The sequence below is a fragment of the Chinchilla lanigera genome, unplaced genomic scaffold (genome assembly GCF_000276665.1).
Source record: "Chinchilla lanigera isolate Chin_1 unplaced genomic scaffold, ChiLan1.0 scaffold00155, whole genome shotgun sequence".
Classification (NCBI taxonomy): Eukaryota; Metazoa; Chordata; class Mammalia; order Rodentia; family Chinchillidae; genus Chinchilla; species Chinchilla lanigera.
The window spans coordinates 1,402,484-1,473,509 of record NW_004955556.1 but is presented as its reverse complement, the minus strand read 5'-3'; the positions used below and the strand labels follow the sequence as shown (position 1 = coordinate 1,473,509).

The 71,026-nt window shown below is 49.2% G+C and overlaps 2 protein-coding genes and 1 long non-coding RNA gene across 11 annotated transcripts in view; 1 reads left to right on the top strand and 2 right to left on the bottom strand.

Moving 5' to 3' along the window:
• The window catches only part of Arhgap22 (Rho GTPase activating protein 22), a gene marked incomplete in the record, with an annotated part of 126,224 nt that extends 115,080 nt beyond the window's left edge, over positions 1-11,144 (bottom strand). The window contains 1 exon segment of the mRNA XM_005412590.2: positions 10,788-11,144. Coding sequence (XP_005412647.2) covers positions 10,788-10,866 — 79 coding nt within the window.
• A 9,414-nt stretch (positions 11,145-20,558) lies between these two features.
• LOC102007599 lies at positions 20,559-32,895 on the bottom strand. Its single transcript, XR_264977.2, has 3 exons — positions 32,829-32,895; positions 30,468-30,630; positions 20,559-21,528 (listed from the first exon to the last, which is right to left on the bottom strand). It is a non-coding gene; the product is annotated as an uncharacterized LOC102007599 (long non-coding RNA).
• Positions 32,896-52,370: 19,475 nt separating this feature from the next.
• Wdfy4 (WDFY family member 4) overlaps positions 52,371-71,026 on the top strand; it is a 242,170-nt gene continuing 223,514 nt past the window's right edge. For 4 of the 9 annotated variants that reach the window (XM_013508791.1, XM_013508792.1, XM_013508790.1 and 1 more), the window contains exons 1-2: positions 52,372-52,482; positions 68,857-69,091. In XM_013508791.1, coding sequence (XP_013364245.1) covers positions 68,873-69,091 — 219 coding nt within the window. In that variant the 5' untranslated portion in view covers positions 52,372-52,482; positions 68,857-68,872. Of the gene's footprint in view, positions 52,483-68,856; positions 69,092-71,026 lie in introns of all 9 variants that reach the window. The other 5 variants (XM_013508795.1, XM_013508793.1, XM_013508794.1 and 2 more) reach the window with 2 other exon arrangements.

Genomic DNA, 71,026 nt, shown 5'->3' with positions numbered 1-71,026 from the left:
AGTGCGCTGGTAAATGCGGAGAATGTGGCGGCTACTGGCCTCCTGTCCTTTCCAGCTGACCTCACCCTGAAGCCTCTCCCTCATCTGGACCTGTCTGCCAGCGGCTGGCCCGGGACCCCTCAGCGCGTGCTGCTGCTTCCACTCCTGCTCTGAGCTGCAGGCCATTCACCAAAAGTCTGGAATTGGTGAGTCAATGCAATTCAATATCAATTAGAAATATTGCTTTCTGCCCTCCTACAAGCCATTAGCTTGGATCAATACAGCCTCCGCCCCTGGTTGAGTAACAGCTGAGGATGCTGTAGACCTAGCAGTCAGCACGGGGTCCTGGGCTGCCTCGGGCAGGGGGTCACATGGCCTCTGGCTCAGAGCTGACCCAGATCAGGTCTGTTCTGCAATTGTCTGCTCCTGTCCCCACAGGATACGGTCAAGGCCAATGCACCAGCTGCCTGGGTCCAGGCCAGGCTGGAGCTCCCCTAGCCCAGCATGTGGCAGTGCCTACGCCCCAATATCCAGGACATTCTGGACACTGACATCCTCCAAGAGGAGTGGGCTCAGCTTCCCATTAGCAGTTGGTAAGCAGGACGAAGGACCTGCTTGAGCCTGCAGTGACTCCCTTACCCCCTCTGTGGACAGCACAGGGGGTCACCCTTGCTCCCAGGAACACTTGCTGAGGGACACTCCTTACAGCTGTGTTACTGCCTACTCTCCAGGCAGCCTTCACACTCCCCGTTTAAACCCTGTGGGGATGTGGGACAGCCCATTCTGCACCACAGCACCTCGTGCACCTGCTGCTTTCTGCACCGTGGCCACCAGGCCTTGCAGCTCCCAGGTTTGTGCCTCTGGCCTTGTCACACTGGCCCTCTCTGCCTGGATTCCTGCCCAGTATGTAAAGGTGTCAGCCTCTGGGGGTCTGGACCCCAGCACTCCCACTTCCCTGCCAGCTACTGGGTTCCTTAAGCTCTCTGGGACTTGGTTTCATCTGAAAAGTGGGGTGGCAGTGATTTCTTTGCATAGCTGACGGGGGTGCTGGGGCTCCTATGGACTGAGTAGCATTCCAGCTATTTTTTAAAATTTGAGACAGGATCTAATTTGGTTGTCTGGATTACATTTGATCTTATGTTCCTCTTGCCCTAGCCTTGCAGGGTGCTGGGATTACAGGGGTGCACCGCTATGCTTGCCTATAGTAGGGGTCTCTTGTGGACTAAAGATTACACCTGTGTCTGTAGATGAGAAGTGTAACAGGACTTTAGAATGCAAGTTCTGACAGGGCATCAACACAGGAAACATGGAATCCAGAAGCAGGGGCCAGACCAGGAGGCATGGTTTCAAAGTAGGTCACAGACCAGCATGCAGCCCTGGGTCAGTGTAGAAATACTGCCTGCTCTTGTGTGCTGCACACTGAAGTGATTCTTAGACGTCCTACTAGAGGAGTGCCCGGAGTCGACACTGGGCCTGCTGGCCAGGACAGGGAAGACTTGGCCTGGGGGCAGTGGGCACATGGGATACAGCTCCTGCATGTGCCTGCTCTGCAGCAGGGGCAGTGAGTTCAACAGTGTGAGCATGGACCCTGCTGCCAGCGGGTGCTTGACAGGTGCATGAACACTGAAATACACGTCTGAAGTCTGAGCCAAACAGAGTTGTGGAGGGGTCTGAGGCTGTAGTGCTTGCTTAGCTACTGTTTCTCCTGGAAACATAGAGAGTTCCAATACAATTGCAGCCAAAGTTGAGAGTTCTCAACATCGCCAGGTGGAAGGAGCCAGGCCCACGCACCTTTGCTGGGATCCCTGAGATGCCGCCTCCCCAGGACATCTGCTTCTCCATGTCCAGTCTCATCTGACTCCCCTTCCCTTCCCACTGGCCTGCCCTTGGCTGGTGCCTTTCAGGCCCACACACCTGAGGCACCCAGAACTGACTGGGGTGCTGATCTTGCGTTTTTTTTGGTCCTGCACCTGGTGGTAGCATTGTGATACCTGCTGTGGACACAGGTGTATGGGGGCCACATACAACTGGATGGCCTGGTATCCTTGAGGCAGCTGCTCAGCACACTGTTAGCCTCCACTGGCTTTGGCCCAGGGCTATCCTTCAAGGCAGGCTTTCAGGCTCTCAGAGACCTGTGTTTCAGCGGTCACTGATCATATCAGTGCTGTGATTGTGAGCGTTTCACTTAAACTATTCCACCTCCATTTTCTTTTCTGTCTTGTAGGGTTGGCGCAAGATTAAAGGAGATGTTTGCATGTAAATGGAAAGTCTGCACACATGCAGTACACTCTAATACTCAGTGGAGATAATCTCACTTTCCTTCCTTCCTTGAGGAAGAAGAGGAAGGACCCAGTGTGGACACAATGTGTGAATATCGAGGTAGTCACACCTAAGGTTCCATTTCTGAGATTCAAGGATAAGCAAAATGACTCTGCTGATGGAAATCAGAAGAGCATTGTCTTCAGAAGACACAGGAAGGAACTTTTTCAGATAAGGGAAATGCTCAAGATATTGGTCTTGGTGGTGGTGAATTAGGATTACTGTGTCCAAGACTGAAAGTCTTCCAAGAATGCCCCCTCACAGCTGAAATTATCAGCTGCACTGAGCCCTGTAAAAACTGGTTTTTCTTATACCTATATATGTATGATAAAGTCAAGAGCTTTCACCTTTTTACCTAAAGGAACTATATCATAGCTTCTCTTTGGCAGATCTGAATCTATCAGCAGCATTGCCTTTGTATTTTAGGACCATTAATAAGAAAAATAAGAGTTGCTTTATCTAAATCCAGACCCTGGGATACCATGAGTGGCTTTTTTGCTAATCCAGGTGGCTGCTGAGTATATGACAGGTTGGTAGCAGATACAGCATGGACACCCTGGGCAAAGGGGTGGTTCATGTCCTGGGAGGGATAGACTGAGATGTCTTGAGACTGTATCATGCTACTCAGGAAGGCACACAATTTAAACCTTATGAGTTCTACACTTTTAGAATTTTCCATTTAGTATTTTTGAACCATGGTTGACCGTGGGTAACTGAAACCACAGAGAGAGGGAGACTATCTATGTGAATTGTGCCACAATAAAAACAAAGAAACAAATAACAATGAAAACTCTACAGTAAAAAGTATTTAAAAATCAATTTTCCAGGTGCTTTGAGGTCTCTGTCGTTGAAAGATCCCCAAATTTAATCAGGTTCCCAGACTGGTCCTAGACCATGTGCTGCTTGAAGGCCTCTGGAGCATTTCATTTCAGTTCTAAACAAACTTCTGGAAGGGATAGTCAGGTGACAGGGAAGTCATGGTCACAATGGAGGGTGTCCAGACTTGAGCACCTCTACCATCTGATTAGGTACCAGCCTCAAGCAGCAGGGCCTGGTGGGACTGTCTTGGACTAGGCTTCCGGTACCTGTCTGAGCTCTAGCCCCAAACCTCCTTGGTCAAGCTCTCTGACCCCTGGGCTGCCCTTGCTATGGTCTCTGAATCTTGGACCAAACAAAGTGCTGAGTCATTTAATTATTAGGTTAAGAGCCTTCGTGGCTTCACTCTCAGGACCCTGGAGGGGCTCTGTCTTAGGGAGAGGAACTGGGCAGAGGGCAACATGGTATCACCATAGGCAGTCCCCCAAAGCTGCACCATTTTCAGTTGGGTGATTGGAGGGGCTGTGAATCCCAAAGACTGTCCTTTACACCAGAAAGCTCTGAGCTATCCTGTCAACTTGATGAGGGAGGTGGCCTCTTAGATCTGCTTCTTTAATCTCGTATCTGGTGTCCTACAAGCTCCAGTGCCAAACAGGGCTGTCTCCAGCCCTTTGTTTCCAACCCCATCCAGAGGCAGCCACATCTTACAGCCATGTGGCACAAGACAATGTTTTGGCCAGTGAGGGACCCGTAGAGACAGTGGTCCCACAAGATTACCACAAAACTGGAGAATTCCATCACTAAGTGACGTCATAGCTGTCACGTGACTGTGGTACAGTGCTTTGCTCACCTGCTTTGGCTGATGCAAACAAACTGTTCTGCTGCCACTGCATTAAATGGTAGGATATCATACTTGATGATGAGAGCAAATGACTGTCACTGGATTATGGATTTAACAAAATGTATTTTTAATCATTATTTTACAGTGCTCTCTTTCTGTTTATTAAAAAGAGTCTTGACTGTAAGTTAGGCTCCTCCTGCAGGTCCCTCAAGAGAGATTCCTGAAGTAGGCACAGATGTCACTGGAAGTGACAGGTCTGTGGTGTCATTGTCCTGAGGACCTTTCAGTGGGGACACCGTGGAGGCTGAGGACGGTGATGGTGACAATCTGGATCTGCGTAAGTCCAGGCTCATGTGCATGTTTGTGTCTCACTTTGCAACAAAATCCTCAAAGAGTAAAAAAAAAGATAAAAAGAGAAAAATGTTATAGGATAAGGATATAAAGAAAAAAATACTTTTAGATACCGGTACATTGTATTTATATTTTAAACTAAGTGCTATAAGGGAGGAGTCAGAGAATTACCAACATTGAAATGTTTGCAAAGTATAAAAGTTACAGAAAGAAATGTTTCTCATAAACGTAGTATGCAGTGTTATGAAGTCTGTGTAGGCTGCAGTCACACGCAAGACTGCACGCCCACTCGCTGCTCATCCTCAGGCCACTCGGGGCAGGCTCCAGCCTGCAGTCTTCTTTCCCCTGTGTTCAGTTACCCTTCCGGTGTTTATTCACACAAACACTCACAAGTGTGCAGGAATGCCCCTGTATTCAGGTTGGTGGACAGGGAACAACACGCTACATACACCACATGGCCTGAGAGTGTGGTCCACTACTCCAGCTGGCCTTGTGACATTGGAACACAGACAAAATCACCTAACGACACAGTGAGAGCTAGGCTTTTTTTTTTTTTTTGTATCTACCTCCACATTTCTAAATAGTATTGACTCATTGCCACTTTAAAATTTTTCCCTTTTAGCTGTTATCTGGTGACTTCTTACTATGATAGAACATTTGGTTTTCACTCCCCTACTCCTACCACACATAAGGTCTCCCACCCTCCCAATATAGTTATATTGTATTTGTGGTTATATTGGTATAAAGAATTCCCATCATTAGCACAGTCCCACTTGAACAATGCATATACAGTAACTCTCTCTTTCATGTGTTAACCTTTGTTTTTCTTGGAGTTTGTCTTACTTTTATATTTGCTTAGTTTTCTAGTAGGTATCAATTATCCAACCTTAAACACTCCATCAGCTGTCTACATCAAATCTCCAAGTGTTAATAAACTATGGGCATCATCATATAAATATCATCACATTTCATCATTCCAAGGTCCATGGCTCATGTTAGTGTAGCCACAAGAACTACGTAAGTACAATGAAAATGCTTGCAGCACTCGTGGCACACAACAAGCTTTGGTTTTCTTTCTTGTGGGAAAACCACAAGAAGCCCTCTGAAAGCACTCCAGCCCTCTCAGGACTCCCCCACTCACAGCACTGACCCAGCCTTCATACTCCTCGGACCCCCATGACAATGACACTGTGGCCAGGTCTGCCACAAGCGGGCTCATCAGTCTGCCCATCTCCTCTGAGAGAAGGACCCTGTTCAACAGCCACAGGGATGTTTGTCTCATACATTCCAAACAAAGCAAAACCTTGAAACACAAATACTGATAGACTGATGACATAAAAATTAAAAACTTCTATACACCCAGAGAAAGAACATTCATAAAAATAAAAGGCAAGCAACAGATTAGGGATATATTTGCAGCATACAAGTTTATTAAAGGAGGAGCAGAATTTGCTAAGGATATGGACCAGTTAGAGCAGAGATAGTGCTCCAGCCTCTCCAGGCTAATGCTTTTTCCAATTTTTAACCATCCATCCATCTATTCATTCATCCACCTATTATCCACTCATCTATCATCCATCCATCCATCCATCCATTTTTCCATTTAAGAAATGTGTTAAATGTCCACTAAGTGCCTGGCATTGGGGATATAATGACGTTCAAAACTGGAAATTGTCCCAGCCCTCATGGGTTTCACAGTCCACTTGTATTAGCGACCTTACCTTTGGTAGGACAAAATATCTGACATACACAAGTTAAAAGAGAAAAGGCTTATTTTGGCTCACAGCTTCAGAGGTTCAGTCAGGGACTGGCTGGTTCCAAGGTAGAAAGAACATGGTAGAGGAAAGTTGCTCACCTCATGGCAGCCAGAAAACAGAGAAAGGGGGGAAAAGCTGAAGAAGAGATAAATCCTTCAGAAGCAACTCCCAGTAAGCTACTTCCTTGAACTAAGCCCCACCTCCCACCTCCTAACAGTTAGTGCCCTCAATACTGGAGTCTTTGGGCAACACTTAATGTTTAAACCATTGCATCAGTGCAGGTGACAGATATTTTAGAAATCAGCCTCAGAAGTGAACATCTACAATCTGAAAGAAATAGTACAGAGGAAAGGTCAGTATGGGGCTGGGAACCCAGTTTGGAGCAGGGTGCCTGGGAAGACTGGCCAGGCTGTGACCCTTGAGCTGAGGGCTGTAAGAAAGTAGGGGCTGTGTATGTGAGCTCAAGAAGAATCTCAGAGGGAAGCAAGGTATGCAAAAGGCCTGTGGGAGGAGGCTCATGAAACTCCAAGGAACAGGGAGAAGACCAGCGTGGCAGGGCTTGGAGAGTGGTAGGACAGGGAGGTTCTGGAGGAGCTGCGCTATGAATGAGGCCTATAGACCAGAGTAAGTCTTAGATTTTAACTCAGAAAGCAATGGGGAAGCCATGGAAGGATCCTAGCTGGGCTGGAGGTGGGCATATGACTAGGCTTAAAAGATGGCTGTAGCTTTGGGTGGAGAATGGCTGCCGGGGGCAAGGTGGTACCTCAGTCCAGGTTGCAGCTGATGAGGCCTGGGCAGGATGTGACATGTGGAGGTGTGGGGTGAGCAGACCCTTTGGCTGATACCTCTCACATCTGTGGGATGGGGCAAGGGCATAGCCTCACACCTGGGTACTGGCCCCAAGTAAGCCTCCAACAGGACTGAGGAAGTAATCAGATCTATAAGAAATAAGCCCTGTGACAGGGGACTCTAGAGAAGGAGGTAGCCCAGGGGGACAGAGTAGCACCAGGGTCAAGAATTAGGGGGTCTGTTTGTGGCCTGGGGACATGAGAATGACCCACACTCAGTTCTGCCCCTTAACAGTGCCTGGTCCTAGCACCATGAGGAACTAGGAGCCTCAGGGGCTAAAAGGGCAAGAGAGGTGAGGATGGCAGTTGGAGGTCAAGGTGGGAGACAGGAGCTTGGGGTCTGGGCCAGACCAGTCATTCCCAGGATTAGGTTGGTATTTCTGCATTGGAAAAGAAATAGCTATTCTCATGGTGTTGTGGAGTCCACAGACTTGCAACTTGCTCCAATGAAAGCATAATAATTTGATGGAGGTTTAATCAATGCATCCTATTTTTCCTCTGGGTATATGGGCAGGAACAGTGAGCTGCCTCTTCTGTTCCTACTCTGGGACTATGGCAGTGGTGAGCATGTGGGTCAGTTGAGGATTGTGGGGGCTGAGAGGGGCCGAGTCACAGGCCATGCCTAGCTGGCTCTCAGGCACTACAGGCTGAGCTAGTGTGAACTCTGAACCCACATGTGCTGGTGTGAACCAATTTCTTGAATGCAGCTGGAACTGCCCTGTGCTCAGGAAACTAAGTGACCACATGGGTGGGGTTACTGGCTTGTGTGGAGCTACTTAGAGCTGGGTAAGGCAGTTTCCTACTGCTCTGAGTTACTGTTGTCCTGTGCTGTGTGTGTCTGTGCATGTATGTGCATATGTGTGCATATGCACACATGTGTGTGTTGACATCGGCCTCACCTGGCTCCCTCTGAACTCAACCTGAGCAGGACAGCTGACCCAGCTGTGGTCTGGACAGGATCTGTCCCCAGCAAACTCGGGTTGAACCTCAATGCATCTGTGCTGAGGGGCAGTGGGGCCTTTAAGAGGCAATGAGGTCTGTGGCTCCCTCTTCATGCAGGGATGGACACAGTTCCCAGGAGAAAGTGGGTTGGTTATGGCAAGAGTGGGACAGGAAGTGAGCCCCTTCCTCTGCCTAGCCTCTTTCACACACACTCCTTCCACATGACACATCTCTCTTCCACTTTCACCAGAATCTGAAGATGTCAGGGCCATCTTCTTGGGGTCCCAGAACTGAGAGCTAAATGAACCTCTTTTCTTTATAAACCACATAGTCTCAGGTGTTCTGTTGTGGCAACAGAAGGCAAAGCCAGAGTGTTGTAGGCAGGTCACTGGTACTAAGCTTTTCCCTGGGAGGTTTTCTGAGTCCTGACATCTTTCCACTCTCAGAAGGGACAAGAATGACTCTCAGTGAGATGGTGACCTCTGCCCACTCACTCAGGGCTCCCTTGGATGGGGACCAGGCGGGAAGGTGTGGTTGATGTGCCTGGGGAGAGGTCCTTGGGAAAGCAATCTTAGAGCTGGACCCCAGAGGCTCCTGAGGCCATAGGCCAGGCCTGCTGTGGTTGTCTATCCTAGAATCTGCCCTGTCTTTCCCACGCGGCCCACAGAGTTGTGTGAAGATGAGTCCACACCAGATGTGGTATGCAACAGTCTGGACCAGACAGTGGCTGGGTACCGGAGGATGGATTTGCGTAGCTGTCACTTGCTTCTCATGTTGCTAATGTGCCCTGTCCAATTCTTGGAAGGTTTGGACAGGGATGAATTCTGTGATTTCTTCTTTCTACCAGAGCCAATTTCTCTTGGTCCCCATTTCTCCAGAAATGTGCCCAGGGAGACAGTTAGTCCCTCCTTAGGAAGCCACAATCCTATGCTAGTTCCTGGTTTGGTTCCAGCCTCCTGCTGTGCACATGGCCACTTCCTGCCTCCAGCTCTCCTGGATCCTATGAGGCCTCTGTCCCCTTGCACCTGCCTATGCTGCTCCCCCTCCTGCAGCATGCTTCCTCCTGCAGCCATCCCATCATTCCTCAGCCCAAAGCTCAGGAGTCACTCTGTTCCCCTGGATGCCTCCTGACACCCTGTGGTGGCAGCTGCACTTGTAACATGTGCTCCTAGGATGCCTCTACCCATGGCTTAGCATCATGCATTTTTGTGGGCAAGAAATTATTTTATTCATGTCTGAAAAGCAACCCTATAAATTTCATCTTGTTACATGTCCAACCACATAATGTTATCTGGTGGAGGTTTTCTTCACCTTGGAACTAGGTGCTGGGGATATTAGGACCAGGTAACTCTGCAGTGAGACTGTCCTGTGCATTTTGGCCAGTTCAGCAGTGGCCCTAGCTCCAACCTGCCAAGTGCCAATATCACCCTCAGGGGGAAAGCCAATAGTGTCGCCACACTTTGCCAAGAATCCCCAAGATTGGGCACAGGGGAAACCACTCCTGGTTTCAAGCCATGGACTTGAAATCAGTGTTTGTAAGACATTTATGATGTCACAGGCAGTTCCTCCTTCTGCTTATTTATTTATTTATTTATTTCCCGCTACCGGGAATCGAACTCATGACATTGCGCTTGCCAGGCATGTGCTGTGCCTCTGAGCTAAATCCCCAGCCCCAGTTCCCCTTTCTGAAGCACTGATTTCTTTCTAGACTAGCACTGTCTAATAAAAAAAAATACGAGGTATAATATGAGGCTCATAATACTTGTAAATGTTCTTAGTAGCTACATTAAAAGCCAGTAAAAGGAAAAAAGGGTGAAATTAAATTTCATAATATATTTTATTTGGTCCAATAAATCTAAAACCTGTCCTTTGAGCATGTAATCAATATAAAATAGTTATAAGGTGATCTTTTATACTTTACATTTTTTACTCCATCACCAAATCTGGTGTGAATTTTTATCAGTTTGGACTAGTCACATGTCAATTGCTCCGTGTGGCCAGGGGTTGTCACCTTAACCAGGGCATAGCCCAGGTAAAGTTATCCTCTGCCCACTGGCTGGCAGGTGGCAGTGTTGTCCCAATGCAACCCACAGGGATGCTGAGGGCCAGTGAGCAGACAAGAAGGCTGGTCCCACCCAAGAAAGTCATGCAAGTGCTGGCTGTGGCGTGCTGAGCAAAGTGGCTACTCCCTGTGCATGGTGCAAGGGTCCCAGCCACACACACACAGAGTAGGTCTCTTGTTTCCACACACCCGCCCACTCTGATGCCCCACCTGCCTCCATAGGCCCATCTCTGTGTGCACTACTCACAGGGAGGTCTTCTAAAACCCTGGCCACATTCTATTTTCTTAAAAAGACACGTTCTTTTCTGAACTTGCCCTAACCAGGAAGTCGCTGTCCAGGGAGATGTGGTGTCCAGCCTGTCCACGAGTGAGTCCCAAGCCACTCTGCTTGTCCAGTCCTGCACTCTCCAGATCCCATCTCTCCCTTGTCCCCAAATCTGTGCCCCACCCACCCCTACTCCAGGCTCGGCTGCAGTTTCCTGGTGTTATCCAGGAGATAGGAGGGCCAGCCCTTGCTGCTTCAGCTCCTGAGAAAACCCCTAGGTTGCTATGGGAGCCCCTCACTGGGGTCACGGTCTTGAGAAGCCAGGGCATCACCCTCCTTGGTAAGGGCCATTTATGTTTCTGCTGTGGGCGAATCCTGGGCATATCCGTTTCAGTAAAGAAGCAAAGTTTCCCCAAAGTCTTCCCCTGGTCACCTAGAACAACAGAGGGTCGCTGGACAACGCGGAATGCCGGGAACATCACCAACCCCTCGCTGGCCACCGCAGTCTGGGCTCCACGCAGCCCAGGAGTCACAATCCGTCACCAGCGTTCTCGCCAGCGGCGGCAACGGCCCCGGGACACCGAGCAGAACGGAAAGTTGGACTCACCCCTGCGGGCCTGCCTGATCTTCGGGCTCAACATGCTTCTGCAGCCGCGGGGCCGGGCGCGAGGGCCCGAGCCCGTCATCCACGTCCCTCTTCTCGCGCTGTCGCTGGGTCTCCCTTCACGCCCCTCTCGTCCCACCGGCTGGCCGCTGGCGTCGCCCTCGCGGCCCCTTGGCTCCCTCTCCTGGCTCCCGACAGACGGCCCGCTTTGAACTATGCAAACCTCGATGCATTATTTATCCATCCTAGAATTAATTCCCATCCAAGCGCACCATTAAAGCCAAGGGAATCTTTGGTGATCAATCACCGGGCCAGGGCGGGGCCGGCCTGGCGGTGGCTGAGCTGAACCGGGCGGGTCCACTGAGCCGTCCACTGGGGGCGGGGTGGTGAGGGGCGGAGCGCGGAGGGCAGAGGCGGGGCTTGGGAGGGTGGAGCCCTGAGAAACAAGGACAGCCGGAAGGGGAGAGATGCGGGGTGGGCGTGGCCACGACGGGCAAGGGCGGTGGGCAGGGCCATCCAGCGCACCGGGATCTTTCCCCACTAGTGGGCAGGCTCCAGGGGTCGCAATGATCTACGTGGGGAGACTCATCTTGTTGCGCACCAGCCTATAGGTAGCCCCCGAGGAGCCGCTGGAAGTGCACAGAGGACTGTGGCTGTCCACATTTGTCAGACAGAATTTTGGTGGGAAAGGCCGAGGCCATGGAAGCCCAGCCCTGTGGGGCCAGCCGTGTTGGAAGAGATACTTCTCAAAAGGAGCTGGTGATCTCGGGAGGTCCAGCTCTGGGAGGCTGAGGCAGAGGCCTGTTGGGAACTCCGGCCATGCACGCCTCCTGGGTAAGGGGACAGCTTGGCTCAGGATCTGAACACAGTGGTATTTCAGAGCATTCGCTGGGCTAAAGGGCCAATTTCTGCTAATCCGTGTCTCTGTTGAGTACTATCATAACTCTGGTGTGTATTGGAGCCTTTCCGAGGGGGTATGGGATCAATACCCTAAAACTTGCCCCACAAATGCAATCATAATGGCAGCCCCTGTCTCTGGAGTGCCCTGGCCCACATTCATCCAGCTACTCTAGCTAGCTCAGCTCTGGACACTTGCCTGTGAAACTCTCCTGATTCCAGAGCAGATGGAGCCAGGAAGGCTTCCCCTGGCCCTGTCTGTGTCCCCTGCTAGGCCCTCTTCCCCTCCCAGCCCTGAGCCCTGTAAGAAGCACTGGTTGGATGAGCAGACCAAGAAGCATGCATGCATGTGATCCCTTCCCTGAGGGCCAGGTCCCTGTGGGGTCAGGCTAGGACAGAGGCTGCTCAGGAGCAGGGGGGAGGCTGCAGAGCTGGAACACCTCATGTTGACACCAGGGTCACAGGGCGAGCCCCGTGGCCTGTGACAACGTCTTGAGCAATCAGGAAACGTGTGAGTAATGCAGCCTGCCTGCTGCTCCAAGTCCCAGGCAAGAAAATACCCCAGGACTGGAGTGTGGCCGCTCACTCTCGTCTTGGTTGAGAAACCATCTCCAGCTCTTTTCCTGTGCAGCTGTTTCCCCTGGTGACATTAAGTCACCACGCTCACCGCCTGCTCTTCTGGGGACCAGAGTTTGGAATGGACCAAACCACAGGCTCTGGGCTGGCTCGCACCCAGCAGTCAAGCCTGGAAAGGGCTGGAGCCTGGGGAAGGGGGACCTAGGGGCAGAGGCTACAGTGGTTCCTCCTTCCTCACCTACACCCTGTTCCTTCCCCTGAGGGATCTGGGGGTCCTTCTGGAAGGGATGTGTGAACTTCAGAAAGAGGGACAGGAGAAGGGCCAAGGGGAATCTGTTGGACCAGGTGACTTCCTGCAGAAACTTTTCCTGGAAGAAAGAGCTCTTTCCCCTGGCCTGTGAGTGGTTTGGGCAAAGGAAGGAGGGAGGTAGTGGTCTCTTCAAGGTCGGGGGTAGAGCTGGCCCTACCCTTTGTCCCCATGCAGGCTGCCCTCCCAGCTGTGGCCCTGGATCTTCCCTCCCTGCTCTCCTTCCCAGAATCCCTGGGCATTTCCCAGGGGCTGCTCTGGGACAGGCACTGAGGAGGTGTGTCGAGCACTGGAGGTCGGCACTCTCCAGAAGGTGCCTGTTGCATCACACACATGTTGCTGGACTGTCACTAGCCCAGTGTGGCTGGCCCACAGCCAGGTGCCCTCACAACAGTGGCTCTCTCCAAGTATGATGGTGCACACCTGTCACCCCAGATCTTTGGGAGGCTGAGGCAAAAGAATCACAAAACAAAACACAACAAATCAAAACATAACAACAGAGGCTGTCCACCCTGGCTGCACCCAGGGGAGCTCTGATAACCAGTCCCTGTGTCTCACCCTGCAGCTCTGATGGACCAGTCTGGTGTGTATGGTGGTTCTGGGGCTTTGAAAAGCTCCTCTGGAGACACTTCTTGCAGCCAAGCGCAAGAGCACTACTTCTGAAGACAGCCGCACATTCCTAGGCCCAGGGTCATTGGAGGGAAGCTTTGTTGCTGCCACCCCAAGGGAGGTTTCTCTCAAAGAGGCACATCTGCCAATTAGTTTCGACATAGAAAGAGAAGATGCACATGGGTCCCAAAGCCCAAACGTGGACAACTTCATTACTCACAGAACTATAGCACTGTCTAGATCATGCACTGCTCAAAAGTGTCCAGTAGAGGGGGTGAGGGGGCTGGTTTTGGGCTCTTCAAGCAAATCCAGGGGTTCTAGCCTTGGGTCCCGGGCAGGGTGCAGCCACGTAGGAAGCAGAGCCCAGCTTTCCTGTTCCAGAGGCTGCCGAAGGACCAGAGCTAGCTAGCCTTTGTGCTGCAGAGCTGGGAACAGTGGTCCCCTGACCCTTAAGTACCTGTCCACCACCAGTGTCCCCTGCCTGTCTCTGGTCCCTCACATGTTACCAAAGGTCTTTTGGCAGCTCCCAGCCTCTTTCTAGTTCTTCCTTTCCATCCGGGGAGTATACTGGACCACCCATCCGGCACCCATGAGCAAGAGGCCTGATCTTTGTTTCCAGGAATTTTGCAAGCTGTAGGTTTAAGGAAGACATCACTAGAAAATAAATTATATCAACTTGGAGTTAAATAAATTGTATTTCAAACACAGCCAACAAATTTTCAACTCACTACTATCTAATCATTGAACTTCACCTGGAGAACACTATGTATTGGGTAGATTCGCATCTTTTCGCAGTGCTTTCGGTGACACAATGCTGGAAGTTTGTAATTGGCCACGCTGGGAGTATACACACCAAGTAAATCAGCCAGAGCTACAAACCAGGCTGAGGACATGGGTTTTCTTCCCAAAGGCCACCTTGGAAGTTATATGTAGGGAGAGGTCAGAGTCACACAAAGTAGGTCCCTGAAGAACCAAAGCATGGCTAGTAGCTGTCATCTTTCCACCTCCTTCTAGACCATGCCCAAGGCCACAGGGACCTGCTACATGCACTGGGATACCAGGGAGCCGGCACCTGTCCCTTAAGCATCATGGGCAGGAGGAGGGGATGGGTGCCGCCAGCACAGCTTCCCAGGCACTGCTGGCTGGCCCTGACCTTACTTGGCTCCAACAAGGAAGTGAGTCTGCAATGACTTCCCCTCCCTGAAACACAGGGAAGGAGTCAAATTTTAGGAGATGATGAATCACCAATCTGGTCAGTTTTACATTGCTGAAAACCAGACCTTTTCCCTGGTGAAAACAGCTGCAGTCATGGAGAGGCTGGGATGGAACAGATGGAAAGAATGGGAATTTCCCAGGTGCCTTTGCACTCCCTGACATCTCTCCTGTGGTGGTTACATTCCTGGTCCCATCCCTCAGGTGAACACTGCTCACCCTGGGCACCTCTGCCCCCTCCCCCTCAACCTTCCTCCTTTTGCATCTGCTGCACTCCCTGCTTCCTTTCTCTAGGGCAATAGACTCAGTCTCCCTGCTTTCAAGACCTTGGAGGGAAGTGGAACTCGGTTTTGGCTGCACCATATCCATTTCTTTCCCGACTGGGAGCAATGCCCCATCTCCCTCTGTAAGGCCATAAGGAACTGATCTGCTCTGTCCCTGGCAGGCAGGCACATGTGGCCATGTGACCCAGGCTCTGCCAACTGCATGCCCCTGGCTGGGTTTTGAATCTCCTAGATAGAATGGATTTCACAGCTGAGACAGGGATGCTATCTTGTCGTGACATGGCGCCTTCCGGCGTTAGAGGTGTCCTGTCCACACGCTGTCTGCTGGAAGAGGACTGCTAGCTTTTAGGTCCCCTGCAGCCACTGTCATTCCTGTCCCTGAGCCTGGCTCTCCAGCCCCTGAAGGTGTCATAAACTTCCAGTCATTTCCTGTCCTGGCTTTAGCTGGTCCATGTTGCCTTTTTGTGACTTGCAACCCCAGAATTCGAACTGAGGTCCAGATTCTTATATTCTTTTTCTCTCTCACTTTTTATCATCCTGAAGCTGCCCCGAGGGTACTCTCTCCCACTTCCTCCTTCTCCCGCTGAAGTCACTTCCTTCCCTGTCTGCAAATTCTGCCATCACCTGATCACTGCACATCTTCCTTCCAGGCTCGGCTCTGGCCTCTTTGGCCTGGCATGTATTTGGTGTTGGGTAGGACTGATGGTGATCTCAGCTGCCTCTCACATCCGGGTGCTGCTGGATGAGCCCCTTTCTCTGACACTCCTTCCTTCTCTTTCTTTTACATTTCTTCTCCGCTGTTCCAAAGCCCACTCTTGCTTGGCTGTCCACCTGTGGCCTGCATAGACCACTTTACCTGTCCGGTCTCCAGGGGCTCTGCTCCTAGGGCCTCACCTGTCTCAGTGGGGCTTTTGGGGAAGCAGTTTATCCCAATCATTAGGCTATGGTTCCTGTGATGTCACCACCATCACGGGGCTGAAACTTTTCCTGCAGTCATCGATGAGCATCTCCCTGCCAAGTTCCATAACTCCCAAACTCCCCTGATACCACTCACAGAATGGGCGCTCTTGGGCTTTACCATTTCCTAGGCAACCGGTGACTTCATTAACCATAGCTCCAGCTCCTCTCATGCAGCAGCACCCCTCTGCAGGGACTGTCTCTGCTCACTGCCCCAGTCACTCTCCTTAGTTTCTGGGTCACTGACAGAGCCCAAGGGGAGGCCACTTAAGCCAAACCTAAGTGGTCACTCTTGCTAATCCTCTGATCGGAGCAGATCTCATGCTGGCCTGGTCTCCTGGTCTGATCCTGCCCTCCAAGGGACACCTAAGTGGGGATGGTGAGAAGAGAGCGGGATGTAAGTTTATGCTGTTCATAAACTTTGACGGACCGCTAAGAAGGATGTAAAAAAAGAAAAAGAAAAGCCAAGACAAAACTGAGAACCTTCAGCACTCAGGGCTTGCTGAGTGGAGAGAGGGCTTACTCAGGAGAGCTAACCTGGCCCGGCAGCGGGTAGAAAGACTCTGGAGGTAGCGTGCTGTGGAAGCCAGGACAGTGGTGTGGGGGGGGTCACTCTCCATAGGGCTTGTGAGAGGATCAGATGACAGAGCAGGGGACAGTAGTCAGTGGGCATGGCCAAGGAGAGATGTTCTGGAACTAACAGGACTAAATGGACACTGCCAGACTCTGTGGGTTGGGATTCTTGGTGAAGCCTAATTCCAGCAGTATCATGGACTACACATTCCCCACATCCCTCCGTAACAAAACAAAACAACTCCCCAAACTAAAAATGCTGAATAGGATTTTCAAGACCCATGTTTTAAAATAAATAGGTGAGGCATGAAATCAGTGAAATGGCAGAGTAAGGAATTTTAAATGTCTGTCCCTCCACTCTGTGCCAACAACAAAATATGCCCTAAACTGGCAAATCAGCATTTTAGGACTTCAGACATTAACCAAAAACCTGGATCAACCAGGGGAATCTTTAATCAGAAAAACTCAGCGGGTAGATCAACTTAACGATTTTCACCTTATGGCAACATGAAGATAATACACGTTTGATAGAAATTGTACTTTGAATTGTGGTCTTGTCCCAGGCTAATGATGCACTGTGTGTACTCTGTGGCGACACTGGCTGGAGGCAGTGAGCTGCAGCTCCTTGTCAGCCACGGCACTGGCAGAGGAAGAGACAGTGCTGGGCAGATAAGTGTGCCCGACGCAGTCTGGACCTCGGCTGTCTTCAGCTTATGACAGCTTCTGGGGCAGTCACCCACTATCGGGGGAAGAGCATCTGTGTGTCAGATTGCACCCCACACTGGAGTGGGCATGTGGCCAATAACCTCCTGCCTTTGGAAATACCACTTCCCTGTTCACAGCCTGGTACAGCTCACAGGCAGGGTCTAGGTGTGAATGCAATGGAATAGAGCAGGAAAGTGAGGCAGCTTCAGAGGAACTGACACCAGGGACACACTCCTGTGCCCCATGCCGAGAAAGAGCAGCATTTACAGTTTAGGGTACACCAAGTACCAGTGCCAAGGGGACCTGGTTCCCATCACTCTGCAGAAGCAAATGATCTTGGCTTCCCATCTGACTAAAGCTCTCTTGGACACATTGTGCTATCATTGTGACAGTGCCTGGGCTTTGGAATTGGACAGTTCTGGATCAAAACCTGGCAGCGTCATGTCCTGGACACACCACTCCATCTCTTGGTGGCTCTGTTATCTCAGCTGTCCCCGCCTAGGGCTATCCTGGAGATCAAGAATTTAAAGTATGTAGCACTATGCTTAGTGCATATTTAGCCCTCCAAAAAACACAGGCACGTAGCTTCCTTCACACTGGTTCTCCTCAGACAGCTGGAGGAGCAGGTCCCGCATTCCTGAGATCCCTGAGGTATGAAGGAAGTGGCTGGAGATGTAGCTCAGTGGTATAGAGTACTTGCTTAGCATGCATGAGGCCCTAACTTCAATCTCCAGCACCACAAAAAAAGTGACAAAGTAGTGAGAAGGAAGAGGACACAGGCATGAGCCATGCCTCCATCCTCCCATCCTCCAGGGTGGTGATTTGTAAGAGTCCTGGAGAATACTTCAGTGTTGGAGCCCAGGACACCTGAGTTCAAAGCCTTCGTGTGGGCCATGCTGCAATGTGGGCCGGTCATTGTCTTCTCGGACCTTTGGCTTCCTTACATGTACAGCGGGGCCAAGAGCCACCTTATAGAAATCCTCCATGACCCTTCACTCCTTCACAGCAGCGATGCATATTTATGTCTTCAAGTCTCACTTGTGGGCCAGGTTGTAAGCTCTGGGGCCTCTCAAGTACCTTCCTCTTGCGCGTACCTAGCCAGCAGACCTTGCCTGTCCCTTCTGGGCTGCCTAGCCTGGCTAGTTCTCTGAGCATGAGCTAGGAATTCAGAAGTGTGGCTGCCTCTCTGCTGTCCCCTGGTGGCCAGCACAGATTGAGGATGGGAGCGGCAATGAGGGACGCTGGCCCGTAGCAGGTTTGGTTCCAGTTCTACTGTCTTCACTCTCCTACTGGGTCCTTAAGAAAAGATGTCACTCCTGGTCCGCGCTGTGTCCCCAGAGGCCTTAGGACTGTGTTAGGTTGATGCCTGAGTCATACCCGATGAGCTTGAGATGTTCCTTTGGTTAGAGGTTGGAATTGGTGGTGGGTGTGGACTGAATGACAGAGCTACCTGGGGTCCAGGCAGGGGACACTCTTCCCCTTCAGAGCCCTTGGAAGGAAAGGGGTGACCTGCATGAGAAGGCCACCAGGGCCTCTCCCCATACACCTGGTCTCAGAGTGGGCCTGGGTTGACACCGAAACTGCCCCAGAGAGAGTGTCCTCTCTCAAGAGGAACCAAAAGAAGAAACCAGCACACAATATCCTGTGACTCACTGACTGTCACACTTCTGCAGGGGCAGTCAAATCAGTCCCAAAATATCACTTCCTGAAATGACTGGTGGTTAGAATTGTTTTTTTCCTTCATGTAAAATACTGGGTATGTGTGTATTTTCTGTGATTTGGCTTGACTCATATCTTGTGGTCACACATGGCTTTCACCACCAGCATGGCCACTTGGCCCTGTCCAGGCCCCGTCCCCTCTTCTTTAGAATGGGGACATGTATACCATCTGGCCTGGTCAACACCTGGTCTCCAAACATTAGGCCCCACCTAGCGTGGAAGCCCCTAGCATGCAGCTTTACGGATTTATGAAGCCAGCTCATGAACTGCAATACTGCAAGATGGGGAAAGAGCTGTGCTGTGCTTAGGGTGTGAGTCCCAGGACAGACGGACCTGGATTCAAGGCCAGGCCCCCCTGACTCCTGTAGCTGTGCCCGGTTATTCGCTAGATGGGGTAGGGGTCAGGTCATGATCACACCCATCTCAGACTACTGTTCAAGCAAGGTACCTGTGACAGTGACATTGAATTGTCAACTTGATTAGCTTGAGTGCCACTGGGGGATTAGTAAAGCACACTCTGGGTGTATCTGAGTGGGTCTTGGAGGAGTGACCCTGGGTAGTATACCTGGCATCTCTCCCGTTCCTCTCTGGCATTCTGCCTCTGTTCTGCTTCTGGGCCATCATGAACTAAGCAGCTTTGCTCTGCCAAGCCCTTCTGCCATGTTTCTTCCTGGTGCCAGCCAGCCTACCATGGACCAAAACTCCGAGACCAGGGGCCAAGTTAAAGCCTCTTTTAAGTTTCCAGTGTCTCTATTTTGTACCAGTAACAGAAAAGCTGATTAGTACAATCCCCATTAGAGTTCCCCAGCACACAGAACCTGGTCCATAGGTGGGATTTAACAATAACCTAAACACCTATCCCTGCTGTTACGGGTGAGTAAAGGGACAAGAGCCCGCTATGAATGACTTCCTCTGACTTCACAGCCCTGTGAGCTGAGTCTCATCCCCATTTCACATATGAAGAAGCTGAGGCTTCAAGAAGACCTGGAGCCAGTGACTTTGCATTCATCCTGAGAACCTGTTCTTAACATGCCTGCTGGTTCTCTAAGGACTAGACTGGATGGTGACCACCTGCCCTTTGTGAAGGAGAGCATCATGCACCCCTGCTCTGCCGGGCCTTTTCTTTGGGAACAAACTCAGACAGGGGAAGATCTGATGATGTGTCAGCCTCTGAAGACCCAATGGGCTGGTCTCTGTACACACCCAGCCATCCCCAGGGCCCCTGGAGCCCCAACACAGGAGCATGCTCATGCCGATAGCACACCATTATCACCCAGAACAGATAATGCTTCCTCAAATGCTAAGCTCATGTCAGGAAATTCAGCCTGCCAGACCTGGGTAAATAAGTTTCCAATTCTTAAAAGCAGCCATGTCCCTTCTTTGGTAGATTGACTGCAAATATCTTCCAGGTGTGGTAGCACATGCCCGTAATCCCAGAACTCTGGGTGGCAGAGGCAGGAGGTTGTCCAAGCCAGCCTGGGCAACTTAGCAAGTACCTGCTTAAAAATAAAAGAATGAACAAGGCTGGGGGAAGAAGTTCAGTGTGAAGGCTCTGGGTTCAACCCTTAGTGCTGCAAACAAGACAAAATCTTCCAAATTTCTGACATGCCTCTGCTTCCATGACAGACCTGTGGCCTCATCAAGCCCATTTCTACCCTTGTTGACAGCTGGGAAGCACTGCAAACTGGAGCAAGGCCACCTTGTCCCCAGCCCCAGCAGACATGCCTGCAAACAGGCCCAGAGGCCAGAACTGTTTACCATCTGAGGCCCTGAGTTTCTGTGCTGGTTTGTGATAGCGATATCGCCGCAGGGACAGAAGACAAACTCCCAGGCCCTTGACCTGTTGCTCATTAAAAGCTTGATTTGTGTTGTCTTTTGAGGCAGTCAGGGATTTAAAAGGGGCCCACAGATGCCCAACAAATAACTAAAAACACGCAAAGCCTGAGCTTTGTTTATTACCGGACACGCTGGGCTCTGCACACAGGCCTGGTGGTCACTTCGAGAATGTGGATGGAAAAGCCAGATTAGCCCTATATTTACAAAGCCTATCTCATCCCCCTTTAAGCCCAGAACACTGAGATAAGAGATTTATGGAGACATTCAACCATCCATGAGCACCCTGAAGTCCCCAGTCATTGTCCTCGACCTGTGGTCAGCTGGATTCCCGCAAAGTCTGCACTAGAGTGAGACTGCTCCATACAGGGACAATGGTCTCAGGGAGCCTGAATAGTCTCCTCAAGCAATGAGGGTGTCTCCAGAGCTATTCTGCAAGCAGCCCTGAGATAACGATCAGCCAGACATCAGCCCACCCCAGCGGATCCGTAAAATCCAGCCCTGTTCTGTGAGTGGATCTTCATTACAGCAGTGTCCCATCAGCTCCACAAACTGCAGCTGCTTCCTTATTTGTGATCTGCCTGTGCTGCTCACTGATGTTTCTCTGTGATGAGCGTTGACTCTACGGACCGACTGTATGCGTTTGGGGGAAGCGGCCGGTGAGTTGAGGTCTTCATTTCCTCTTTGTCCGCCTTGGACACCATTTAGTGACACTGCAGTTGCCAACCCTGCCTCCTACGTTGGATCTGGATCCAGTTGTAACACAGCCTCCTCCTCCCTCCTGGGAGCCCAGTGTGTGGGCCAGACACAGTGTCAGTGAGCAAGAGGTGGGGACTGTGTTGTCCCCCGGCCTAAACCTCTAGGTCTCTTCTGGACTCATGGTGGCCCCCACGTCTTGGGATCACTCTGAAGAGTTGAGCAGAGTGGATGGCTTCCAGATGGCCCTGAAATCCTACAGGCTTCACTCGGTGGTGGCTGCTGGTGGAGCCACACTGACACTTGGGAAGTCTTTGCCATTGGAGCTGGCGCCCTGGTTGAGGTCTCAAATCCATGGCATCATCGCCAGAGCTTCCTGGAAAGCAGAAGAGATTTCATCGCTTTGCCCATAACTGAGGCTGCACATGCCCAGTGGGAGGTGCCAACAGAGGAGGGACAGTGGCATCTCTAGGGGGGGCACTGGAGGGTGTGGTGTAATATTGGGAGCTGCGGGTGGGGTAGATATTTGGTCTTCACAGCTGGGTCCTGGTACAGAGCTCCGGAAGTCCTTGGGATTTCCCGAATGATGGAGTGAAGGGAGGGACTTTTGCGTTCCCTCCAAGCCTCTTCCATAGGCACCTGCATCTTTGTCAGTGAGGGAACTTGGGAGGACTGGAAGTGACTGCCAAGGCAGCGAACTCAGGGACGAGAGGGCTGGACCTCTCAGCCTCAACCTCCTCCAGGAAGAGGGGGCTGGACAGAGGTTCTGTTGCCAGGAACCATGAATTTGATCCATCATGTAGAGAAGACTCAACGACAGGTTCAGGTGCTTCCAGATCGGGCCCCTCAGAAGGCAACGATGCTCCACCCTTCCTATGCCCTTCCCATCTCTTCCATCCAGCTCTTCCTTGGCTGCACTCTGTAAGTCATTCAAGTGAATGAAACTGAGATGGGGTTGGTGCCCTGAATGTTGGGCAGAAGTGTGGGTGTCTGGACACCCATTTGCAACAAGTGTCTGAAATGAGACTGTGCTGACTTTACCTAGTTCCTGTCAGAATTGGGTGAAATTAAATTGTTGGACACCTTATTGGTGTCAGACAGTCTGAGGATGCTTGTCCTCTCCAGGGGTAGGCCCTCAAGCATGGGGCCTGCCTCCTTCCCTTCAGAGCTGGACAGAGAGGACAGAGGAGGTTCTCCATGAAGAGGAAGGGGCCCCTCTGTCTTCTGCACTCAGGGCCCTGCCCTGCCTGGGAGCTGCCTGAGGAATCAGTCTTGAGGCAAAGGTAAGAACATCTGGACTCAGAGAACAAGGCAATGGGCACAGCTGGCAGCAGTGACCAACATCTGGCCTCAAATTTTTTCCTTGCAGTAGCAAGCAGATCAGTTTTATGGGCACTGGGGTGCCTGGTGGCCACCTTTGCTCAGCACAGCCCTGCCTTCCCAGTGCTGGTCTGATGTGGCCAGGAGCATGTGGCATCTGGGGCAGGGGTGCAGTGTCTGCCCTTGGCGAATGTCACAACCCTTACTCTGGCAGTCACTATTTGCTGAGCCAGGTGCCATTGTCCTGTGTCTCACATGTGGCTGCCGAGAAACGCTGTGTGAATTCCTACTTGTGGAAGAGAGTGGCTCTCAGAGGCAGCGAGGCACGGGTGCCAGGGCGTCACGGCTTCCACCTGCCAGGCTGCCATACCAGGTGGCCCCATCTGTTCCTGCAGCAAGGATGGCCTAGTTGTCTACCTCATGCTCTTTTTGTGTGATTGAGCTGACTGTGCTTTGTTGGCTCTGCCCCTGCACTCTGAGACCCCAAACCAACGCAGAGGCCCAGAAATCTGCTTTCAGGAAATAAATTCTTCTTGGAGACTCTGCATCCAGTTCTCCATATGGCCCTGTGATCATCTTGGTGTGAACATAGGCTATGGGGCAGCAGAGATGCAGCTGGAGGGAAAGGAGGAAGCTTGCTTTCTCAGCCATCAGCCCAGGCAGTCTGCTCTGAGAGGACACCATCCACTGGATGACACCCCCAGTCCCTCAGGGCTCCTGGCAGTGTCCCTTGTGGAGGAAGGAAGGTCACCCACTGCATTACTTGTAAATGACTAGAGATGCCGGCTTTTCTGTTGCCACCCAGATGGCCCCAAGACTGAGCAGCCCCAGCTGCTGAGAGGTGGCCTCGCCTGCTCCGGGAGTGTCCTGGATTAGGGTGCACTCCCTTCCTGGGGAGCCGCCCCCAGGCTGCTTGGTGTGGGGTATGGAGGCTTGGCCTTCCTGCTCCAACTTAGGGTGGCCCTGAAGGCTTAGCTCAGAGCTAAGTCGTGGGGCCTGGCGCCACAGCACAACTCCTTCATTCCCATCTGCGCATTTGCCGCCTGGATTGCTCTGGACCGAGGGCGCAGTCGCAGAGGGGATGCCCATGCTGCCCTTCCATTCTGTCCTCATCCACTAGAGCCTGACACATGTGTCACAGTCCTCTGGTGGTGACAGAAGTTGTTTCTGCTTCATGCTTCCTATACTGCTTGAATTCTTTCCAAGAGCATTTGAGGATAGCTAGCTGACTGTGTGCTGGGCTCCGAGGCTGGGTCCTGGTGTCCAGAGTCCCCACCATTCCACTTAAAAAAATTCTGATGGTCACAGCCAGAGACTAACAGTAGGAGTCTATTGTTTGTCTGAAAGGGGATTCCTATTTACCCAGGGTGTACCCAAGCCCTGTGAATCTGTTTTCTATGAGATATTTGATCATTATTGCAGTCTTATGGGATACAGCCCATTACTATGTGAGATGTGATGAAAGTATATGGTGAATACCTAATTTAAAAAGTGTATTATAGAAAAAGACACATTGCTATTAATCCCCTCAAAATGTTCCCTGTCTTTGAACATACTTCTCCCATTGCTTTTGCCACTTTCTGGAGGACTTCTGGAAATCTGCCTTCCTGAGTGTCTTTACAAAGTATGATAAATACAGTGTATGCTACGCTGAGTGCCATCCAACTGAAAGGAAGGCTCATGATCAACATGATAGTGTGTTCTCATCCACCTTGTTCACCGGTTCTGGCACCCTGTAACTTCTGGCTCTTCCCCCAAAGTCAAAATGACCATGGAAGACAAATATTTTGAATTGATTCAGGACATCAAGGCAGCTACAACAGCACAGCTAAAGACACTCAGGAAAGAGGACTCCAGAACTGCTTCAGAAAGTAGCAAGAACAATGGGATAAGTGTGTTCAAAGTGCGGGAGAGGGTTTTGAAGGGGATTAACGGCAAAGTGTCTTCTACTGCAAAAACATTTTTAAGAATGTAAAAACATTCAGTATATTTTTTGATCACACACGTATCACCCAGATGAGACCGCCACGTGAGCAAATGGTAGAATCAGGATCTGCACCCTGACCTGGCTTTCTCTAAAGACTGTTTTTTATCTTTTACAACTGGCAAAATGAAGTCAGTGGCAGGGTGAGGGCTGGCTCTCCCTGTGGACAGTCCACCTGGAATCTTGTCAGCCACCACCCTCAGAGGAAGACTCTCATGTGAACAGGGGCTGGGTCATGCCTGGGCACCTGGGAGGAGTGGAGTGGAGTCTGGGCAGCAGGAAGGACCTGGTCTTAACTGAGTGCTGGGCGTAATGGTCTCCAGGGTGGTCTTGGAAGGCATCGGGAGCATCTGCGTCCTTATATCCATCCTCACCTTCTTCCCAGGCCACCAGGCTGCTGCCTCCCACCCTTGTTCTATGGTAACTAGTACTTGTAGTCTTATAAGATACAGCTGTTACTACATGATATGTGATGGAACTATATGATGAATACCTAAATTAAAAAGTGTTTTATAGTAAAAGACACATTGCTATTAGTCCCATTAAAATGTTCCCCTGTCACAGTGTGACAGCCAAACTGTCAGGAGAAGCCACTCTGGACTCCTCTCCCAGCCATGCTGGGGGTGCTGATGGTTAAGTGTAGATCTTGGGGTGTGACCCAGGTGTGCAGTCATTGTCCATAAAGGCAGAGGTAGAGAGGGGTCAGTTCAGGTTGGGGCTAATTCTGCCTGTGTCACTCAACAGTCCTGTGCCTCAGGAGTCAGTGAGCCCCCTGGTCCTCTGCTCACTTATCCTGCCCCCAGGGAGGCCCTATTCAGCCTACAGAGCTGGGTGTCTGAATGAGCCCACAAGAGGACAAACCATCCCTGAGAGCTGTGGACCTCCCCGCAGTTCCCATCTCACAGCTCCCTAGGCTTGTGTTTCTTCAAGCTGGGCAGGGGCAGAAGTCACCAAAAGGGGCTGATTCTTTGAGGACAGCTGCTGACTAAGCCCTGACTTGGCCCAGCTGTGGGCAGTGGGCAGTGGGCAGTGCATCTGCATGGCATCTGTGCAGGCACTTGCAGAGCATGTGGCCTGGCTTCCTTGGCCCAGGCTCTTCACTGCTCCCCAGTAAAATAGGTGCTGAGTTGTGTCCCACAAAACTCAGAGATTAAAATTTCCCAGTCTGAGGCCCTCTGGATGCGAGTGCATTTGGAGATCTAAATGTCAGTGCTAAAACCATACAATTTCTAGAAGCAAAGAGAAAATATTTATAATTTTGGGTTAGGCAAAAGTCTTAAATATTACATCCAAAATATGATTTACAAAAGAAAAAATAGATAAGCTATACATCACCAAAACTTAAAAATTTTCTATTTCAAATATCAAGTACACTATTAAAAAAATGAACAGTCAGACCATGGACTGGGAGAAAAATATTTGCAAATCATCTGTCTGATGAAATATTTATACCTAGAACATAGAAAAATGCTTACAAATTTAATAAAACAGACCAATTATAAAAGAGCAAAAAATTTGAATAAGTACATTGCCAAAGAAAATATATAAATGGCTGATAAACACAGGAAAAGAGTATCAGCATCATTAGACAAATGCATTATTTTCCCAATAGTAACTACTTTATATCCACTATGATGGTGTTACAGTTTGGATTTGAGATGTCCTCAAAATGCAGGCATTTAGTTGGCATATGATAGGCTTTGGTAGAAGTGATTGGATCAGGAGGGCTGTAACATCATCAATCTACTGATAATCCACTGATATGATGATTTGATTGCATTTCTGGGAGGAGATGGAAACAAGAGATGGGGCCTGGCCAGAGGGAGTGGTCATGGGGATGTGATTCTGGGGATTATATCAGTCCCCCTTTTTTTCTCTCAGGCTTTTTCCTTTTCTCTCTCCCCACCTTCTGGCAGCATGACACGAACAGCTCTGCCTCACCACATACGCTTTGCCATGCTGATCTGCTTCACAACAGACCCAGAAGCAATGGAGCAAAGAGACCATGGACTGAAGCCACTGAAACCATGAGCCAAAATAAGTATTTTCACCTCTAAGTTGATACTCCTAGATATTTTGTCACAGAGACAAAAAGTTAACACAGATAGCTCCAGTACAAAAAGACAATGACAGGTGTTGGCAAGGTGGTGGGAATACAAAATGGTAGAGACTTCGAAAAATATTTTGAGAGCATCTTAAAAAAAATCAAACAAACTGCTCACAAGAGAAACACAGGCAAATAGGCACAGAAACACATGAGTGAGAGTGTTCAGAGCAGCATTATTCAGGATGATAAACCCAACTAACAACAAACCTAAAGTCCATCGGCTGGTGAGTGGATAAAAAGAATGTATATCTGCACAATGGCACATTATTCAACCCCTGAGGAGACACATCTGATGCATACAAAAACATAAGCGGAACTCAGAAACTTCAGGCCACGTAAAACAAGCCTAACACAAGAGATGACACAGTATGTGATCCCCTTTATCTGCAATCTCTGGAAAAGGCAAATTCACAGGGACAGAATGGGCACCAGTGGGCTGGAGCTGGGAGTGGGGACTCACTGCAAATGGACATGAAGGAAGTTTTTAGGGGTGACAGAAATGTCTTGAAACTGAACTATCATGATGGTTCTACACATCTATAAATTCACTAAAAAACATGGAATCATGCACTCAGAATAGGTGACTTCTGTCATGAAATTGAGAATTTGATAATAATGGCTATGTGTTGGTTCATAACAAGGGCCATGTGTCAAAGGCCTGGTCGCAGGGGAGCATTGTTGGGAGGTGCTGGGAACTTCAAGAGGGAGCCCCCATGGGAGGTGCTTAGGTCTGGGAGGGGTGCCTTGAGTGGATTGTGGTCCCACCTTCTTGTTGTTCTCTTTTTGACCATGAGGTGAGCATTTTGTATTCTGCACAATTGTGTGGCCTCACCATAGACCCAAAGCAACAGCACCAGTGGCTCATGGGCAAGCACAAAAACTGGGAGAGACAAGGAAACCTTTTTTGTTATAAGTTTCTCATGTCAGGTGTTTTGTTATGGTGATGGAGAGGTGACTGTCTGAGCTACAAGCTACTCAGAAATGTGAATTGGGAAGAAGCACAAGGAAGTCAGAGAGGAGCAGCAGAGTGCAGTCATGGGTGCCCCCCTGGACAGATGGCAGGACTGCACTTCCTGAGCTCCTTGTGGGTAGCTGGGCAGTGTGAGTCACAGCTGCACATGGCATGAGACATGTGTCTTTCCAGGCTGAGGACGTCTCTGTCCATCTGAGACCTTCCAAGCTCACCCTTGGGCCTCCTTCCTGGCAGCCACGAGCTGTGAACCTGGCTGTCCATCAGTCAGGGGCTCACTCAGTCACTGTGATGGGCAGGAGGCAGCCCTCCACCTGGCCCGCGACTGGTGACTGTGTGACCTGTCCCGTTCTCCCAGATTCAGCAGAGAGGAGCGCAGGGTAAACATGCCCAGGAGGTGCTCAGGAATTTGAGAACCAGGCGGCTGTCTGGGGAATTGGTCTAGAGTTGGGCAGTGTACCCTCAAGCCTGGCATATCCAGCCAGTGCCAGGAATCTAGTGTGGCTGGGGCAGAGCCTGAGGAGCCGGGCTGGAGACAATGTGCCCACCTCAAGGGCTGTGTGGAGGAGGCTGGAAGAACAATGGAAAAACAGCGAGTGGCATGGGAACCACAGAAAGATGCAGAGCAAGGGACGGGTTGGGAGGACCTCAAGCTTGAGCTCAACCTAGGTGACTTTGTGAATGAGTGAGACCCTGTTATAAGATAAAGAATGAAAAAGAGCTAAGGATGTTGCTCAGTGGGAAGGCCTTGGGTTTAATCTTCAGGATGAGAAAAAAAGTCCAGATGAGGGCTGATATCATACCCTATTGCCATGCCATTCTTCTATGAACAGCCATGTTTATAACTTTCCTGTTTATAACTTTCAGTCAGTCCTGTTTATAACTTTCCATAGCTCCCTACTGCCCATGAAAAAGAGCACAGGATTCCCGACATGCTACCTGCGTAGCTTTCCCCTGGTTTCCCCTTCCCTCTGCTCCAGGCCCCCTCCCCTGGGCCTCCTGCTCCCCCTGCCTTGGCCATCCCGCCTTGCACAGCAGTGACAGACAGGGCACAGGGCAGGGCGTGACAGATGTCCCTGCTCCAAGCTGCCCAGGCCTTGGTCCTGACTTGGCTTGTGGCAAGGGTCTTGGGGGCCGTAGGAATGGCTGAATTTGGAGCAGCATTCTCCTTTTTTGGGGAGTGGGCTGAGGCTACTGCTGTTTATACCATGGGACTCAGCCATGCAGTGGGTCCTTGTGTATGGGTGGAGTTTGTGCCCAGGACAGCCAGCCACAGGGAGAAGCCACCAGTTGGAGAGAGGGTTAGGCAGGTCAGTGGCCAGAAGTTTGAGGAGCTGGTGAAAAAAGAGGGTGCAGTGGGTGTGAAGTGGCAGGATGAGTCTTGGATCCTTGGGGGAAACCGAAGTTGTTTCCACATCAAAGAAGCTACGAGTGGTGCCATGGTTGTGTGAGAGTTTTAGCAAACTCATGGGTAAGGGACCTGGCTGACATTTGGTTTCCTGTAGGACAGTTCTAGAAGGTTCTGGAAGGTTCTTAACTGGGCAAAATTGTGGGCAAAGTGAAGAAGTGAAGTACAACAGTATAATTTTACCCCCAAGATCCTGCTATTTACCTCAACCCCTTCAAAATGTCAGAGAAGTCTAGATCCTCACAAATCCCCTCAGCTGAGAGAAAAAGAGGGACAGGGAGAGGAAGAAAGAGAACAGAGTCACCGGTGAGATGAAGGATGGGGAGAAGCTGCTTTTCTTAGGGCAGCTGGCTCTCCTTTCTTCTGAAGACCTTCCTGACATGGTATTGCTATTTTTATGGTGCTGCCAAAGTGTCTGAGATCACATAATCCTTACACATTAATCCAGTGCAGAGGAATGATGTATGGACACACGCTATAGGGTGGATGAGCTTTGAAACTATTCTGCTACCTGAAAACCGCTGGGCAAGAGGGGTCACAAACTGCCTGATTCCACCAGTAAGACACCCACAGAGTCAGAAGACAGATCGGTGGCTACCGGGCACACGCTTACTGGGGTGGCGGTTGGGGACAACTGTTCCCTGGGGGTGCAGAAGAGGATGAGAATGTTCCACAGCTAGATAGAGGTGGTGATCATTCTGCATTGAGAATGGACAAATCCCACCAAACTGCGTATTTCAAAGTGGCTCATTTTAAGTTATGTGAATTTCACTGCAATATGAAACAACTTCCCGGCCCTTGCTACACAGTATGATCCTCTGGAACCCAGCCAACCCCCATTCAGCCTGGGTCTCCAAGGAGAAGTCTGGGGAACTATCAAAGCTCTTCAGTGATCCTAGCGGGGCAGGGTGAGGACCCTGCCCGGGTCCCCTTTCCTGTCCTGTCCAGCTGCACTGTGCCCAGGCACCATCACTGTAGGACCAACCTGACCAGCACCTTCCTGCCTGTGACTCGGCCAGACCTCATGAGGCCCTCAGCCAGCACCTATCCCACAGCCCTCAGCCAGCTCCAGCCACACAGCACCCCACTGCATCTAGCAGCCACCACCCAGTCACTTACTGGTACCCCTGACCCTTCCTCCTTGAAACCCAACCGACTGCTCAGCTGCATGGTTTCCAAGCAGGGACGCAGCAGTCCCAGGACATGCAGGCTCCCACAAAGCTCTTGCCTCCCACCCTGGCCATTGGCGGATGCATGACCCTTACTCGGTGTCATCAGAGCTCAGTGCCCCTAACAGTCCTGGTCACTTTGATATCTGTTTTCAGGCAGACGCAGAACAGCTGCCCCAGTTCAGGCATGACTACTGGGCACTGGCCAGCACCCTGGAGAAGAAGAGGGCAGGACCCTGAACATGGATGCTGCTTGGGGCCCTCACCCACAGGACAAAGGAGGCTCCTTTGGCAGCCGTGGCTGACCCCATGGCCCAAGGAAAAAGTCGAGCGCAAAGGCAATAAGAAGGTTCTTACTGAAATATCTGGCCGCGAAGGTCCTCCTTCTGCTGGAAGCGGTCGGCAGCATAACGGAGCTGGCAGTCTGCACAGATTTCTTCTATATCCTTTTTATAAAGCTCCAACCACATCCTCAAACAGACAAGCTAATTCCTGTTTTCCAGTAACAGGAGATCAACATCTATAGAAAAGAAATATATTTAGAATGCCCTTTATCTGGTGTTTTCTTGGATTTCAAGTAAGAAGCCTGCTAGAGGAAAGAGTGCCTGAGAGAAAGTGTGCCCAGGAACTTGGGATGGCCTAGGGGACACCAAAGGGCTTCGGGGAAACTGTCAGTTCCTCAAGTCTGTAAAATGGGAACAATACTGATAGCCTCCTTTCAGAGAAAACAGACACCGATGTCAGTAGAAGGGAGAGACTCAGCCAGTGGCAAAGTCTGTGGCTCATATCTGCTGCTAGCTTTTTTTTTCCCTTCCCAATTGGCTGCCCTGGGTTTATTCAGGGAGCTATGTTTCCAGAAAGCTTGAAAAACAGCAGAGTGCCACGCTGCCTCCTGTTTGCACTGGGAGCCTCCTCTGAGGCACAGCAGCTCCGTGACAGGGACAGCAGGACATGGTCCCATGCACAGATGCAGGGTAAAGCCAGGGGGAGCCTCTGACCAGCACCAGGCTGCAAAGGGCGCATTGCCTGCACTCCCTGCCTAACATTTAACGTCATCAGAACATAAGTGTCTGTCATGGAAAATCGAAAAGCAAAATCTCAGCTGTGAAGTAGCCAGGGGACATTTATGCAGCTATCGTCACTGACACAGTGTCCTGGAATTGTAAGGCAAGGCTGCTTCAAGCATCAGGGCCGGTATCACCATGTAAATACACAGTGTCTGTAAAGCTGGAGGGCAGATGCACACTGGATGCTCTTGCACTACTGCCTTTGGTGTACTGAGCCTAAAGCTATCACTGTGAGAAAGATACAGTAACCCGTTCCTGTTTAAAGACAGAACAAGCCGAGCCAGCACTCAGCATGGTGGCTCCTTCCAGCCCGGCTGTGGGAAGCAGGGGTTCATGTGGGTGTCGCCGCCACAGAAGTGGAGCGGGCTGGGGGCTGCTGGACAGGGCTCAGTGGGTGGCTGTCTTGGGGCTGTGTCTTCTCAGCCCAGGCCTGGTGGGTCTGTGGACAGCTCTTGCCTAGGGGACTCCAGCAAGCAGTGGGGATGGGGCCAGCCTGTGCCTCTGGGGAGGACCTGGAGCCACCAAGAGCAGAAGGTACCAAGGCATTAAGTGCTACATCTAGAAGCGCCCAGTGCGAGAAACCAGAGTGTCCAGAGTGTGAACCCAAGGAGGAGCCCAGGAAACTGAGACAAAGATGGGGTCTCATGGAGAGCTGGAGGAACCAAACATCAGCCCAGAACCTTGCAGCCGGGACAGACCCAGAGTGACACTTCCCCGTGCTCCTTAAGCGCCAGGGCTGGGGAGTAGGGGAGGTTGCCATGCCATGACGCAGAGTGGTGGGAGGTTTGGAATGAATCCTGGAGCCCCAAGCTTAGCTTTTCCCTTTTTCTAGTGTGAAGTAAAAAGAGTCAGATTTAGCAAATACAAATACAGCGTGCCCAGCTAACTTTGTTGTATAAGTATGTTCCAAATATTGCCTGGGGTACACGTTCTGCTAAGAAGGCACCTATCTGTTACCTGAGCACTGTTCAGGTTTAATGGGGTGCCCTGTGTTTTATTTGGAAAACTTACACCTTTTGAGTACCTGACTGTCTGTCTATCTATATATTTATCTATCATCTATCTATCTATAACCTATCTATCTATTCACCGTCCACCCATTTTTCAGTATAGGGGAAGAACCTAGAGGTGCTCTACCACTGAGCTACATCCCTAGCCCTTTTAAATCTTTTATTTTGAGGGTCTTGCTATGTTGATCAGGCTGGTGACCCTCCTGCCTCTGCCTCCCAAGTGAATGAGATTACAGGCATGGATGAGTCCTCTTATTTTTAAAATTTTTTAGAAGTGCCAGCTTCTGAGCCAATATTTCTTCTCTTCTGTCCAGCAGGAGGAGAAAAACCTATCTCTCAGTGTCTCTCCTAGAAGTGCCAGGGAACTGTGCCTCCCTACACTCCCAAAGCCTCCTCTGGCCTCCAGGCCACACTTTGGGCCAGGAACTGGCCACCCCAGAACCCATCCAAGTGGATGGAACATTGGGACACCCTAATTGGCTAAAGTCAACCTGGTCTCCCCTGGAGCCATGGGGAAGAAGTGGGTGCCAGGTGCTAGGGGAAAGGGCTCTGACCTGCAGTGCCCCTGCGGGGGGGGAGGGGCAGAAGGGGCACCTTTCAGGGAAGAAGGGGCCAAAGACCCACCCGCTCCCCTCACCCACCTTCTCTGCAGCAGGGTCAGAAGCAGGTCGCAGGCCCAGCCGCTGCCGAAGGGCAGATGGGAGGGAGCTGGGCTCTCTGAGGGATGACTCAGCCCTGGCCACGGCCCGCCCAGTCAGTGCTGGCGACCCGGTCTTCCTGGACCCAGGCCAATACCCCGTGCCCTGCCTCAGCCCACCTGCAGACCTTTTTAATAACGACAGCCAGCGCCTATTAAACGCCAATTGTGTGCCAGGCACACTACCCCGTCACCTGCCAGCACCCTGCAGAGCACAGGACAGTGACAGTGTGGGGCAGCCCGTGCAGCGTGAGGCCTTGGGAAGGGTCTTCCAGTGGACATACCTGGGAAGGCCGGCCGGGTGCGCTGCCGGAGCTAGCGCGGGTTCTGCTCACCTGGGCCTGAGTCCTGCCTGCCTGCAGGGCAGGGACCCTCTGGCCGCCGGTGGGGACCGCGCGTGCGGCTCGGCCCCTCTTCTCGGTCGGCCCCGGCCCCAGGTTAGAGCGTGTGGGCGGGCGAGAGGGACGCGGCCCGGCGTGGACATGGTCGGGCCTCTGTGTCTCGGAGCACAGCAGTGATGGCAGTGCCTGGGCTGCTGCTGCAGGACGGTGCTGACCGGGCAAGGCCAGGCTGGCGAGCTGGCGGTGCAGAGCGCCCCCTGGCGGCCCCGGCGCGCATCACGTCCCTCCCAGCTGCCGATCCTGTTTTGGTCGGGTGGGGGAAGTCCCGGGTGATCTATACCAAGGGTCTCCGTGGGCAGCTACAGTCACACAGCTTGCCTCCCCAGTGTCCACTATGGGAAGACAAGTCCAACTGGTTCCCAACATTTCAGAGGCATGCAAGGCTAGGAGCGAGGCAGGCAGGTGGCTGCAGGTCTGGCCTCCCCCAGCTCAGCACCCATTTGTATGTTGAGGTACAATGTGGCCTGGGCGAGGGAAGCAGCAAGAAGCTGAGAAGGCCTCACGGGTGAGCCCTCCACGCCTGCTCGTGGAAGGGGTGGTCGGGCTGTGGTGCAGAGAGCCAGGACGATGGAGGGAAGTCGGGGCTGGCTCTTGACACTGATGGTCTTTGGCTGGGTACTGTGCAACCTCTGAGCCCTGGGTCATCTGCAAAGGGTGACAGCAACACCGCTGACCACCTGTTTGCTTGAGCATCAAGCGCTATATCCAGCATGCCCAAGTGGCTTCACCTGTGTTTGTATGTGGCTTTAGAATCAAATTGGTGGTAGGTGGTGGCGTACATGATGACCACCACTAAGGTTAGTGTGTTGGGCCAGGTGTGGTGGCACATGCCTGTAATCCCAGCACTCGGGAGGCTGAGGCAGGAAGATCATTGTGAGTTTGAGACCAGCCTGAGCTACAAACTGAACTCAAGGCCAGCCTGAACTGCATAGAGAGACCCTGTCTGAAAAAAAAAAAAAAAAAAAAAAAAGGTTAGCGTGTTGGACCATGGTGAAGGGGGGCTTAGGGGGGCAGGATCCCCATTGTGCTCCCCTCAGACCCTGCCTTGGGGCCTCTGAAGTGGCTGGGTGGGAATCCAGAACCCAAGCCATGAGTCTGTAACAAAGCTGTCACTGCAGTGGGGTGACCAGCTTCTGTCACATTAGGGACCTGTGTAGGGGCTCAGCTGAGGGTGCTGGAAACCTGGCAGGGTGGCCAGAAGTCCTACAGAGGCCACTGCCTAGTGAGTCCCTGGACCCAGGCAGTCAGATTCTGCCAGAGCCACTCTGCCGAGCATACTTAATTAGGAACTCCTAGGGGCTGCTTGCTTCATTGACTTTTATACAGAGTGATCAAAATATAAGATGAGTATTTAAACAAAACATTATTACAGTAAAAGACGCATTGCCACTACCCCTCTCAGAAACCTCTCGCTTGCTTTAAACACTCATTCCATTGTTCTTGCCACTTTCTAAAGCAGTTCTGAAAGTTCTCTTTCCTCAGTGTCATTACAAGGTGTAATAAAAGCATAGTGACTGCTGGGGCTGAGTGCCATCCAACGGAATGGCAGGCTGTAAAGACAGGATGGGGTGTCCTGAGTTGATTCAGTGCATTTATTTTCATGGTCATTTTGACTTTGAGGAACATCAAGGCAGCCAGGACAGCACAGCTGACACTCATGAAAGAGGACTCCAGAGCTGCTTCAGGAAACAGCAAGAATAATGGGATAAGTGTGTTCAGATTGGGGGCGGGATTTGAGGGTGATTCATGACAATGTGGCTTCACTGAAATAAATTTTTAAAATATAAACATTAACTGTACTTTTCAACCACATCTTGTACATAGCAAAGTTATTTTATTTTCCTAGTATGATTGATTTTTTAATGTGTATAAATACTTAAGGCAGTTCAAGAGCCCAGTATTGCTTCCACCTCAAAAATGTTTTAAAAAAAATTTTATTTACAATTCATGTAGTTTACAGTCATCTTGGGGAAGGGTTATCTCTCTCTCCCTCCCTACTTCCCTTTGTCCTCCCCTTCCTTCTTCTTCCTCTCTCTCCCTCCCGCTCTCTGTTTCTTTCTTTCAACTCTTTCCCGTTTCCCCAAGCAAGACTTCTCGTTGCTGGTGGAAGAAAAACCAAACACGACGCTGAGCAACCTTGAGTGTAATCAGCAACCGAGGCCAACAGATGGCGCTCTCAGCACGCTGCTTGCACAGGGCTTGCGCGCTCTCGTGTGCGTGTGCGTGTGCGTGTGTGTGTGTGTGTGTGTGTGTGTGTGTGTATGTGTGTATCAAGCAGATTCGACCAGGCCCTTTGCAGGAGGAGGGTCTCAGTCCAGTCCGGGGCTGCAGAGCCCTTTGGCAAGCATCCACGTGCAGCTCCTGCGTCCGCAGTGTGGGCCAGGAACAGGCGGGCAGTGGGGCGTCCAGGATGCACGTTTGAAGGAGCAGCGAGGTCTCGCCTGCCGTCTCATCCCGAAGACTCTTTGGGCACCGCAAGGGGGCAGCCAGGATCCTCAGATGGGCGTGCTTCGAGGGGCCCTGTGCCCCGGGGCCCACGTGGGTCAGAGCATGAGTGGGAGGTAGCCAGCCAGGGCGCGGAGAGGAGGCTGGGCAGTACCCAGCCTGGACATCCACCCTGTAGCAGCCCAGGCACCTGGCCTCTGAGGCCAGTGGACAGGTGTGTAGTGGGCACCCACTGGAGACCTCTGCTTGAGGTCTGGGTCAGGGTGGCTTGGGAAAGTCAGTGCACTTACACTGGCTCCAAGGCTGGAAGGAGAGAGCAGGTTTGAGGGCACCCTAAGAAATCTGCACACTAGGGAAATTGTGGGGACAACATAGATGCCCATTGACAGACAAATGGACAAAAAAATGTGGTGTATACATACAAGGGACTACTACTCAGCCATAAAGAGGGATCACTGCAGTCATTTTAGGGTAATGGGTGCACCCCAAGAGCACAATGTTATGTGAAGTAAATCAGACATACAGCTTAAATATAACACTGTTTCTTTTACATGAGAAACCTGAAGTATAAATGATTTACAAAGCACAATAAAGGAGAGATGATAAGAATTGAGGAGGCAGACTTTTGGAGATAGGGATGGGAGAGAGGGGAATGTGGGGGAGAAAGGGACTAAAGAGGATGAAGCCGTGCTGTATATCACTTCCCAGTGTGATGTGATTCTTCTGCACCTCAAACATATATCAGGAATGGAGAAATCCGTAAGCAGCATGTCATGTCGGTGAATCCAAAGGGGCCTGTGTGAGTGTGCCGCGTGAGCAGGGTGTGGAGGGCAGGGCCGTGACACTCACACAGGGAGTGACAGGCCCCCGGCACCAGATCTGGGAGAGGGTGGAGAGTGAGAAGGAAGTGGAGCTTCAATCTCCTGGGTGCTTGGGCCTTTAACTCTAGTGTTACATTAAAATTGTCTTTTAAAATTTATTCTTATTTTTCATAGTACTGGGGATTGGGTCATGGGGTGCTCTATCACCGAGCCACACCCACAGCCACCCTTTTAAATTTCATTTTGAAACAGGCTCTCCCTAGGTTGCCCAGGCTAGACTTAAACTTGCAAGCCTTCTGCCTTAGTCTCCTGAGTAGCTGGGAGTATAAGTGTGTACTATCTAGCTGGTGGTTAATTACATTTTTGAATGTTTAAAATCTAACCTGTGGCCCTGCACCTCTCTACCTCTGAGATACACTCCCAGACCCTGGAATCCAGCTGAGAACAGTAGAGTAGAGATGCAGTATCAGTCACAGGTATAGTTCAGAACTTTCTAGTAGATGCGTTGAAAGAAGCAGGTGAAAGTTTAATAACATATTTTATTCACTGTAACACGTGAATGATGTAACTTCAACATGTCACTAACAGAAATATTTATTGAGACACTTTATATCCTTCTTTACACCAAACCTTCTGAATCTGGCGTGTATTTTCCGTGTATAGTACATTCTAATCTGGATCCTTCATTCCCGTTGGAAACACTTCATTTGCATTTAGATTTCACAAAATTTAGAGTTGAAAGAAAAGGTCTGCAGGTTGTTCCAAGTGCATGTGAAAGCTTTTAAATAGTTGTACCTGTATCAATCTTTAAGTTAAAATTAAATGAAATGGAAAATTTAACCACTCATTATGGTCTGCGGGCACATGTGGGCTGCAGTCCTACTGTGTCAGATAGCACAATGGCAGGCACACAACAGCCAAGTATTTGTGTTAAAAGTGTAAAAGTAACAAGAAAGGGAGAATGTGTAACTTCCAAGCCAATAGAGGGGGGTAAAGACCAAAAAATCTTAATTCAACAGAAGGAAGAAAAGGGAGGAAAAAAGTAGAAGAAAAATCATGGTAAATGGAACACAAAAGGAGGCAGAAACAGGCATAAATATATCAGTAATCACAGGAAATGGAAATAGATTAAGCTCACCTATTACTCTGGATTTTTAAAAAATGCAACCATAGCTGTTTCAGAGACACACCTCAAATAAGGATATAGAAATATTGAAAAGAAATTAATGGACAAATATACCGGGAAAGTTACTAAAACAAAACTGATATAGCATAGTAATACTGATGTGAAGCAAGGTCAATTAAAGCAGAAGCTTTGTTGGGGAAAAGAATTATCATCATGAGAAGATACAAGGGATCAGTCACAGAGACCTCAAGTCCTGACCTCCGTACTTCTCCTGGAGGGAAAGAGAAAGGGTGCACTCATTTGGGAATTTTATGACAACACTAAGAAACCGACAGGCCAAGGAAAATGACAGTAAGTTAGTGGAGAAACAGAGGTTTGGACAACACCTTGGGCAGCGTCCTCTGACAGGTGTGTGCAGAAGTTTGCAGACTTTGAGTGTGGACCACTTCATACAGCTTGGCTCAGCAGACACAAAAGCATCCACGTGATTCAACTTTCTCCAACCCCGTGTCCATGCAGCTGGACAACAGCAACATAGGTGTAAATCAAAGACATCTGCAAACACCGAACAACACATTGCTTTGTGTCCGAAGGGAGATAGCGGAATAAAAATTACAAAATATTTAGAACTAAATACAACACTACCAACACATTTCAAGACTTCTCAAGTGCAGCAAATACAGTATTTGGAGGGATATTTATGGAGACAAATGTGTGTACCAGAAAATAAGAGATGCTCAAGATGAACTGAGATTTAACTAAAGAGGTTAAGGACAAGTGAGCACAAGATGACGGTTTAGTATTTAGCCCTTCAGGGGGTTGGGAAAAGGGGTTCTCCAGGCTGGGTGCAGTCTTTCACTGCTGGGGTTCCCAGTCTTTGGCCTGGGCCTGTTCTCTCTTTTTTTCACTCTCCTGGGTAATGTTATCCATTTCGGCAGTTCAAAAACATCACCTTCCCTGATGTGTCCCAAATTGATGTCCTCAGCCCATCCCAAGGATTCCTTCATGCCTGTCTTTCTCCTGCTGGCATTTCAAACAGCACACACCCAAAACATGCTCCCCAACCTGTCCTGATTGTGAGGCAGGGCATGGCCTCTTGGCTGGAAGACTTCTGGGCTTGTTGCTCCTGGGCCAGGAGCTGCCGCTGTCACGAGCCTGGGGCTCAGTGCCATTCTGGAAAACAGTGACAAAGATGTCAACTGATGCTTCTTGTGAATCACCTTCATTGTGCATTTCTTTGGAAAAATATGTTCCTTTTTCCTGTTCACCAAGTACTAGGTGCCTCAGGGTTAGCCTCCAAATGCCTCCCTTCCTGGTATGCACATGTCCTTTGTTTCAGTCTGTTTTCTGTTGCTGTAACTGAATGCTGGTGGCTGGGAAATTTATAGAGACTAGAAGTTATTTAGTCCATGGCTCTGGAGGCTGAAGTCCAAGTACAGAGCTGGCTTCTGTTTGCATCTGGTGAGGCCCTCTTGCTACACCCTGGTGGAGGGCGTCACATGGTGACAGAGCAGGTGTGCCATCTCAGCCTCTTCTTATAAAACCACACATGCCATCAGGTGGTCCCGCCCCGTGACCTCATCTAACCCTAATTACCTCCCGAGGGCCCTGCCTCCCAGCACCATGAAAACATGACTCTGGGAACTATGTTTCCAGGACAGAAACTTTTCAGGGATGCATTCAAATCATAGAACCCTCAAGAGGTGGAAATGACACTGACAATTCTGCATGGGGACACCAAGAGGCCTGGTGGCTTTACTCTTTCTGTGGCATCTTTAAAAAAATAATCTACACCATCCAGTGAGTGCTGAGTGGCCAGGAGGGGAAAGGGAGGCTGTAGGAAGCCACCGAAGTGTGAGGCGGAGGGGAAGCTCACAAGTTCTGCCCACACCCAGCCCCTGTGAATGCAGCACAGGACCCCACCAGCCAAGCCCTGCCTCTTCCTGTCCCGTTCTGTCACCAGAAATAAGAAGCAGCTCTTGTTTAAAACCACTACACTTGGTCATATAGAATTTGACATTCTCAGTACTCTCCAGTAAAACCTCAGAAAAATCTGAAGATTGAATATTTGAGCACCTGCTGTTTGTGAGCTGTGTGCAACGGGCCACGGGGTGGCCCAGGAGACCTCCTGCTTGGACAGCTTGGTGGCTGAGGAAGTGAAGAGGTGGCTGAGCGGAGCTATATGCAAGTTCAGGGGCCACGGGGAGTGTGGGCTGCTGTCAGGGATAGTCCTGTCCCAGGAAGGCAGCAGTGAGGACAAGACACGTCCTCCTAGCCCCCATTCCAGCACAAGGGTGCTTTGTGACAGTCCCTGCAGGCTTAACGTGGATGCAAAGCAGCACTGATGGTCCATGATGTTGGAACCCGCCTTGCGCTGAGTACTGCGGCCCATCTCTCTTGTCGCTTCCCACCAGCTTTCCACAGGGAGGGACATTGCTGTGGTGACTTTGGGGCGCTGGGTGAAACTTAGGGGCAAAGAGCTGGAACAGCATACCCAAGGTCGGGCTGAGGAGGGGCAGAGGCAGGACCTGAACCCAGGTGCTGGGCCAGAGCTGGTCCTTGCTTGCAGCCACAGCAGCAGATTTCTTGTCTGCTTTTAAATGGACATCACAAGGCATGCATTTCTGTCTGGTATTAATAACATCTGCAGTGGCATCTGAATGGCTGAGTAAAACGCCGTGTCAAAGCCTCCTGAAGCAGTGCCCTCCTGATTATGCCCGAAACACAGAGAATTCCCCCCACAATGTTTGCTTTTGCGTTTATGTCTTCACGTTGCTCCACCACTTAAAAGGGATTTTAAGGCCGATCTATAAAAAGTGTGGGAGGATCAGGTCATTGCCTTGGGATGGATTCCCAGAAGGGTAAGTGACACACTTTCAGTTTGGGGATTCCAGAAGCAAAGGAGAGCCATGCTGGGGTGCTGCCCACCTACCCCCAACAGAGCAAGGGCTCCCAAATTTCCTGGCTTCTGCGGAAGCACAGAGAGGCTACTCTGCAGAGAGCTAGGCCAGTTGCACCAAAACTGCATGTGAATCTCCCTTAGAAAGTGAAGTGAACCTGTGGCTGAGGTTGAGAATTCAAATGTGCCTGGCTGGCACCTCAGCGGGGCCTGGGCAGAGAGCGGAAGTAGTGTCACCTTCCTGCCCTGGCCCATGCTGCAGTCAGCAGCCTGAAGCACGAAGCACGCCGGATTGGCAGCGCCCTGGGTGGGGGTGGCAGTTCTTCTTGTGGGGGCAGTGGCTGCCACGGGCTGCTGGAGCCATAAGCTCTGTTGGTGACAGGCAGTGCACTGGGTCACCCCACACACAGAGTGAATGCCACACCTGTTCTTGCCTTCCCCAGCCTGTGTATCCCCACACCAGTGTCACCCTGACCCTTACAACTGCCCCCAGGCATGGAAGGGGTGGCTCCCCCCTCAGTCACTGTCCCTCAGCACTTGTCGATCCAGTCCCCCACAACAGCCTGCGTGTCCTGCTGATGAGTCCTACAGTCCTGGGCCCACTCTGGCACCTGAGGAAGCAGGAAGAGGTGTTTCTCTTTGTCCTAGGCTATTTTCTTTAGCACTGTGGTGATAAATTCAGACAAGTCCCTGGGGACGGTGGTGTGCAGGCAAATGCTTACCATCCAACTTTCGAAAAATAGAAAAACCAGGAATGTGTAGACTGTCCAGTTGGCTCTCTCTATCCATGCATCACATACCTGGATTTAGCCATCTGGGGGGTTGAAAGCATTTGGGGAAAAATTGCGTTGGTCCTGAATGTGCACAGGTTCTTTTATTGTCACTGTTTTAAACAATACAGTGTAACAAATACTTGCACAACACTGACATTAGGCATTCTAGGTTACCCAATGATAGCTCAAAGTGTTGGAGAAGATGTGTATGGGTTACGTGCGAGTTTTAGGTATGTATGTATGTATATCTTTCCATGTTTCTGGTTGCAAACTGAGTTGGATGAGAACCGAATCAAATTCAATGGTAGGTTCAGTGCCGACCCTGTGGGGAAATTTGGTTCGGCTCTTGTCCAGTTTGGTTTGCAACCAGAATCATGGAGAGACTTGAGTTCGTGAACTGAGGCACCCGGTGTGTGTGTGTGTGTGTGTGTGTGTGTGTGTGTGTGTGATTGAAAACTACAATCAATGTTTAAACTTCAAAAAATTTATTATAATAAAAGACACATAGTCACGATCTCCCCTCAAAAGGCTTCCTGTTATTTCAGATACCCTTATTCCGTGCTTCTCACCACTTTCTGGGGCAGTTCTGCAGGATTCTGAGGGGGATTGGTGCATGATTTTTACTGTAATATATTCTTTGAAGTTTAAGCATTCACTGTACGTTTTGGTCACTGTGTGTATGTATGTGCAAGTATATATAAAATATCTAAGTTTATCATAAATTTGCTCTTGTAGCTGGGGGTGTAGCTCAGCATTGCAGCAATTGCCTAGCAATGTGTGAGGCCCTGAGTTCGTGTCCCAGCCGCTAAACATTTTCTCCCTGGTGTAGAGGATGTGTGATATGCACTCCACAAAGTGAGCAGTGATCCCAGCTGTGTACAAGGGTAGAATCAGTGATTTAGGTGACAGTAAAATGTAATGCTGTTATTAGTACGTTTTAGATATGTATTACCTTTGTTTTCAGTAGAAATCATTTAAGTGTATATAATTTAATTTTACTGTTTTCTTTCTTGGAGCAGTCATGTAGAACTAAAATTCCACAGAGATTACCTTTGAAGTCACAGTGTTGTCAGTGCTGTTTGTTAGTTTTCTGGTTTTTAGAGGCAAGCTGTAGAGTTTTTTGCTAGAAGAGTCTTTGCTTTAGCTGACACTAATACTGTGTTTTAAACCATAAGATGTAAAAATAATACAGGAAACAGAAGTTTGTGGGGTGCAAAGGGAAGGAAGAACAACTATGCTGGTGTCTATATTTTTCAGAGCAGTGAATGTTGTCTCAATTTGCTAGAAAGACTGCACATAATCGCTCAAAGTCATGAGGAAATTTTCTGCAAAGATATATAAAAGTGTAATGAACAAGGCTTGAAAATAGCACCTTTAGAAAAATAAAATAAACATATAATTACAAACCAGGAAGGAGTAGGAGAGAGGTTGTGCAAGCCTGATAATGTCTTGTTTTTCAGGTCCGAAGCCCAAAGGTAGAGCCTGATACCAAAGCGCCCTGCCTCAGGGCTGTAGCAGGAGTCATCTCTAGCCTTGAAAAACAGTTGTTCTTTGTGACTTTTCAGGCCGGTGGCACAGGTGGGCAAAAGGGAACCAACGTTTTAGGTTCTTATACACTGAACGCAGCTTGCTGTGGGCAGGTGTAATTTTATAAATAAAGAAGCACACCTGCTTAAAAGCAGCTCTGTCCCTTCTGCCCAGACTGGCCTTTCCAGTGTATTCGCTCCTGCCCACCTATCCCAAATGGATGCCATCCCCTGTGGCCCCTCTGTCCAGTCCCATGGCCTCCCCATCCCCTGCCAGCCAGGGGCTTCTCTGTCACCCTGGGGAGCCACGGTGTCCTGTCTGCACCGTGGATGTACATGCAGTGCTAAGGTTGCACTTTGGAATCCTTGTTGCCCCTGATGCATACACACGACGATGCTCCCTGCAGATAAGAAATCCGTGCTGAAGGTGCCCATCTCGTCCCACAGTCCCCTTAAAGGGGGGCGACTGCAGCCTGTAGAGGGCTATTTCCTGCCCCAGACAACAGCAGCAGGGCAGGGACCAGAGGGCCTTTCCCTCTTGTCACTGATATGTCCAAGAGCAGGGACCCAGCCAGCTTTACCCCTTTCCTCCGTTTAAGTCTCACGGTGACTGAATCTAGATGGAGAAGCTATGGTTTTTTGCATTTCAGAGGAGGAAACACCCTCAGTGCAGTTAAGCATGCACCTCAGACCACAGGTCGGACTCTAAACATTGCCTTTCCCTGCTGTCCCACCCCTGGCGAGGTGAACCATCCCTTCTTCCTCTGCCAGGCGTTGGGCACTGCTCCTGCCCCGGCCTGGAAACTTCAGGGCACAGGGGCTGTGCTGAGCAAACAGCCCAGGCAGCGGCTCTGCGCCCAGCGACCAGGCCGGCCCTTCCTTTGCTCCATCTCATCTGTCTTCCCGGGGAGGGTCACCCGCAGACGTGCAGACCCGCAGGGTCATCCCGACCTTGACCCTGCTCATCCATCCACGCATGGAAGCTCAGCCAGGCTGCTTGAACGGGTGAGCACCACCCTCATGCTGTTCCCAGGGACCGGCCGGCTTCCTTCAGTGTTGCACGCCCATTGGCCGGGGACTGAGACTCGGTCTCTCTGCTCTCCTTCAGCAGCAGTGCACATTCCCTTTCATCCCTCCCTCAGGGTCTGTCAGTGGCCAGCTGCAAGGTAGCTCATAAGGGGCTAAGGTGGGGCCAGGGCCCCAGGCATCAGGACCCTGATGAGGTGGCCGCCAGCCCGGCACCCTCATCCCCAGGTTCCTCAATGGCTGCATCCCAGCAGCAAGGTTTGCTCAGCGTGGCCAGTGTCCCTGGCTCTGATGGGGGGCACTGCCCTGACCCACTGGGACCTCATCTCCACCACTGGCTGCGGCCTCCGGGATCACATTCGGTTTGTCAGGTGTTCCCATGTCCACGTGGGGGAGCGGGAGCAGAGAGCACCTCTCTGCAGGGTTGGGGCTCAGGTGAGGGACACTCAGAGCCACTGATTCTGGCTGCCCCCTGCTGCAGCACCCAGTGTGCTGCCAGGTGCGGCCCAACCTGGCCCACTGAGGTACACGGAAGAGGACCAGGCCCCTGGCCGGCCACAGGGCTGGGGGAGTCTCCTGCAGACCCTGCCTTGTGTTTACGGTGGAGACAAGCACAGCTCTGTTCTCTGCCTGGGGCCCACACCCCAGAACCCCACATCTTCTCTCCTCCATCGACATCGATGTGACTCAGCCTGGCCTGTCACAGTCATCACGGCTTCATCTTCCTGGTTTCAACCCAGGAGAGCTGAGCACAGCTCCGTCCAGGGCTCTAGCATGGCTGTCGGGTTCCGGCTGTTTCCCTTCACCAGCGGGCCTCCCGGGCACGGGCCATGCGGGGCCTGGGAATGGAGAAGCAACCCTTTGGGACTCGGAGGGACTTGGTAAGGTCCGCCACCCCAAGGTCTTGGCATCATTCCTCTGCGGCCTCCCCGGGCACCCTTTGGCAGCCGTCTTGGTGCAGGGCTTGGCAGGGGCCAGTGGTGTGGGTGTCTGCGGGCCATCCCTTAGCGGGCAGCCACAGTGGGGCTGACCCTCTCTGGTGACCCTGGAGGTCACCTCAGTCCTTCCACCTCTGAGTGAACTTGGGCTGTCTTTCCCCATGTTCCTGGCTCAGCTGTGCTGTTCCTACTGCAGCCATCCCCATCCAGGCTGGGATGCAGGTCGCCCTTCGGGCTCTCACACGTGTCTGTGCCCCCAACCTGGAGCCCAGCCCTTCCTTGGAATGGACGTGCTGGGGGCCGCACCTCCAGAGCTGGACCCCAGTGCTCATGTTTATGGGGTTTGTGTTTGTGTGGTTTTGTTATGTGTAAATGATGGGACCGTTTGGCTTTCAGGGAGTCGTAAGAAAAGGATCATGTTTTACTTTTTTGTGCATGTCCCCCTGGTTTCCTGACCCCATTCAGTAATGGGCTCTCTTTCCCCACAGAATGCAGATGTCACCTCTGTGCATCTAAAGTGGCATGCATAATTGATGTTATTTCTGAATTTTCTACTCTTCCACTATCTTCTCTCCATGTTAGACACTGTTTCCATGACAGAAGTTTCAGAGTGAATTTTAACTTCTGATAAACTGAGCCTTCCCTCCTTGTTCTCTTTATGGAACGCCCTAAATAGCTATAACGTTAAGATAATGGCATAATGAACCCCTATGTGTCTGTCATCCAATGGCAACCTTGATCAACATTTTGCCATTTTTGCATTTATACCTCCACGTTTCTAATCATTTTGTAGTTTTTACTGTAAAACTTTATGCACACTGAAATGTGCACATCTGAACTGCAGGATTTTGATAAACTGCTCCTCCAGTGCAAGCCAAACTCCTGTGACAGTATTACATCCTTTTGTGACTTCAGAATCCCTTAGACCTCTTTCCAGTCAATGCCCCCTTGTCGGGGCAAACAGCATTCTGGCTTTTCCTGTCATAGATTCACTTTGCTTGTTGGCTAATTTCGTGGCTAATAAATCCCAGCACCGTACATTTTTGCGTCTGATTTATTTCATTTAAACAGAACATCTATGTGATTCATTCTTGTCGCAAAGTGTATTAGTACTTGTGCTCTATTTATGGTGGAATAGAATTCCACTGAATGAATTTACAATGAGCTTTTCCTCTGTTATGCACTGGTCACAATTTGGGGTACATCTGTTTTTAGCTATCATGAATAAAGCTGGTATAAATACTCATGCCTGGGTGGATGAACACATGGATACACTATTTCATTTCGCTTGGGTGAGTACTTACAAGGGGAAATGCTGACTCACATGAAAAGTGTGTGTTTCACTCCATAAGGGACTGCAAAGTGGCCTTCAGATGTGGTTGTACCATCATCCTTTCCATCATCCTTTCCATCATCCTTTCTTATCTACTCTCCCCCAGCAATGTAGCAGTTTCAGTTGCTCCCTATCTGGGCCAACATTTAGTATGAATGATCTTTTTAATCTCAGCCATCCTACTGGGTATGCTCGGATAACCCAGGGTGGTTTTCCTTCATACTTGTTTGATAGCTAACAATGTTGAGCACTTCTTCATATACTTTCTGGTCCTTTTATTTTGAGGGGAGTAAAGTGTTATTTGCATCTTTTACCTTGTTTTTATTGGGTTGCTAATGTTTTTGGTATTGATTTGTTGGAATCCTGTACATATTCTCCATATGTCCTTGGACAGATAGATGCTTTGTGAGTATTCACGTCTACAACTTGTCTTATCATTTCATTTTAAGTAGAAGTTTTTAATTTTGATGAAGTCAAATTATCAATATATTTTTATATGTATCTCTTTTTTTATCTTTGTTTGTTTGTTTTTTTGTTTTGCTATGGTACTGGGAATCAAACTCATGACCTTGCGCTTGCCAGGCAAGCGCTGTGCCACTGAGCTAAATCCCCAGCCCCTCTTTTTTTATCTTAAAGGGTAAAAGAAGGATAACATAATAATAGGGGGGGCTTACCAAATTACAGACAAAGTGGTAGGAAATTATCAATGGTTATTGTTTTATATATTGTTATCTACAAGATAGTTTCTCAGGAAAACAAATAGACAAATAATAGTGAGCTACAGACAAAAGAGGAAGGAGATTATCAATAGTTGTTGTACTATTCTTTGGTATCTTCAAAGTGGCTTCTAAAGAAAATAAATAGAGCTATACATGAGTGACCTATTGAATAATCATTAACTTTACTCAAGGTTGTTGTAGGAAACACATAATGATAGACATGCATCCGTTTACAAAATAGGATAGGAACAATACAAACATTGCAGAGTTATGGATAGATTAGTAGGAAAATATCAATGGCTGCTGTAATACATGGTGGTATCTTCAAAGTGGTTTCTCAGGAAGACAGAGATACGCAAGAAGGATCTAACAAGTAGTTACAGCCTAAGGGTTGTCAAAAATCAAGTGAGCCGTCTGAGGCAAAAGCTATTTTTTGTAGTGTTTTCTCTGCAGCCTCCCATCACATTGGGACCTCACAGCCAGTTAGTGTCCTCTCCCCAACTGTCAGCACAGGCTGCAGGAATCCTGCTGCAGACCTCTCCAGAGCCTGTACTGTCAGGGGAACAGTGGCTTCCAGGGAGTCTCCGCAGGTATTGTGCAAGGTCCTCCTGGTTTACAGCTTCCAAGCGGCTCTCATGACCCCAGTCCACAGGACCTCTGACTCCTCGGGCTTAGTCTGCATTCTCATGTTCTCTGAGTCCTTGTACATCAGCTGCTCCTCCGCTGACTCTGGACCTTTCTGGTTCTCAATGGCAGGAGCAAGAGTGACCCGTTGTATGGTATGTATTCCCAGGGGTTTCTCCATGTTTGAATGATTCACACACGTCCTATATGTATCTCTTTATGTTTTGTCCAGGAAATCTTTGTCTCTACTCTCAGTTGCATAAATATTCTCCTATTTTTCTCCTAGGAGCATTATAGCTTTCACTTTCACATTTGTGTATAAGAACAAATATTATCCTCATCAAAATTCCAGTATCATTCTTCACAGAAATAGGAAAAACCCTAAAATTCATAAAGAATCATAAAAGACCTTGAATTTTGAGAGCAAAGAACAAAGCTGGAAGCCCCATATTACCTAATTTCAAAATCTATTACAAAGCTATAATAGTCAAAACAGCATGGAAGGGATGTCACACTGACAATGGAACAAGATGGACAGCACAGAAATAAAGCAGTGCATTTATGGTCAGCTGATTTCCAACAAAGGTGGCTCAATTTCTTTTTGTTACAGCTATCCATGTGGTTCTGACACCCTTTCCTGGAAAAGACTTTATTTTATGAGAAACAAAAAAAAGTGCCCTCATCTTTTTATTGACTGTACCTCTTTCCTTTCCAAGCCAGCTACTCCCCAATAACTTCATGGTGGTCACACAGGAATCCCCACATTTGAGATGGTTTGGGCAGGACCTCGTTTCTAGTGATGTCACAGCAATGGTGTGAAGAAAGGCATAAGGGCATTGGGAGTTAAACTGCATTCAGCTGTCTATTCCCACTTCCCCAAAATGAAACCGTCTTGGCCTGGCAGGTGTGTGGCTGTGCACGAAGGCTCCAATTGCGTGTGGTGAATGGTGCCCATGAAGGTGGCAGCAACAGGCTGCGCATCAGCACCCCAGGCATATCAAGCAGTGTTGGGGCCTGGCAGTGTCCAGAGGGCAGGAACCAGGGCAGGCACCGCTGCAGTGTCCCAACCTGCACCTTAGTGACACACCCACCTGCCAGGACTTGGGCTCTCTTACACCCCAGGACAAGCCCGTGTGGCCTGAGGGACCTGTGCTCAGGCTGGGAGCTCCCTGAGGAAGGAAGCTGCACCCGACCTGGTACGTGGCAGTGTGGGTTGAAGTGGGTTGGGTGGCCTGAAACTAAATGGGCAGTGCCTGATGGCTCTTATCTTTGTGACAGGTTTCTTTAGAGTCCTATGCTGACACCGGCAAGGGGAAGTTTTTAAAAATTAGGAAACCTGGTTGCTAACCCTCACTCCTTTCCACATGTCTCCTCAGAGGTCACCAGCAGGATCTACCATTTTCTCTGCTGGCCTCAGGTGCCTCATGGCGCTTTCCTTTGGGCTCTGGATGTCCTATGACCTGTCCTCCAGGGGCACTGGGATGCCTGTCTTCCACCTCAAGGAGGTGGGCTCTGCTGGTCCTCCCCTCTCTTCCTGGGGCCCACAGCTGATCAATTGTGGTCTAAAACTATTAAATGTGAAAAACCCAGAAGTCACAAGTCCACATTGCAGACTGTTCTTGCAGAGGACACAAAGCTGTTTCTCTCCCTCCAGGTTTGTTAAAAAGCCCATGGGTGGGTGAACTCTTCTGCCTTCTGGCTCCTAAGAAGGTGTATAAAACACACTGCAGGAACGTAGAGAAGTGTGACTAGTTAAGTGAGACTGCAACAGCCAGTCCAGAAGTTTGTGAAGCAGAGTATACAGCATCGTTCTGAGCTGTTAGAAAAAATAACATGACCAGAGCAACGCACATTGATAAACAGAGAAAAGCCCATAGCAAAGTTCTCACAGGGCGATTGCTTGGCCACATTAGGATGTTTGTGAGTTCATTTCTTATCCCTTGGACTCTTGCATATTGGATGAGATTAATATGCTTTATTTTAAAAGCCAGAAAATATTTATTTTACAATTATTAACTCTGTATTCTGTCTCCAGGATACAGCAGAACCCTGCCCCTATATCCAGTTTCTTTTTCTCTGTTTTCAGTTACAATGGACCCTTGAGTTACGACTGGCCTGATATACAAACAACTTGAGTTATGACTGGAATTTTAGTTTTAACATATGACCAAAGTCTTGTGTTATGACCTGAATGCTGGCCACTTGTGCTTCTAGATGGTCTCAGATACATTAACCCCAAAAGAGTTCTGGAAGGAATGTTAGTTACAACATCCTTTCTTGTGTGGGGTTGATTGAGAAATCCTGGTCCAGTGTCTCTCTAAAGACACTGAGATCTGCCTGTGTACAGGAGAGAGACTTTGAAGTTGTGTAGAGGCGCCTGAGCTTTCAATCGACAACCTGAGTTATTACCAGTCCTCAGGAAAAAATTGAGTTCATAAGTCAAGGGTCCACTCTATCTGATCAATTGTGGTCTAAAACTATTAAATGTGAAAAACCCAGAAGTCACAAGTCCACACTGCAGACTGTTCTGAGCAGCCTGGTGACCTCTCACAGTGTCCTGCTCTGTCCTACCTGACCCAGGAATAGTCACCTGTCCAGTGTATCCACCCTGTGTACCCTCCCATAGTCACTTGACAGCCCAAGGCTATTAGACAGACTGGCATGGTGTCATAGTGCTCATGTTCAAGTCACCTTCATTTTCCTCAGTGATGGCCCCAAATCACAAGGAGTAGTGAGGCAAGGGGATCTTAGTTACTTTTTGAGTTGGTAAGACAAAATACCCAACACTCAAAATTAAAGGAAGAAAGGTTATTTAGCTCACAGTTTGTAGAGGTTTCACATGCAGTGGCTCCAAGCAGGTGGCAAGGCAGAGAGGCATTGCAGAGGAGAAACAGTTCATGGTAGTCAGAAGACAGCAAAAGCAAGCAAGCAACTGACAGTAGCAGTTTCTTTTATGTTCTTTTCCTTTTATATTCTATGTAGGCTACCAGGATTAGGGCGTTACCAAACCAAACAATGGACTGATTTAGTAATCACACACCCTAAATCCCAGCATCACACACCCTATCTATATCCAGCCACCTCTGAAAAAGCCCCACCTATAACTGCTTGAGGTCTGGGGGGACATGGAGACACAAGTCATAACAAGACCCCAGAACTGAAGGCTTGGGAGGATTAATCCATGCCTCGGCATGAGTACTTCTCTGAACAATAACTCACTTTTGTGCCACGCTTCTTGGAGCTTAAACACTCTCTTGCAGATTTCTTTCATGATCTCATTGGGGAGAGGGGAGGGTTTTCACCAGACTGCAAACACTGTACTCCAACACCTCTGAGGCTTGCTCTTTCCCTTGGCCTGTCCTGCAGCGCCCTTCATCTTCTTCTTACCCTGTACTTGCATGCCCAGCACAACTCCATCTGAGGTACAGATGATGTGCAGTCCCTGACTCTAGCCTCTCCTGGCCCCACCTTGCCCATGATGACACAGTGGGCCTTGGAGATGCTCTCTTTGTGGATTCTAGTTTGCAGCTTTAAAAGGAAGTAGAGCCCACTCTGGTTGACAAGTGGGTACCTGTCGCTTCTCCCAGGATGGGCCTTGGAGTACTGTTGTGCTAGCCTTCCCAGTGTCTGTCTGCTCTCTCCTGTGGGTAGTGGAAAGAGAGATGCTGGGTGTAGGGACCCCAGTCTGGGGACTTCAGACCATAGCTGGGCACATCTCCTCCCCTGGCTGTTGGCTACTGATGCATTTGTGTGGCCAAGTTGAGGTTCCATCACCAATGTCATTTTTGTCCTTGTGTCCTGAGAGTGGCAGATGATGTCACTGCGGTCTCTCACTTGCAGCCACTCTGAGGAGCTCAGCTGCTTCTGTGAGCTGGGGATGGGTGCTTGTCTGCTGGTCCTGTACACACCATATGGAACGATTTGCCCTAACATACTCAGAGAAAAGAGCATCCAGAGATGCACGTCAGATAAGCTGATTCTTTTGTTCTATTAGTGCTTATTATTTATACAGACTTCATTTTGGTGCATTTGCACATGTATAAAGCATACTTTGATCATGTCCACCCCATCATCCCCTTTCTTTCCCTCTCCCTCCCCCTTTTCCCTTCCTCTTTTTAATAGTCCACCTTCAACTTGCGTGCCATTTCTCCCTTTTTTAGGTCCCATGTATGAAAGAAAACATGTATACTTGTCTTTCTGAGCTCCAGTTCCTTCCATTTTCCTGCAAGTGATAGGAGCCATTCTTTTTCATGGCTGACTAATACTCCATTGTGTAGATAGGCCACAATTCCTTCATCTGTTCCTAGTTAGTGGGTATCTAGTTTTGCTTTTGTGAGTTGGCTCAGAGAATTCAGTTCTATTATTCACATTTTCCTCTCATCATCATGGTCATGCAGTTGCATTGCCCCATAGTTGGTCATCTGCATCATAGGTTCTGGTGATATCTGAGGATAAAGAGGCCCAGAAGACCAGCCAAAAAGTCTCTGTGCCTAGTGGGTGGGGGCTGATAGCTGGGCCCTGTTGTGCCCTACCTCCAGGTAGATCCAGTCACATGCCACAGTTGTCTTCAGTTGCCTGGGGTTTGGCAAGGATGGCGGGAGCTGGTGGACACAGGGACACAGAATTCAGTCCTACACTGCAGCACTGCACTTTCCCTTTCTGTTCTCTGCCCACTCAGCATGACTTGGCAGAGAACTGGTCAGCCCCAGGGCCCTTTCTACAGCATCTGAGCCACCCCACAGAACTCAAGAACTATCCCCTGGCAGCATGTGTGTGTGTGTGTGTGGGGGGAGTGGAGGCTGTCAGTCCCACTTCTGCTTTCTCCAGGAAGCGGAGCAGAGGCCCTGTGAGGTGATTCATAGTGAAACGAGGCTGCTGGGTGGCTGGGCCCTTCCCAAGCCCCCGGGGCTGCCTGGAGATGGAGGCGCCCACACCAGTGGACACCTACAGGCTCTGACCCCTCCCAGGTAGGCCACCATGCTCCTGCTGACCCTGACCATAGTAGGCATGGGCCAGGCTCTCAGGGTGTCAGGGCTGGACCTCGGCCAAGCCTGGAAGCCAGCATGGCCCGAGTGACCTCCAGTGGCAGGTCTGGGCTCCTGGATGTGGGAGGAGCAGCCGGGAGGCTGTGCGGAGCGGGTACCTGTGGGATCAGGGCCCTTTGGCCCCTGTGTGGGCTGAGGGCTGTGGCTCTGGGGTCCCCTGAGCCACCGTGGGTTTCCCCTCCAGTCCGCATCTCCTGCCACAGGCCAAGTCCTCTCTGCTGGGGAGCATGACCCTGCCCAGCCGGGAAAGGGAGAGTCTCACCCTCCAGGCCCCGTGTGGGCCTCTGAGGAGCGCAGAGCTGCGATCCGTTCTGCTCCTCTGGGCTGCACTTCCTTCATCTGAGTCACGTCAGACCTTTGAAAGCCAGCGTTTCTCGGAAAACAGGGCCACCTGGCTCCTTCAGGACCGGCCCTTCTCTTCTCCCAGCCCTGCTGACCTAACCTTTGTCCCACCTCACTGAAGTGATAAATAAGGATTTTGTGTGTCAACTTTCCCTTTTCCTTTTGGTTTTTTGAGATAAGGCCTCACTCTATAGCACAGGCTGAATTTGAACTCTCTGTGTAGCCCACGTTGGCCTTGAACTCCTAATGATCATCCTCCCCAGTCCCTGGGGTGCTGGGATTACAGGTGTGCGCCACACATGCAGTTTAAACATTCAATTTTAATGTGATTGTCTGCATTCCCATCCATCTGATTAGTCAACAAATATTTGTAGAGAGGCTGCTGGCTGCCAGGAACTGGCGGAAGGCTGGGCCAGTGGATGGGCTGTATGGGCTCTGAGCCCTGACTGATTTGGGAGAGAGGGGAAGATAGGAGGTGGAGGAGGCTCCATTCTCCCCAGGATGGCTGAGTGAAGCTCTTAGCCAAGGTCTGGAGGAGGTGGAGGCCTGGTGGACAGCAGTAAGGTAGCACCAAGTGAAGGGCACAGTAGGGATCCTGATGGAAAGGTCAGGGGTGGGGTCAGATCAGGGCCGGCTTTCTTGTCTGTCCACCCTGAGGACCTGGGGAGATTTCCCACTTTAAGTAGATAGAAAAGGCAATTCAGAAAAAGTGGGTAGCGTAGAAGGATAAAACCCATACTGCCCTGTGAGCCAATGCCTTTCTCTTCATTCGAGACCCTTGTCATCTTTGAGGCCTTTGGTGAATCTGTCCCCCCACTACACACAACTGCTACCCCCCATCTGGATTTATTGTTTCCGTGCTTTATTTCTTTCTGGCTTTACCCCATACATTTAAATTCTTTAGTGGATGTGACCTGGTTTTGTGCATTCCTGAACTTTATAAACACATGTGGCTCTAAGTGACGTTTCTGAAATTCCTTTGTGTTGTTGCACTTGCCTCTAATACATTCATGGTAACTACTGTATAGTATTCTGTTACATGAACATTCCTAAATGTGTTTCTTAGATATTGCTGATGGACCTTTAAGTACTGCTAGGGTTTAATTTCAATTCTAAGTGTTGCCGCTAGGGTTATTCTTGTGTGTGTATCTAGGGAAGCATGCAAGTCTTTCTCTAGCGCATGCACCCTAGCAAGGGATTCAGTGAGTCATGAGGGAAACTTATCTTCACCCTCAGTGGATATGCTGCGTTGTTTCCCAAGGTGATTAGGAATTGTTAGGATTAGGCCTTAGGCATTGTTCTGGACCCTACACAGATACTCACATCTGCAGATGTTCAAACCACATATATAAAGTGAGACGTATTTGCATAGAAACTTCACACATCCTCCTATGTACTTTAAGGCATCTCCAGATCATATACAGTAGCCAAGGGTTGACTGCAAACATGCAGAGCCTGCAAGCGTGGAAGACCAACCATACACCTGTCAGCAACCCATTAGTAACACACTAACGTTTCTGTCACCTCACACCTTCACCACCATGGACGCTATTGAGTATTTTTACATGTGTAATGGCCAGTTTAGATCCCTTTCCTGTTCCAATTTCTTGACTTTTTGTCTTTGGGGTTATCTGTCCTTTATCCTATTGATTTGCTACTGTTCAAACCATGTTGGGGCATTAATATATTTTTGCAATTATTTTTCTCTTGTGCCTTACTTCCTTGTGTTGTGATTTCTATTAATGACTGAGTTGATTCATTTCCAACAAGTTTGATTTGTCTACATGTTCATTTATGGTAACACTTGTCAGTTACTAACTATTATTCATACTCTGAGGTCATAAAATTATTTTCAAAACTTTAAAAAATTTTGACTTGTACTTTTCAGTCTTATGTCCACCTGGAAATGACTTTTCTGTATGGTGTGAGGTAGGGGATAATATATACTTACTAAGATTTTGTTTTCCTCATATGGATGTCCAAGAGTGTTTGCTCCATTTGTTTAAAAGGACATTTGTTTTAGCTGCTGAACTACAGCATCTTTATTGTAAGTCAAGTCTTCTTTCTGGGCTGTTTTACAATTTGTCTGTTTTTTACCAATGTTAAATAATATTACTTATTATAAATTTATAAAGAATTTTGATATCTAGGAAGATTCTCCCAATGTTTTTTCTTGTATAATTCTTCCTTGACTACTTTTATTAATTTCTTTCCTTCAAGCTTAGAAATTCAACAGATATGTTCATATTTGATTAGAAATATAATTTGGGGAGAACTAATATCTTTATGAAAATGAGCCTTTTGATGGTGGGGTGGTGCAGGCTTATAATCTCAACACTCTGCATCCCAAGTTTAAGCCTACCCTGGATAACTTGGTGAGATCCTATTAAAATAAGGGCTGTGGATGTAGTTCAACACATGCGCTGGGCTCAATCCCAAGTACCACAGAAAAGAAAAAAAAAAGTGTTCTAATTCATGAATATGATTATTTTAATAAAATGTTATAATTTTTTATGGAAATGGTACCTGATTTTTTTAGATCGATTCTTAGGTGGTTTACATTTTATATTATATCAATGTTATTCAAACTTGTTTTTACTGTTACTGATGAGGACTTGCATTTCAAAGAAGACTCATCTGGTTTTATGTACAGAGTAGGTTTCAGGGAAGCAGAGGAAAAGGAAGGCTATTGTCGAATACGCTTGAGCGACAATCAGGCCGGGTGGTGATGGTTCCCCCAGAGCGACAGCATAGAGATAACAGGATGGTCAGAACTCTGGTCAGACTGGAGATACTTTCCTGAGGGTGAGATCTGATAATGCTGTAGATGTACAGTGTGGGAGAAGGGGAAGATGAGAAGTAACTCTAAAGCAGCAGGAGGAATGGGACTGCTCTTTACCGCACTGGGTCAAGGGCAGTAGATGAGATTGGGAAAGTGGGGGCTGTTTGGGAATATGAGTCTGAGCCTAGGGAGGTGGGGATGCCTATTAGACATCGAACGGAGAAATGCAGTGTTGGCCTCTCCCCTCCCCCAGGCCCTGTGACAGCTTGGCTACCTGGGGGTAGAGAGGAAGAACCCTTGCTGGGAGGAAAAGAGCTCCTTGGCCACACCTTGGGCTAGCTCTTGCTTAATTTATGGTTAGGGCCCTGCATCTGCTGTCTCCCTTCAAGCACTGCCAACCATGTTAAACCAGAGGGGTCTGCAGGAATCTGCCTGAGCCTGTGGCTGGGGGTCCTTTGGGAAGCGCTTGGCCACATCAAAAGTGTAAGTCTCAAGGTTGAGACCTGTGAGGTCCCATGTGGAAGCTGCACACTGTACTAGAAATGTGGCCAGTCTGAGTTGAGGTGTCCTGTGCATTTAAGATGCACTCCAGATCTCAAAGAAGTTACAGACTAATGCCATATTTTTCTTAACACTTAATAATGTTGGGGACATTTCCCACGAAGGGACCCAGTTTTGAGATAAGGGTCAACCAGGCCTACATGGCCAGAATCACCTACCCTGCCAACCACACAAACCCCTAACCCCTGCTTTGGTTCCCCTTTTCTGTAAAACCCCAAGATTTCTTTTGGGTCTCGGAAGGCAGATCTTAAATTTCTTCATCCACCCTTCCCTGCCCAGCTGATTAAAGCTCATTTCCTGTCCTTCATCACTGCCCATCTCTTTGAGGCACTTTGGGACAGGAGCAAGCCTGGTCTGTGGGACCCCTGATCAGGGACTTTCTGGCCTGAAACACCAGGAAGAGAACTTACTCAGAGCAGAAGAGGGACCACATAAGGAAGAGTAGCACGCGTGCAGTGGGGCTGGGGGAGATCGATTTAGGAATGACACCACGTGAACTTGGGCTCTGCCTCACCCCACAGCTACTCCTACCTAGCTTCTCCTTGCCTGTGCCCCACTGGTCCCCAGAGAGGCCCCTTGAGAATTACCAAGAGGGTCATGAATGGGTGCAGTCGTGGGAGGGCCGGGAGTATGTAGAGTTTATTTGGCCCATGCCTACTGGGGTGGGGTGGGAAATTAGGCGAGGAAAGTGTTTGGTCATAGTCTCCAGGGCAGGAGTCCTGTGAAGACAGCCCAATGGGTAGAAGGAGAGGAGGCTTCAGAGTCCAAAACCTGGCATTTGACTTTGATTTTGGTGCTTGTTAGCATTTGAATTCAGGTAAATTACTTGCTTTCTCTGCACCTGGGTTTCTCGGAGTCTTGCTTTGCCCATCAACTGAATGGGACTGGTGCGACCAGGGACCTTGTGTGTGTTGGTGATGGTCGCTCTTACTCCTGTGCTGGTAACTCAGGTGATAACTCATGCCCTCCTGGTGGAGCCCAAGCTGCTGAGTGGTTTCAGCATTGGAGAGGCTGCTGATGAGGGCTGAGCTCTTGTTAATGAACTGTTCCCAGCTGTGCCACTGAGGCCTTCAGTGCCAACATCTACACCACTGCTGAGCTAAGAGTCTCCTGCAGGGGAACTGCTCCCTGGGCGTTTTCTGCCATGTGGAACTCAGGAACCAAATGCAGATATAAAACCAGCCCCTCCTACAGGCCACTGGGCGTTCCCATACCCCGAACCCGCAGAGGTGTGCGCTGACCTGGAGTTCAACATGGCCTATGACTCAACAAGGGAAGTCCTGAGCTTCTGTGGAAGTTGCTGTAGGCCCCTGGTTTCTGCCAACTGCAGAGCCTGCCATTCTTCAGAGGAATCCCCGTGCTCTAGAGCCATGCATGCAACCTCCTCCCGCTGGTCCTCCCAGGGGTGCTGGAGGCCCTAGGCTCTATGCTCTGCGTGAGGACACCATGGGAGGAGATGGGGACACTCACTTGCTGGACTGCTAGGTTCTGGCAGTGCTTCCTGAAGCCTCCTGTCCTCTGCCCTCTCCTTTCCCCTCCCAGCCCTGCCCACAAGGGCCACCTGCTCCACACCTGCCCCAGAGTCACAGTCTCCGGGAAAGCACTCAGATCCCTGGGGTCCCTCTTTACGGTGGCACAGTCCTCAGTTCCAGCCCATTTCTGTGTATTTTCAAACCAGCTCCTTGCTGCAGGAAAGCCATGATTGCGTGGATCAGGCAGCCAGCTCGAGGGAGGCATTGCAGGCGTGAAATGGAGGTCTCACATGGGGCTAGGGCAGCTCACATGGCCTCAGAACTGTGTCCTAAAGACAGACTGAGGTGACTGCATGGAACTGAGAGGGACCATGTGGCGCTGGCTGGGGCCGTCAGAAGGCCTGCCGGGAAGAGCACAGTGCTGTGTGGACAGTTGCTGGCCTCAGACACCCGCTCCCATGAAGTGGCCTGTTGTATTCCTGCTGTAGCCTTGTAAGGAAGATGTTGCTCCACTTTACAGCGGCAGACACGTGGACTCAGAGAGCCGTCACCGAGGCTTGGTTAGGCGGAGGCGGACAGATGTTCCAGTAGGAGCCTTGGAGTACTTCTGGGGGCAGCCTGGCCTTGGAGCTGGGCAGGCCCTGGGTGCAAGGTGGGCAGGTGGCGGTGGATGGGCAAGGATAGTTTTCAAGGAGCTCGGTGGCCAGGGGAGCAGGGAGCAGGGAGGCTTGGGGTCAGACAGACCACACTGCAGTGAGCCGCGGGCTCTCCTCCTGCATGCACTCTGTGCCCACCTTTGGGATCAGTGTGGGGCTGAGCGGCTAGCAGCGAGGCACTCGGTGCCCCTTTCTGTTTTCCCCACGTACTACTGCTCAGGGCTGTCCGCTTGGTCCGCTGTTTGCTCTGCTGATGGAGGTGGTCTGGGCCAGGTGACAGGGGCTTCTGTGCCCACAGTCCTTTTCCAGGGTACTTTGCAATGGGGACCTCACCCAGTGGTCTCTGGTCAGCTGACTCCACACCCTGGGAACTTGTTAGAGATCCCAGTGTCTGGGCCCCACCCAGACCTACTGAGAGGGAAACTGGTGTTGGGACTGAGAAGTCTGGGTTTTAATAATGTATCCAGGGGATGTGGAAGTTTTAGAGCAGCTGCCTCAGGAACAGGCTCTCTTGGGGGTCAGGGCAGGACGAAAGTCTCAACCGTGCTGGGCAGGGATGCCAGGAGAAGGTTGGGTCTTGTCCTCTGCTACCAGCTTCCCTTGGTGCCCATGCAGAATCCTCGAGCTGTCAGTGCCCACGCCTGCCCCTGCCTCCCTCCCTGGCTTCACCTTGTGGCTGGTGCCCTCAGGCCTGAACCACACCCTGCAGGATGAGTGCACCCTCCGATGCTCTTACTCATTCTGCCAGCTCTTGGGCCTTATCTCCTCCAGGGTGCCCTGTCTCCTGTTGTCCCAGACCTCATCCCTGAATTTTCTTTGTGTCTCCCTTCTACACTAGCACTGTCCTCTCTGTTCAGACCTAACACGGGTGTGGCGTGGAGAGCCCGGTAGATTTCCTTGTCTCCCCACACGGGGCCATGAGCGTTTCCTGGCTCCCCTGGCCAGAGGTGCTGTGTCTCAGTCCGAAAGATCACTGTGCCAGCACACCCAGGGGTGCTGCTCCAAGGCATGGCGGACTCCGTGTCCTCCTCTCTACAGCAGGAGTGGGGAGGACATAGTCTCTATGCCAGGCGCTTTGGGGACAGTTAAATCAGTTTCTGCCCACTCACGCAGGGCCTGTGGCATAGGCCCAGTGTGGAACAAGAATAGCGTAGATGCTGCTGTCACTGTTATTAGCCATTAAACTGGATGAATTATACCCTCTTCCTTTCATGTCAATGTTTCTCTCTATGTATCTATTTATGTATCTATCTACCGGTCAGCCTATTTGATTCGTACCTTGTTACTAAATCTGCATAACGTAAAATTCGCCATCCTAACCATTTCTCAGTGCATGGTGCAGTGGCATTAGGCACATGCACAGGGCCGGCAACCTGGTCACTATCAGCTGCAGTCCCAAACTGCAGCTCTGAGCCCACTGAACACGAGCTCTTCCCTCCCCTCCCCTCCCCCTCACCAGGAGCCACCTTTCTACTTCCTGTCACTGACTCTGCCTGCTTGAGGTCTCACGGAGTGGAACGAGTCAGGATTTCTCTTTCGTGTGTGTTTTCTGTCACTTAGAGTAATGTCCTTACGTTGCATCTGCATTGCAGCCTGTGCCTGCATTCCTTCCCTCTTTAAGGCTGAGTAATAGTCCCTTGAATTAGTTGTATAGGCAGTGCATATCATTCTGTTTCTTATCTATTTATCCATGATAGACACCTGTGTCACTTTTTCTTGAGTATTGTGCACAGTGCTGGTATGAACTTGGTGTGCAAATATGTGTCCCTGCTTTCAGTTCTTTGGGTACCCTTGTGCTTTTCAGAAGTGCTTCTCCTCTATTAGTTGCCAGTCTGGGAAAGATCTTACAGACATGGTCGTTTGCACTGGACACAAAGTGGCTGGGAACATGGGCATCAGTCTCCTCACCTGACCATTGTGTGGAGCCAGGCCTACGAAGGCTGCTGCCTGGGGTCTGAGCCTCAGCCACGTGGCCAGAGCTCTGGTGCCATCCCTGGCCTGTGGCGATCTGATGGGGAGGGGTTTGGTAAGGCAGTAGCACTGTGACCTTTTGTGCTGAGTGCACGGAACTTTTCTGCAGCTCTGTGGGAAGCTCAGGCACCTGGGTGCCATTTTCAGCACCTATATGGTACTGCTACCATCTGCTGTTGTGAAAATAGAGAGATAAGCAGGGCATGGTGGTGCATGTCTGTAATTCCAGCACTTGGGAGCTGAGGCAGGAGGATCTCCATGAGTTCAGTGCTAACCTGGGTTATATATAGACACCCTGTCTCAAAACAAACAAACAAACAAACAAACAAACAAAAAAACCAAGAACAAAAAACATAAGGAGGGACAACACAAAGCTACTATAGACAGAGTTTTCTGTGGGGAGCTACTTCTGTGGCTAAATACATATTTCTATACTCTGTGTACCAGATAAAGACTGCAGGGTTAAACCCCCACTTCTTGCTTTTCTATTAGTTCTCTTTGAACCTCAGGCTCATCATTTACACAGGAACAACTGGCCTTTTTGCTAGTTCACTTTGACAAACATGCTATTCCCCCAAATTCCCATCTGCCATTGGTAGTTGCCCTCTTACCCCCAATCACTGGTAACTACAGATCTATTTTCTGTCCCCCAAGTTCTGTTGTTCTAAAATGCCATGCAAAAGGAACAAAATAGCACAGAGCCTTGGGACTGGTCCCTGTGGCTAGATTGATGTCTGTGGGGCCTGGCAGGGCTGGGGTCCTTTGCGCAAGGGTCCTGTGGCAGTCTGTGCCTGTGAGATTATTCAGGCCTGGAGGGAACTGTGTGTTTTTCTCTAGGTTTTGGAAACTCTGAACAGACCTTCCACAATACTCCATGTGGGTTTTTGTGTGAAATAAGTGTCAGCGTGGTCATCCAGGACCAGAACTGCTGGGTGCATTTACTGCTCTCAGAAGTGGCCATATGGTTTCCAAAGTGGCAGGTCCATTTTGCATTTCCAGCAGTGAGGGCGAATGTTCTGGTTGCTAAGCCCCTGCCTGTCCTTGCGATACCAATGGTTTGTGTTTGGAAGACAGAGCTGACAGGTGCACTGTGGTACCTCCTGTCCGTCCTCCTCCTCCTAAAGGTCGTGCTGCTGTCCACACCCCACTCCAACCTGGCTTTAACTGGTTCTTGTGAATGTGAAAGGCAGGGGAAAGGGAAGCAGGCCTAGCCCCACCCCAGGCGTCTGTTTGGGACGGTGAGTCTTTGTTCTTTGTTCTGAGAGCTATGTGTGGGGGTGGAGGTTCTATCTTTTTGAGGTAGGGCAGGGGTGTAAGGATCTGCAGCAGGCAGCCAGGAACGGGCTTTGAAGGGAAGTCGGTCACACATGCATCACAGGGTGCTGTTTTTCTATTCTGTGCCAGCTGGTTCGGGCCTTTCCCAGATCCAGGGCCTGGGGCCACAGCCCCTGGTAGAGGCAACCAGGCACATCCCTGCACCCCTGGAATCTGCAGCTGGAAATGGGTGGAGATGTGACAATAAAGAGGGAGGTCACTGTAATCCTCCATTCAACCTAAGCTCTTCCTCTCGTGGGCTACAGAGCGGGGCCCAGGCTGCCTCCAACCCACCCGCAGAGTTGTTCCGCACATCTTTCTGGCCTGGAGTAGCTTTTCCTGGATATCTTCATGGCATCTTAGCTCCTGGGGCTGCTGTGTCACATCCACACCCGAGTCTCCTTCCTGTCTGCACAGCTCTCGCAGCAAGTCAGGGTGCAAACAGCCCTCAGGATGTTCGCTCACTCAGCAGCAGACAGCAGCAGCCCTGAAGCTCCCGTGGGCTCCAGAAGTCACCCTGGGCAGGGATTGTGAAGGGGCCAGCGCTTGGGCAGCGACATCCAGCCAGCCAGGTTTGGGCTGCGTAGGGCTGCTGAGGCCACTGACAACCCCCTTCTCCTTCTCCCTCTGCTGGCTGCAGACTTGTCCTCTGGTGTCCCACCCCATCCCTCAGCGCAATGGGCCTCAGAATAACCTGGCTGCGATGCCACTGTGGTGGCCAGCGTGGGCTGGGAGCTGCTCTATGCCTCCTATCCCAGCCAGAGGCTGCAGGTTTTGCAGGGGCTCCCGTCTGGCTGGGAGGAGGCCAGGCTGCAGGGTCAGCAAAGTCTGACTCAAGCTGGGAGTTAGCGTGGCTGGCTGGGGAGGGGCCTGGGAAGTCACCTCTCTGCCTGGGGCTCAGTGCCATCGGAGAGCTCTGAGGTTGCAGGATGGGGCAGGAGAGATGAAAATGTGCCCCGAAATGCCCATGCCAGGTCAGCACAGATAAGTGCTCATCCCCTAGTCCTGCCAGGGAGGAGAGGAGAATGCAGAGGCTGGCATGGGTCTCTCTGCTCCGTCTGTGCCCGTGATGTTCACCCCAGCTGCCTGGCTGGAGTCTGTGCTCGGAGCCACTGGGCTCCTCCTGCCAGGGGAGCTGCTGTTAGTTTAAGCTGTTGATTTGGGTGGAAAGTGCCTGAGCTTGTATTCCCACAGGGGCAGACTGAGGAGGAGAAGGGGAGGAGAAGAGTTTGGACAAGTGCAAGTTAGGATCCTGACTTTATTTAAAATTTAGGGGTTTTGTTCATCATGGAGTTTTTGCATTAATTTGGTTTTAAATGTAGTGCACTAATTTATCAATTTTGCCCTGTCCCAAGGCAATCGCGTACCTTGGCCTAGCCCTGGCCCCATGAGACGTCCCCAGGACGCTTGCCTCCTCATCCTTCTTCTTGTGTCATGTAGGGGCTGGTGGCACTCATGAAGGGTGCTCCTTGGTGGCAAGGTAGTTTTTTTTTTTTGGGTACCGGGAATCAAACTCAGGGCCTTGTGCTTGCCAGGCAGGTGCTGTGCTGCTGAGCTGCATGCCCGGCTTGGCCCACAAGGTAGATTTTATCCTGCAGGTCTTTACCCATGAGGCTCCACCTGTTCCCCTCAGGCCGAACTGAAACAGTGGGCCTGGCCGGCCACAGCTTGGTGTGTGAGTCAGACAGCAGCTCCTGGCCATTTCATGGATCCTCATTTGTTTCTTGTTTCCCAAATCCTCATGCGTTCCAGAGGGCGAGGTGAGCGTTTCGGTTCAGCAAACGGGCTGCTGCGAAGAGGGGATGGTGACCTTGGGTACTTCCCCTGCATGTCTACTGCTGACTGCTCACTGAACCTGGGGCTTTTGGATTCGAACCTGAGGCCCGCTTTGACTTGCTTCTGGCTTCTCCTAGAAGCACACAGTGAGCAGGTCCTCAGATGGGCCAGCCACACAGTGACTGTAACAGGACACTGAAGACACTGAGTTTGAGGGCAGCAGCCCCTGGGACAGGGGAGACTGAGAAGGGGTAGGGGTGGACACTTGGTGACATGGATGACAGCTTGATCAGGACATAGTGGTGCTCCACGTTTGGGGAGAATCAAAGGAGGGATCTCAGAGAAAGGCAAAAGTGCAGTTCCACAGAGGAATGTGAGGGAGAGGAGAGAGGAATCTGAGTTTCAGTTGCTGTCAGCAGGGGTCTACCCATTCATTGACTCAGCGGTGCTGTCATCCCTCAGTCAGGAAAGTTTTCTTTATTGAGCATCTACTTTGTCCCGGCCCATCACAAGCACAGTGATCTTTCTTTTGTAGAGCTGGTGATTCTTGGGGATATGGCTGTCTGGGTTATTAGAGTCCTAAGGAGAGGTTGAAGCCTCCCACCAGGAACCGATGCAGAAAGCATTTTCTGGAATCTGACTCTATTTTTTAATTTTTATTTTTATTAGTCCAAATTTGCAGTACTCAGTGATTGTATTCCTCATGGGAAGTTGGTGTGTGTATGTGGCACATCTTAATTCTTGCTGGGCCCCTTGGTGCAAGAGATCTGCCTGCCTGCTTCCTACTATCTATCTTTATTTTGCTGTTTAATTTATATATAGTTTGGGTTTCTTATATAAGAGAAATCATGAGATATTTAAGCTTCTGTGCCTGATTAATTTCACTAAACATTATGGTCTCATTTCAGTTCACCCATTTTCCTATGAATGAACCAAAATTATCCTTATTTATGGCAGAGTAGTACTCCACTGTATATAAATACCAGTCTGATTCTGGGTACCAGCTTGCCTTGGGATAGGGCAAAAATGATGAATTAATGCAGTTTGTTTAAGAATTAAATTAATGCAAAAAAAAATCCATGATGAACAAAATCTCCAAATTTTAAATAAAATCCAGATCCTACCCAAGACAGGCTCTTGGGAAAAATGGGATAAGAGTCTGAAAAATTCATCTGCCTGTGAGTCCTGCTGTGCCCTGTTAGGACTCCGAGCAAATGATCCTGAGTAGGCAGGAAGATGTAGACCCAGGGACAGTCACAGCAATGCTGTCTATGCTAACCACTTACAGGCCTGCTTTGTGGGATCATGAAATAAAACATCAACATGATTTTCAGCCAGCACAAAGCCATTGAAAATAGAGCGGATGAGGATCTTAAGTGATAAGGACAATAGTCACTGACACCTTGTAATGACAGAAAGTTATAAGCAATTTAGAAGACAAATGGAGAGGGAGAAGATATTTATAATCTCAAGGGCCTGGCTTCTAGAACCATCTGTGTCTCATAAAGCAAGAAGGAAAGCAAGAAAAAGTAGGCTCAGGTTAGATGTCAGCTCACAGAGAAGGAAACCCATCTGGAGAGATGTGCGTGGTCAGTGGTTGACAAGATAATGGGGTAACTTCAATCAGAATGCTGCAGGACGCCAGCAGGGGTGACAGTGAAGCGACAGAGAGCCCTTGGGTGCCTGTGGGAGCAAGGTGGTTGGTGCAGTTTTCTGGAGGCATCTTGTGAGATCAGATGGCCTTGGGCGAGCGTATCTTTAAGTTAGGTCTGCTGCTCCTATGGATGTATCAGAGATAGTCTGATACGGCCTTTGAGGGGGCCTGTATGGACCTGTCCCCTGCAGCACTCAATAACTAAAACATTCCTCACTGAGGAATGACAGCATGGCTGTGTGCAGACCCAGAAGTTGTGATAATCCAGCCATCCGTCAGGTCACTTTGAGAACAAACAAGTGGTAAATAAGCATGTGATGTCCGCTTTGGGATGTAAGGTGGTGGCTAAGGAAGCTGACTTGACAAACACTCAGGTCTGGGGACATAATGCTGAGCCAAACAGTGAGACTCAGGAGTCACTGAGCCCTGGCGATGCAGGTGTGCAGATACCAGGCCCTGGGGGAGGGAGCAAGGAACAGATGAGATGAACAAAACCAGACAACAGCCTGCCTAAGTCAGGGACAGAGTCAAGAGTGAGCAGCTCTACTGCCCTTGCTGGGGTTCACCCCCAAAAAGGAACCGAGAATCTTCCCCAAACCCCAGCCAACTGCCCAGTTAAATCAAAGTATAAGTAAAACTCTTGCTTCAGCCATGTTAAATGGTGTTTTTATTAGATGACATAGTCTTAGACATAAGCTGGACTATCAGGCAATCATTTTTCTGGGGATAGGCATGTTTTATTTTTCCTGATATTTTCTTCCTTCTCAGTTTTTGACAATGAACTGATATGGCTTTTGTAATAAGAAAATGCTTTCCGACTGAATTTTATATTGTTTTGTATTCTGCTTTTCAATGTAGAACTGAGTCTTCATTCTCTGTATAATTTTTAACTGACTTAGAGTTGGAACTTACATATATAAAATACACCAGAGTTAGCTTTTGGTAGCTGTAACAAATACTTAGAGAAAGTGTTCATTTTGGCTCATAGTTTAGGAGGTTTCAGTCCATGACTGACTGATTCCTTTGCTTATGGCAGCAGCCTGGCAAGCAAGCCTCTTGGTGGGGACGTGAAAGGCAAAAATAGGGAAGGCCAGGGTCCCTCAGGCTGGTGGAGGCCACTCCCCCCAATAACCAGAAGACTTCCCACTAGGCCCTGTCTCTTAAAGTTCCAGTCACCTCCAAAAACACCAAGTTTGGACCAAGCTTTCAACTCATGGGCCTTCAGGGACACTTTAGATCCAAACTGTAGCCACACTTTTCTTAAGCTTACACTTTATGAGTTTTATCAAGTGTAAACATGCATGTAGCCACCACTGCAACTGATATCAAACATTATCATAGTCATACATTTCCATTTTGACCCTACCTATCAAACTCTTTCTTCCCCACTCTGTCTTCAGCCACTACTGATTTGTTTTTCATCCACTGAGATTGTTTTCTAGTTTCACATAAATGGAATCATTTCATTGAGGTCTTCTATGTTTTGATTCTTTCACTTGGTATAATGTGTGTCAACAGTTCATTCCATTTTTATGGGTTGTACAGTATTTCATTGTATGGATATACCACAATGTGTTCACCCATTAAAGAAATGATTTCTGTAAATGAAGCCTGAACTAAGAAGCATATGTGGTTTAAGAGAAGCCAGGGACACACAGGTTTGTATACATAAAGTTTGAGGAAGTTTCAAGGGAGGATGATTAGCTTTCCCAAGTGATACAGGACTAACGGCCATTGTAGCTTCCATGGAATATACACCTGAACTAGACATAAAGCATGATGTGCCTCCTCTGCTATGTAGCCAGGGCAAGACTTCAGGTGACCTGCCTCTGTGTGTACCTCTCATCGCTACCCTGTGATTGTGGGTAGATTCCCATATGGTAACACTGAGTTTGTGGGGTGCATCGTGTAGGGAGTCTGGACATTAGTCTGTCTTTAGAGTTTACTGTATTACAAACATACCACAAACCTCTGTATGCTGTGAGTTAATCACTGTTCACCTCAACAGTTAGACATCTGAAAATTCAAAGATACAAATAAAGGTAGAATGTGGAGGTTACCTATCTGGGGAATGGATCATGGCTATTTTCATCTGCTGGCTCCAGGCTCTTGGCCTGCACAAATCATTCCTGTGTGCACTTGCAGAGGGCTCCTATAAGCTTGGGGACTGATAGGGTCATTGTGAGGACAAAGTCCTCTAAAACTATTGAGTGTGAACAAACAATGCTGACAATAAAGGCTCTATCTTTCCAGATTTATGTGGTAGAAGAAAGTGATGATTAGATACAGACTCACACATCTGCCAGAAAGGTTTGGGGATGAATAGTGGCCATAATTGCACAACTCTGTGAATGTCCTTATGCTACTTAATTGTGCAGTTAAAAATAATTGAAATGGCACACATATACATTACCAGAACTTTAAAAATTTAATGACATAATATACCCTAAGCGTGGAATTATACAGTCTTAAATGTCTGAACTGTATAGTGTATAAATTATATCTTAAAAAATTTTTAAAAATATTTTTAAAGGGGCTGGGGATTTAGCTCAGCGGCAAAGCGCCTGCCTGGCAAGCACAAGGTTGTGAGTTTGGTTCCCGGTACTGGAGAAAAACCAAAAAAAAACAGAAAAAAACAAAAAAAAAATTTTTTAAGACTTATATGCCTTTATAAATACTGGTAAAATACTAGGCATGACAGAAAAATATGGTGAATGTTTAAATTAAAAAATTGATTACAGTAAGAGACACATTGTTGTTAATCCCTCCTCATTTTAAACATTTATCCCAATCATTTTTGCCACTTTCTGAAGCAGTTCTGAAAGTCCTTTTTCATGAATGTCTAACTACACTGTCATGGCTGCCTTGATGTCCTGAAACAATTCAAAGCCTTTCATGATCATTTTGACTTTGGGGAAGAGCCAGAAGTCACATAAGGCCAGATTCGGTGAATGTGGCAGCTGAGGTCACATTGTAATGTCTTTATAAGGGTGCCTTTCCATTGGATGGCACATGACAATAGCATTCTTTATATTTTTGCTCATAAAAGAAGATGTGGAGAACTGCTTCACAAGGTGGCCAAAATAATGGGATATGTGTGTTTGAAGCAAGGGGGAGTATTTTCAGGGGGACTCATGGCAATACATCTTTTACTGTAATTTTTTAAAAATTTAAACACAGATTGTATTGTTTCTATCAGCACTTGTATTTATATATCTCCTTTACTTTCTTTTTTTTTTTTTTTTTTGAGACAGTCTCCCTATGGAGGTCAGCCTGGCCTTGAGCTCACTTTGTAGCCGAGGCTGGTCTCCAACTCGCACTGATCCTCCTGCCTCAGCCTCCTGAGTGTTGGGATTACTGGTATTCCTTTATTTACTTTTAAAGTATGACGTAATTGAAACAAAACAGAAAGCTTTAGTGTTAAAGATCTGTGTTTGGACTTGAAGTCTAGTTGCCCAATCGCCTTGGCCTTGAGAGTTTCTTTCCCTACACGCAGAGAATGAGCACAGCCATCTCTCCGTGTCTGTGCAGTGAGTCCAGCCTGGTGCCTGGCACACACTGGCTTGTCAGTTACATGTTAGTTTCATCTAAATCTGACTCTCTTTTTTTGAAAAGCGTTCCTCATTTGAGTGAGTTTCAGATTCTTAGAGGAACTGTTTTCAGGAGGAACTAAGTGTAATGAGCGCAGTACTTCGTCCCACAGGCAGTTGCCAGGAAGTGACGAGACAGGCAGTACTTTTTATTTTCGTTTATTTGTTCTGGATTCAGATCTGCTTTGTCAAGCATGGAGGCTGGAGAGCTCCCAAAGGCTGAAGACAGAGCAGAGGACCCAGGCTCCCAAGATGAACAGCAGCCTGATTCTCCATCTGGAGAGCAGAGCCCTGGCCCCATGGCCCTCTGGGACATGCTGGAAAGGAAGTTTCTGGAATACCAGCAGCTGACCCACAGCACCCCAGAAGGACGTCAGAGGAGCCTGCTGAATCTTCTCCCCCTGTTCCTAAAGGTCAGCATTCCTTTGATAAAATTTTATTTAAAATTAATTTTTTTTTAAAAAAAATCAGTATATGTTTGCAATACATGATGGTCACACTTTTTTCAGGGAATTGGCACAAAATATATATATATAGACATAACTTCATCATTTTTCATTCCCTAGTCCCTGATCCCCTTTTCCAATTTCAAAAACTCTGCCTTTATTTTACTCTAATTTGTTTATAATTTTTTTCTCATATAAAGAGAAACCATGTGATATTTAACTTTTTGTATCTGACTTGTATCACTTGACATTATGGTCTCAAGATCCACCCATTTTCCTGCAAAGGAATTGAATTAATTCTTCTTTATGGCTGATAAATATCCCTATCTCTATCTCCTCTATCTGTCTCTAGCTCTATCTCTATCTTTACCTCTATCTCTATCTCTCTCTATCTCTCTCTATCTCTATCTCTATCTCTATCTCTATCTCTATCTCTATCTCTATCTCTATCTATCTCTATCCCTATCCCTATCCCTATCCCTATCCCTATCCCTATCCCTATCTCTATCTCTATCTCTATCTATCCCTGTGTCCACATCCCCTTGCCCATCCACATCCACATCTACATCTGTAATCATCTTCATTTTCTTTATCCATCTGTGGATAAGGATTTAGCTGTTTTCAGAGCTTAGCAACTATGAAATGCACTGTTATAAACTTGGGTATGAACAATATCATTGTTGTTGTCTTTAAATCAGTTGGGAACATACACAGAGAGGTATAGGTGGGTGAAGTAGAATTTCAACTTCCAGTTTTCTGAGGCATCTCTACACTGATTTCTATAGTGGCTGTGCGATTATCCATTCCCACTGACAATGTAGAGGTGTTTCTCTTTCCTGCCTCTTCACCAGCGTCCAGTCCCTCCTGTGCTCTTGATGACAGCCCTTCTGATGGGTGAGACAGAATCTCTGAGTTGTTTTAGTTTAAATTTCCCTAAGAGCTAAAGAACATGTTTCTTCTTATACTAGTTGGCCATTTCTACCTTTTCTCTTGAGAAGTGCGTCTTTCCAGTTCATTTAGCCATTTTTAAAATGTGTTGCTGGTCTAAAATTGTCCCATATTTTTTGATGAATACAACATTATTCTGTTGTAATCTTTAAACATATTATCACCTTGACTATTACAGTAAATATATAGCAATTTGCAACATACATACAAGTGATCAGCAAACTAAGAGTAGAGGGGAACTTCCTCTACTTGATAAAGGACATCTATAAAAAACTTAGCATTAATATCATACTTTATGTGGGGAAACTACAAACTTTTTTGCTAAGAGCAAGAACAAAGATTGTACAGCAGAAAAAAAATAAAATGTGTTGTTGGTCTAGAGGGATTTTTCCAAGTTCTTTATATAGTTCAGACATTAGTCCTTTATCAGCAGTGTAGCTGGCAACTTTTGCCCTTTCTGTAGGTTGTTTCTTCACTCTGTCAATTGTTTCTTTGGCTGTGCAGAAGCTTTTTAATTTGATGTAGCCATACCTATTGATTCTTGATATCATTTCTTGTGTTAGTGGAGTTCTGTCCAGAAAGTCTTTGCCTGTCCCATGGCTTCAAGTGTTTCCCCCTTTTAAACTTGAGTAGTTTCAAAGTTAGCTTTTATATCTAGGTCTTTGATCTGTCTTTATTTGATTTTAGCACAAGGTTAGTGATATGGGTCTAATTTCATTCTTCTGTACGTGGATAACCAATTTCCCAACCACCACTTGTTAAAGAGGCCATCTTTTTGCCCATGTGTATTTCTGGCAACTTTGTCAAAAATCAGATTGCTGTAGGTGCATAGGATTTTTTCTGCCTTCTAATCTATTCCATTGGTCCACATGTCTATTTTTGTGCCAATTCCATGCTATTTTGGCTACTCTACCTTTGTGGTATATAACTTGAAATCCAAAATTGTGATGGTTC